The sequence below is a fragment of the Bidens hawaiensis genome, unplaced genomic scaffold (genome assembly GCF_021521415.1).
Source record: "Bidens hawaiensis isolate Kalapana, Puna unplaced genomic scaffold, B.hawaiensis_p1.1 tig00045541_1, whole genome shotgun sequence".
Lineage (NCBI taxonomy): Eukaryota > Viridiplantae > Streptophyta > Magnoliopsida > Asterales > Asteraceae > Bidens > Bidens hawaiensis.
Genome location: NW_027498121.1, coordinates 29,097 through 90,044, shown reverse-complemented (window position 1 = coordinate 90,044; position 60,948 = coordinate 29,097). Strand labels below are relative to the sequence as shown.

The 60,948-nt window shown below is 36.5% G+C and overlaps 4 protein-coding genes across 4 annotated transcripts; 3 read left to right on the top strand and 1 right to left on the bottom strand.

Annotated features, from left to right (window-relative positions):
- The first annotated feature begins 1,201 nt into the window (after positions 1–1,201).
- On the top strand, positions 1,202–8,254 carry LOC143595828 (uncharacterized). Its single transcript, XM_077074751.1, has 6 exons — positions 1,202–1,677; positions 3,382–5,988; positions 6,054–6,107; positions 6,641–6,940; positions 7,875–7,928; positions 8,021–8,254. Exons 1-4 carry the CDS (start codon positions 1,216–1,218, stop codon positions 6,896–6,898), a joined length of 3,381 nt encoding a protein of 1,126 aa, XP_076930866.1. The 5' UTR covers positions 1,202–1,215; the 3' UTR covers positions 6,899–6,940; positions 7,875–7,928; positions 8,021–8,254.
- Positions 8,255–26,851: 18,597 nt separating this feature from the next.
- On the top strand, positions 26,852–28,436 carry LOC143595827 (aquaporin TIP1-1-like). The gene is made up of 2 exons (XM_077074750.1): positions 26,852–27,277; positions 27,998–28,436. Exons 1-2 carry the CDS (start codon positions 26,876–26,878, stop codon positions 28,367–28,369), a joined length of 774 nt encoding a protein of 257 aa, XP_076930865.1. The 5' UTR covers positions 26,852–26,875; the 3' UTR covers positions 28,370–28,436.
- Positions 28,437–30,885: 2,449 nt separating this feature from the next.
- On the bottom strand, positions 30,886–32,457 carry LOC143595816 (transcription factor FER-LIKE IRON DEFICIENCY-INDUCED TRANSCRIPTION FACTOR-like). Its single transcript, XM_077074744.1, has 4 exons — positions 31,906–32,457; positions 31,417–31,593; positions 31,145–31,318; positions 30,886–30,984 (listed from the first exon to the last, which is right to left on the bottom strand). The coding sequence occupies exons 1-4, from the start codon at positions 32,455–32,457 to the stop codon at positions 30,886–30,888; spliced, it is 1,002 nt and encodes a 333-aa protein (XP_076930859.1).
- Positions 32,458–54,286: 21,829 nt separating this feature from the next.
- On the top strand, positions 54,287–60,017 carry LOC143595825 (DNA ligase 1-like). The gene is made up of 16 exons (XM_077074749.1): positions 54,287–54,984; positions 55,546–55,662; positions 55,748–55,849; positions 55,929–56,039; positions 56,810–57,040; positions 57,120–57,214; positions 57,526–57,613; positions 58,311–58,442; positions 58,524–58,636; positions 58,726–58,827; positions 58,915–59,048; positions 59,128–59,201; positions 59,288–59,344; positions 59,418–59,495; positions 59,587–59,664; positions 59,757–60,017. The coding sequence occupies exons 1-16, from the start codon at positions 54,307–54,309 to the stop codon at positions 59,820–59,822; spliced, it is 2,256 nt and encodes a 751-aa protein (XP_076930864.1). The 5' UTR covers positions 54,287–54,306; the 3' UTR covers positions 59,823–60,017.
- The last annotated feature ends 931 nt before the right edge of the window (positions 60,018–60,948 follow it).

The window sequence follows — 60,948 nt, the reverse complement described above, 5'->3', positions numbered from 1 at the left end:
TTCAGGGACCGGATCCGGTATAGTCAACAAAAGTTAAAACCGGGTCAGGTAGGAACCGGTTCCGGATATATTTGGGTATTTGACCAAGTTTTTCAGGTTTCCGGGTAGGATTGGGTCGAGTTTTGACCGAGTATTGGTGGAACCGGTTCCACCGGTCCAGGTACAGTTCTAGGGAGAAACCCAAAGCTCGGTCCGTACCCGCGGGTAGGGTAGGATCAGGTCTGGTTCCGGGTCGGAACCACCTGGTCGGGCCCGAAACCCTACCGCAAACACGAATACAAACATGAACATATAATCAAACAATTTTTTTGTTGTCGTGTTCATTGGTTAAAAAGATAGGCATTTACATGTTCGCTTGTTTAAAATCTAAACAATCATAAACGAGCACACATGAGCATAATTGACCTACACATAAATGTATACAAATGGACATGAATTAGCATTAATGAGCACCGACAACAATTCTAATACATCAACATTCATCCAAAAGCACATCTAAATTATTGAATGCAACCAAGTGGGAGTCGACACACATGAGAGCTTGTGAAGAGGAGGTGACTATCGCCCGCATAGCTTTGTGTCAACTGAATAAAGAAATGAACCCCTTTTATGTATATTCTTTATATAAATATAAATTTAACCACTTATTAATATACTAAAACTAGTTTTTGAACCCGTGTATTACACGAGATTTGTCAAATAATAAAAATAAATAAGGTCCGTTATTTCAATTGTGATTTTCAAAAATTTATAAATTAATTTAATGGAAAAAAACAAATGTGGTTAACATAAAGTACTAAAATAACATGATTTTAATGGACACGTTACGTGTTGATTGCAAGAAATTTTAAAAAATATACTAAAGTTGTGTAGTTGATCAAACCTCAAGTATGAAAATGACACTTAATTCAATAATGAATCAAATTTACACTATGTTATAACTCACTTAATAAAATTGTTTTGACCCATAAACCATTAATAGCTGAAATGAAAGATTAGAAATTAGAAAAAATATAGGTTTGATATATAAGCTTTAATATTTTCTTTTACTTGTAGAGTAAGATAAGATTTAAATGCACGTTACAACCAATGATCATTAAAAAAGTTCCAAAACAACCACTACACTTTCCTTAATATTACAAACCACCCCATTAACTATTATTATCTTCTTTCTTCACTGTACTTTCTCTGTACAAACCCCACCTTCAACTCCACATGACGGCACCAAATCAATCCCCTATGCGGGTCTTAATCCGACCACCATCATCTCCGGCCATCACTCCACCATCAACCACCACCACTCTGCCACCACCGCCGCCACTCCCACCTCTGCCTCCACCGTCCCGACAAACCGGCGTCGTGGTGGTGGGTTTTATCGGCCGCCGTAAAGCGGACGTGAGCCAATTAATTAATCGGATTATAGATGATAATGTGTTTGGGTCCGGGAAGGGTGACGTGGCGTATGGAATTGAGAAAACAGTTGAAGGTGTGAGTGAAGAGGTTAGGGTTTGGTTTGAGGAGAGAGGGGTTAGTTATTATTATGAGGAGTCAAAAGGGGTTTTGTATTTGCAGTCGTGTTGTAGTAAGTGTCCCGTGTTTGATTCCGAGGATGGTTTCGGTTCGGGTTTTGAGAAACACGAGTTTGGGGAGATGCAAGGGATGCTGTTTATGTTCTCTGTGAGTTTGTTTTGTTTGTTACAAAGTTTTGAATTTGATATGTTATGACTCGTTGAAAGTTTTAGTTATGCCTGTAAATGAACCGAACAAATGACTGAACACGAACAATAAAACGGATAGAGTGTCTTAATGTTTGTTTGTTGGTAGATGAACGAACGGGTTAGGAATGCAAACCAACGCAAGTGAATGGAGTTTACTGAAACATATATGAACGGACGTAACTGAATGACCATTGATATGTTGGATGTTAAAATTTATAGAACTAGACTAAGTTGTAATCGGTGATATGTTAATTTCATAAAATAAGACTAAATGGTAACGGGTCAATTTTTTTTATTGAATATGTAAACAAACAAACAAACGTAATAGGACGTAAGCGAATAGACATTAATGGATATAAATGACGAACGTATGAATGATACATGTGTTCATGTTCGTTTAGCTAATTGACCAAAAACATTTGTTCGTGTTCGTTTACTAAACGAATGAACATAAACAACTTCTAGTTGAACGATTCACTGAACGTTCGGTTCATTTACAGGACTAATTAATGTTTATAAAACTTGTTGATTTTCCTATTAAGGCTATTATGTTCTTTTGAGCTAACTAGTTTACAAGATTCGTAGTACGAATTATAAGAACAACTGTGGATGTAGGCAATTGCTGGATCACACAATTGGTTTAGTACGATTTAGGGTTTTTTCGATTATAATATAGCTGTTAATGTTTTTGGACAGATAAAACTTGTTGATTTGTGTGAAAACTGTTATTCTAGATGACTAGGAACACAATTTGACTTAATGAATTCCGGTTATTAAAGGAATGACAGTGTATGTTCTTAGAGTTAAACTAATTTGCAAATTCTACTGTAAGATTCATAAGAACGACCATGGGTGTAGGCAAATTGCTGAATCACAAAAATATTATTTTTTCTTGTGTATGATTGGCGATACTCGCAACTCTATTGATTTCTTGAATATGCCATGGTCTTCTTTGTTAGTTCAGAACTACAACTTTGATATGTTATGACTTGTAGAAAGTTCAGTAGTTCACATTAGACGTTGTCTGATTCTAGTTAGGTTTGTATTCTGTAAAAAAACTGAATGAAACAAACATGGTATGTTCGTGTTGGTTCGTTTAACTTAAATGAAATGACCGAACTCGAATTATTAAACGCACGGAGTTTCTTGTTTGTGTTCGTCTGTTCAGAAAATGAGTGTTCGCTTCTGTTTGTTCGTTAATAGTATAAACGAACGGTTCACAAATGTAAACATACACAAACGGACAACTTTGTTGCATATAGATGAACGGACATTAATTGAAAGTAAACATAAACAGCTATATGTTGGATGTAAAAAAGCAATAAAGCTAGACTAAATTATATTGGTGGTATTTTAGTTTCATAAAATTAGACTAAACGGTAATGCTCTAGATTTTTTTAATGAACGTGTAAACTAAAAAACGTAAATGAATAAACATAACGAATTTAACTGACGAACGTTAATGAACATAAGTGAATGGGCAATACATGTTTTCATGCTTGTTTGTTTAACTAATTGACCAAAAACATTTGTTCATGATCATTCGTTTATTAAACAAATGACACAAACAAACTTCTTGTCGAACGTTTCTTTGAACATTTGGTTGATTTGCAAGCATAATTCTACTTATTTTGTTATTAAGTCATTGTGATTTGAAATGCAGGTCTGCCACATGGTCATACTTCTGCAAGAGGGCTCACACTTTGACATTCAAATTCTAAAAAAATTTAGACTTTTGCAAGGTGCGAAGCGCGCGATGTATTCATATATTAAACCGCAAATGCTTCAAGCAACATCATCAAGATCACATACATCACCTTCTTCAAGAACTTCTCAATCTGGCCCACCTTCCAAAAACCGATCTCCCGGTAAAAACGGTCCATCAGTCACATCAACATCGGGTTCAGGTTCATTTACTTCTTTATTTCCTGGACATTGTACCCCGGTTATACTTTTTGTTTTCATTGATGATATATGTGACCCGGATGAGTTAAACGAGTCCACATCATCAAACTCGTCTTCAAATTTGAATAACTTAAAAGGGCCTGGTTCAGTAGTCGTATTATCACGCCCCGCCACAAAACCCGAAGGGGGGTTGAAGAAAAAGTTACAATCTTCTCTCGAGGGGCAGATTCGGTTTCTAATTAAAAAGTGTCGAGTGCTTTCGGGCTCTGAATCGGGTCCTCCCGGGTCAAGAAGTGGGCCTGTTTCAAACCCTGCACCTTTGTTTTCACTTGATGCATCGAAAGCGGTTTCGGTTCTTGACCAAAAGTCGAACCTGAAAGGCGAACCATTGGACTTTGCTACGAGTATTGTGGAGAATGTTCTAAACGGTATCTCAACTTCGGATTCACTTTTACTTGAGAGTCGTAGTCAAAGTTCAAATAAAGAAGATATTGCTTTTATTAAGGAGTTTATTTTTAAACAATGTGATATATTAAGAGGTCGGGGCAGTTCGGGTTTAAGCACAAATAACGTGTCGTCTGGTGGTGTTGGAATGGTGGCAGTTGCAGCCGCCGCCGCTGCCGCCAGTGTAGCTTCCGGAAAGTCTTCTACAACTCCTGAACTTCCAACTCTTGATGTTTGGTTGACTTCCAGTCAAACTATATTGCACCGGCTTCTTTCTGCTAAACCAGGGTTAGTACCTGAACCTGACCCCGTGCCTGATCATAACAAAAGACGACCCCGGCAAAGAAATATTATTATGCCAACAGTTGAAGGCAATCATGACCCATTAGAACTTGCAGCAACGTATTTAGATAACAGCAGAGAACTCAACACTAAGTTTTCAATTTCATGGTGCCAGCGGGCCCTACCTGTTGCTAAAGACGTTTACTTAAACGGGTTACCAACATGTTACCCGACGTCGTTGCATGAAGCCCATTTGCTCAAAGCAGTGACTTTTTTTAAGTCAATGGTCAAAGGACCCGCCGTGCAACATTATTTGAAAAAATTAGAGGACGAGTGTACATCAATTTGGGTTTCGGGTCGACAACTTTGTGATGCGGTTAGTTTGACCGGTAAGCCATGCATTCACCAAAGGCATGAGTTGACTAGTCAACCGCATTCTAGTGGTTTTGTGTTTTTGCATGCATGCGCGTGTGGTCGGTCGAGGCAATTACGATTAGACCCGTTTGACTTTGAAACCGCTAATGTGACTTTTAGTTGTTACCCAGAATGTGATAAGCTTCTTCCAAGCCTTAATTTATTAAAAGGTAACACAACCGGGCCGGTTCAATCATCATCTTGGATTTTGACCCGAATTGGTGGGTCAAGATACTATCAACCGTCTAAAGGTCTACTACAAAGTGGGTTTTCATCCACCGAAAAATTTCTTCTAAAATGGAAGTTTTATCTTGAAAAACATAAAGAATTTGCGAGTTTACAACAACAGGGTCTTTTACACGCGTATTCCACAAACGGGTCTAGTAAAGATTCGTGGGTCGAAGCAGTTTCAGATGAAAAGGTTAAGAAATCAGGAAACGAGGTGGAAATTCATAATAAAGATAATAAATTTGATGAAAACAATAATAATTCTCCTCAAGTGGTTGCTGGCTATACTATGAAAAAACCATTCTCTGAGGTAGTCGCGGGGCCCGCTGCTACAAACTCCGGGTTCCCGCCACTTCAATCAAAGAAAAAAGTTTTGGAAAACGTTACCATTGTGAAAATGCACGATACTAATGATAATCAAGAATCTAAAAAGATGGAAAATATTTCATCGTTTCATGAAACCGTCAACGGGAATGGGAATGGTAGCCCGTTTTTGCAGAAGGGAAGTCTTGGTAATTTAGCAACCATGAACAATAAGGAAAGTTCTTTAAACCAAGCGGTGGTGTATATTGGATTTGAACACGAATGTCCATGTGGACACCGGTTCATATTAACACCCGAGCATCTTAAAGGGCTCGGATCAATTTATGCACTAGATGAAGTTGAAAATGTTGACCGCAAAGGGGTAGATTTGTCAAAAACGGGTGGTAAACATGGTCACGGGAAAGTCAACCGACAGTCAAATAGGCCAGTTAGAAATCCGGGAAAGTCAAAAGAACAAAATGGTCTTGTGAAAAGTGATAACACGAAAGAGATTGAAAAAGGCCTGCATGCGATGACACTTGATGATGATGATGATAATGGCGTTTTTGCTTTACTTAATAGAAATATACCATTATACCTAAATTGCCCTCATTGTCAGATTCATAAGAACAAGACTGACCAGGCAAATGTTCAATTTGCTGGCACTATTTCACAGCTTCAGAGAATTTTTCTTGTAAGAAATTTTTATTCATGATGATTTTATATACGCGTGATTATTTTATTGATAGTATTATGCAGGTCACACCTCCCTTCCCTGTTGTCTTGGCTACATGTCCAGTTATACAATTTGAGGTATCTTTTAAAGGCTTCATAAACTTGTATATATTTATATGTTAATATTAGATTATTACACGGATGGTCCCTTTGGTTTATTCATATTGCGTGTTTAGTTTCCCCACTTTTCTAAATTACACTGGTAGTCCTACTGTTCACTTAAACGTAACACAGATTGTCTTTCTAGTGGATTGACGTTAAATATCCTGCTTATGTTTGAATGAAATGACCAAACTAGCCTTGTGTTAAAATAGAAAAAAATATATATGTATATATATTACACATTTTTGGGGCCAAACTAGAAAGGTGGGGGACTAAATATGCAAACCACAAGGACCATCCGTGTAATTAACTCTTAATGTTATTGATAAGGGTATAGTTATTAGTTAAGAATATGAGATTCATTATCTTTTACTATTAAAAATATGGTCTCGTGCAAAATTAAAGTTGACCCTTAAATCAGTATAATATGGACTAAAATTGTCACATCTATTTGTACGGTGTTTTATCTTTTTATAAAATTGATTGGTTTCTCTTGATTGAATTTTCAGGTGTCATGTTTACCTCCATCTGTCCCTGAGCGTGAACAGAAGCTGCAGTTCAGCATGGGCAGTCTGGTAATTTTACCACCCGAGAGTTTCCTGTCACTTAGGCTACCATTTGTTTATGGTGTAAAACTGGAGGATGAAAGTCTGTATCCAATCAGACCTTTTGAAAGTCAACCTGAGCTGACCGCTTGGATCACGAAAGGCACAACTCTACAGGTTTTGTCAAAGGGAAGTAATCATGAAGTGGTGCAAAATTTTTGAAACTAATGGAAACAATCTTGCATTCATTGCTGCAATTTGCAGGTAATGAGTTTGAATTATCTGATAACAAATTTAGGGGCCGTTTGGATTTGCATTTTTATCTGTTGATTATCCTTAAATAATTATATACCCAAACAGCAAAAACAGCTGAGTATCGGATTTTTGGAGTTTTTATATTTATTTTTAGGTAGTTTAGGAGACTGAAAAGCATTTATAGGTGGTTTTAGAAACATGTTTGGTGTGTAGGTAGTCAAAGATATAAATTTTAGCCCGTTTAATAAACAAGTTATATTAGTCAACCTATAACCTGATCATATTTGTGCAGTGTTCGAGATCGGTTAAAGAATTCACGCCCCTCATAAATCACACAACCCAATATGATCACATATGTGTAGTGGCGAGGAGCTACAGCCAGCATGCACTATTTTAACTGCCACAAAATGAAGATGGAATGTTATTGAAAACATACACTTAAATGAGAAGTATAGTATTTTAAATCATTTAGTCGATACAAACAATCAACAATATTTTTTGAGAAGCGTAAATTCTTCACATGGTCTCTCAAACACTCCACAATTATAATCAGGCTACTTATATGATTCGTTTATTAAACGGGTTAAATTTTATATAGGACTACCTAAAAACCACACATGTTTCTAAAACCACCTAATCGCCTTTTAGTGTCCTAAAGTTAATAAAAAAAAGTTCGGCTTATTGCAACTTAAAGTGGCCAAAACGCATAGCATATCCAATTATAGTCAGTCTGTTTTACCTGATTGTCGAAAATATGACAACTTGCAAAACACATAGTATATCCAAAATTCCAAACACCCCCTTATTTCTGTTCCTAGTTATTCAAATCGATATGGAAAGATTCTTGGCCACAATATTCTTGTGATATGCAAATGAAATTGTTAAATTCCATGTTGATATTTAAAAATCAAATTTTTGGACTCTTGATGGGTTTTATGTGCAGATAGTTGATGCTGACTGTGCATGATGATGGGGTTGAAAAGTAGCATGTTATCAGGTAGTTCACACATGAACTGTGAAATTGATCACATTTTAAAAACAAGTAGTTATTTCATCCTGCTGATTGTGTGTTCATCATTCTGTTAACAGTCCTCCAAAAAATGGCTGCTGTTCTAAGGAATTTTTGGACATAAGCATGCTAAATTGTGTAAGTACCATCTTGCCCTTGACACTTTGCTTTATAGAACTAGAGATTATTGGGGTTTTGAATTTTTGATGGTATACTGTCACATACTATTTTATTTTTGTTGACCCAGTTTGTGGGTCCCATGAAGAAGTGAAATTTGGATTTGGTTTGCCCAAGGAAAGTTTTTTTGCATGCATTGAGGGGCAATTTTGACTCATTTACTTGTTATTGTTAATGTGTCGATTTGGGTTGTGCCTTATCTCAATTGGGTTAAATTGAAAATAGCTGCTATTTATGAGTCGATTTGGGTTGTGTTTTTATCTGAAACAGGGTAAAAAATAACAGTTAATTAACCCGTTTACTTATTAATGAGTCGATTTGGGTCGTGTTTTAGCTCAAACGGCTCAAGTAAAAAATAACTAAGATTTTGACTCGTTTACTTGTGAATGAGTTGATTTGGGTTGTTTTATAACGATCAAATAAAAAAAGCTAATATTTTGATCAATTTACTTATTAATGAGTTGATTTGGGTTGTGTACTTGTGTTTGATCTAAAACTAAGATGGCTGAAATGGAAAAAAAATAACTATTATTTTGACACATTTACTTATCAATTAATTGATGAGTCAAATAAAAAAAACAATGAATATTTTGACCCATTTACTTATGAATGAGCTGATTTGGGTCGCTTTATTTCAAAACAGGTAAAAGAAACAGGCTAATATTTTGACCCATTTACTTATTAATGAGTCAATTCGGGTCGTTTTATCTCAAAACTGTTAAATTAAAAAACGCTAAACTTTTGCCTATCTTTTTTAATGAGTTGATTTGAGCGGTCAACTAAAATAAAGCTAATATTCTGACCCATTTACTTATTGACGAATCAATTTGGGTAATGTTTTATCTCAATTGGGTAAAAAAGCTAATATTTTGACACTTTTACTTATCAACAATGAGTTGATCTGTGTTGTTTTTTAATTTCAAATGAAAAAGCTAATATTTTGACCCATTTACTTGTTAACGAGTCAATTTGGTCCCATGAAGAAGTGAAAAACATGACGAAGGAAATTTTGTTTATGTATACTTGGGCGACAATTTTGACTCGTATACTTATTAACAAGTCAATTTCGGTCGTGTTTTAACTGAAATGGATCAGAAAAAGGCAACTGATATCTTTTATTAAGATTATTATTGTAAAGCTAGTCTTTTTGTAACTAAAAAAATGATCTTTTGCCTACATATTTTCAAAATTAAAAGAACTCCATTTGTGTCGTCCTGACCCATTACAATATCACAATGTGTTTCAACTTGAGCCCGTTTTGACCAGTCACCGAAGTTGATTGACCCGCCCATTTAGCCAGTCACCTCTCAATATGTTTATATGATCTCTTTCTTTTCTTATATCATAACTGCAATGCCTACACGACTGGCTTAAGAGTTGCGCATACTGGTCGATATTGGAACTACAACACCGGTTTTGAGGCCATAATGAAAAGAACAAGAACAGATTTATCTTGATTGGCATCAATGGAGTATGCAAAATTGTTTAATGTAATGTTTTATGCTTTAGATTGACTCTTTCGACATTTGAATTCTGAATATACTGTTATTGCAACTTTAAGATTATATATGGATTTTATGTTCGCAATAATCAATATGCTAATTATTTACTAATTATATATTTGCTTCAACTGCATATTGAATTTTTTCCACTGCTTAATTTATGCAAAGCTATTTTATATATCTTTGCATACACCTTAGAGGTGGTAATTGTAGCAAGCTAAATTGAAGTCTTAATCTGTACATACTTTGGATCATGTATCATAAATATGACATGTATAACCTGTTTATATAAACGAGTCAAACATGTTTGGCGAATTGTAAGTGGCTTGATGGTTGTAAATGAGTAATCGGTTGTAAACAATTTAAGGGAGTCAAAACCTGGTTGACGATTGTAAAAATAGTGTACAACAAATGAATATGATAAATGGAGTCAAAACCTGGTTGACGATTGTAAAAATAGTGTACAACAAATGAATATGATAAATGTTTATTGGATTTTAATAATCTTTATTAAATAGTATTGGCCGATAATGATCCATGTTCATTTTATCGTCACTGACGGTCCCGAATTAAATAAAGTTGACCCACAATGGTCCCCCGTTAAAAAGGACTTAACGGTGTTATACTTGTTTCCGAATTTCAAACTAATGTTTTAGGGCTTTTGATTGAAATGAGGATAGGAGTTGATTGATGTAAACTTAGTTCGAAACAGTGTTCCAAAACGACGAAAAAATGCTTCAATTAGAGTGTTCGAACTTACACTAACAAAAATCACGTTGTTTGAATCAATGTTTCGAGCTAAGTTTTATATTAGTCGATTCGTAACCTACTTTCAATCAAAAGCCCTAAAATATTATTTTGAAATTCAGAAAAAAAATATAACGCTGTTAAGTCATTTTTAACGGGGACCACTAGGGCTAACTTTATAAATTTGGGACTACCAGTGGCGATAAATTGAATATGAATTGTTATCAGACAATACTGTTAAGTAGGGATTATTATAATCCAATAAATCATAAATGAGGATACATATTAACCTTGCAAAACATGAGTTTTGTTTACCATATTGACTGGTTGATATGTTTAAATATTTATGTTAACCCAAACGGCATATAACATTAAACAAATTACTAACGCTAAACATAACGTGATATGTTTATTAAACATTTTAGATGTTATAACCTAAAATCTTATTATCTTAATGTTGAATTCGTGTTGTATCAGAAATTAACATAAGGGTTTATTATAGTAACAAACATATTTTTCATAAAATAATTTCTTTGTTGCTGATTTAATTAAATGTCTCCCCTAAATAAAGTTTTTGATGATACGTGAATTAAAAAGTGCATTAAATGCTTTAAAGAACCAAAACAGATTTCCTTTGAAAGTCGGTATTGTATTAAAACGGCAACAAGCAAAGCTAGTCATCAAAAAAGAAACAAAGTACAAACTTACATATTTACAACATCAAAATTACTACCAAATATAAAATATTTCGCATTTCTATTTATTTATTTATTTATTTATCGGGTGTAAAAGTTAAAACCCGAAAACATGAGGGCCCACGATTGGAGATTGCAGTCAATCAGGTAAAAGCCCAGCCTGGATAAGACTACTCCCATTCACAATCTCAGAATCTCAATCCTACATTATAAAATTAATTTCTCTCTCTTCAATCTACAAAATTTAACCCACTCCAATCTTTTACTCCCATTAGCCCTGCTTGCGGTGCGCACATATGATGTATATATGTGTGAACCCTCGGGTGGGCAAAAGTGAAATTGCACTAATTTTGACGTTATTTTACTAATCTCGTGAAAATAACGTTAAAAGTGACGGACGGTTAATCAGGCATCATGTAGTGGCGTTGATAGCCGAAAGACAAGGGTACATGCACCGATCAGCCGGTGTCCCGATGATTGAGTGCTATGTGCCTTATGTCCAAGGCTTGATGCAAAACTACTATCGAGCCGGGGGTCTCACCGGAAGCAGCCTCTCTATCCTTATGGGGTAGAGGTAAGGCTGTCTACATCTTACCCTCCTCAGACCCTGCTATAGCTTTGCTATTGGTGGGATATACTGAGTACAATGATGATGATGATGATGATGATGATGATGATGATGATGAATCTTTTACTCCCATTAACAACCCAATCTCATCCTTTTTTTATTAAATAAATTCAATTTATAATTAGTTTTGATTAACTATATAAATATAATTAAGTTATTATATTTTTTTAAATATAAAAAACTTTAAATATATATATTAATCAAACACATTTTATAAAATAGATAAAAATAAGTTACAATAGTAGCATGAAATACAAAATTACACATATTGATGATACAAAACTACATACTTATTCATCAACACCAAATTTCTGCCATATATGCTCAATCAAATCGTTTTTTAGAATGTTATGAGCTTCTCTATTACGAAGTTGTGCCATATTCGTCATATAACTGGATAGTCTTGCAATTCGTTCAGTAGAGTATTGAAAGAGTGGTTCATCATTTTCACTAGAACTCATTCGTTATAAAACAAAAACCAAAATATATATATAAATAATTGTTATGAATTAAAAATAAATAATAAAATGTGGGATATGTGGGATAAACAAAATCTAAGCATCCAGTAACATGGTGACACGTGGAAACAAAGATAATGTTTGGATATCTAGTTGATAACGCCAGATAATGTTATCTAAACAAAATCCAAGCAATTAGTAAACCCGTGACATGTGGTAACGAAGATAATGTTAATATTTAATTTGTATTAAAAATGCAAATTTTGAAACGAACTCCGTTTTTAATAAAATTTATACCGGAATGTTCACAAAAAAAACTAAACAAGATTGTGTTTTTAAATTTTTTTAAAATTTTAAATATTATAAGTTATTTAAGAAAAATCAAATTATAATTAAAATTAATTATGTTAAGAGAAAAAAAAAAAAAAAAAAACCAACCAACCCAAGTGTGACACTTGGATTCCGTTATCTTCAAACATGGTTGCAATCTTGATCGTGGTTGCAATATTCTCATGGCTTTTTTAATTTTTTTTTGTCCGATCTTGTAGGCATTGGATCAGCAATGGGCATAGTCTAAGCACTGTGACTTGGCCCAGTGGGTCCCAATCCCACAGATCCACTCACGATGTTTGTTTTTTTAGTTTCTAAATTTATGTAATTTTTATCCATTGTGTGAGCAGTGAGTTTGTTCTAAATGCCCCTAAATATTATACATATTGTTTTTTACATAATAATTAATATATATAAAAAATGTTTTAAATTAAAAATGTACTTTCCTAGGAAGTGCGTAAAGACTTTAAATAGAGCACACAATGTAAATTCGACACTATACTTGTAATTTGTAAATAGAACAAAATTTAGTTTTAAACACATTATAAAACATTAACTACTTTTATCCAAAGAATGAGATTTTATACAAATCATATTGTCTAGTGAAAATTTACATGAATGGTATTTTGAAGTGAAAAGATATTCAAAAAGTTATAATACTTTGGAAGCATTTCTATTTTTGTTTTTCCACAAGAATCTGTAATAACTTTCAAATTTATTTCAATAAGCTACTTCTTATTAGTTTTAGTGTAATAAGAATTTTTTTTATGATATTCATTATGACATTATACTTATTAATAAAGGTACAAACATATCTTATGTGAAAAAAGCTTAATAATTAAAAATAAAATAAAATAGTATCTCTAAAATGAAATGTATGTTTTTTGCAATAGCAAACATGCAAATTATATTGAAAACAACCTTGTATATTGGCAAAGGGACGATTTTTGTGTTCCACGTGACAATAATTACTAGGAAGTAAAGTGACTGTCGGTCAAAAATTTTGGTACGTAAATGTACCTGGTTCAATTACAACCGTACACGTGTTAAGATCTGAGTGAAAAACATATCATGCTTAGCTGTCGTCATGGATGTAAATAGTCCACCAAAATCACCCACTCCTCTACTCGTGCCACCATCCACGACACCTTTTGTTACATCATCACTTCTTGTTTGGTGCTAACACCCTGTTTTTTAGTTTTTTTTAAAGAAGGGAAAGAATAGAAAAACTAAGAATAGTTAAAAGATGGATATTCTTGAGTTTTTTTATGATGGAAAGGAAAAAAGTAGGAGGAGTTAAAAGGGATTAAATTAATGTATTTTCACAATAAGTTATCCTCCCAAAAATGGGATTATTACTAAGGATAACTATTTTTTAACATAGTTATCATTTCTTTTCCTCTAGTTTCCTTCAAACTCAAGAACACACCTAACTAAAAAAATTTCCTTTCCTCCCATTCCCTTTCTTATCATTCCCTCTCATTTCTCTTTCTTTCCTTGGTTAAAAAACTCAAGAACAAGACGTAAGAGTCAATATATTTAAAGCTCCTTAATTTTTTAAAAACTTACTATGTATAGTGTTATGAATTATTTAATGAAGGTTTCTTTTTGTATATATTGATCACTATGCTTAGACTTACTTTTATAATAGTTTGAACGGTTTTAAATGAAGTTTAAGTAATTTATAACTTATATATGTATTATAAAGTAGTTTAGAAGTGGTTATTTTTTTTTATCAAGGGACCTTAGTTACCTTCACTTTTCGTCTTTCTTGAAAATGTAGGTGTGTGTGTGTTTGATGTTGACTTGGATTGTTAAAAATTTTATTGACAAAATTGTTGAGTAGTAGTGTACTTGAGTTGTTAATCGTTGATCGGGTTATAGGTCGATCGCTGTTCTTTAACTTTTGTAACATCAAGGTTTGTTCAGCATTAGGCGTGGCTGATCTATGATTGAGCCATTGACTGGTCGAAGTTCTTTAGACAACTTGGAACCTTTACCGAATGTTGTCAATCTCTCATAGTGAAGTTCATTGATCATGAGTGTTCTGTTGATTAATATCTATCTATAGTATATATAAACGAAGACTCAGAAATCCTACGTGTCACGATGTGGTCGCTCCCCATTTTCTTGAAGTCACAAGATTTGCTTGATTTTTAAATGGAGGCTTCTCATGCATTTGATCCGAATTCACGGGTATGGGTCTCATCAAACCATATATTTTGTCAATCTCTCATAGTGAAGTTCATTGATCATGACTGTTCTGTTGATTAATATCTATCTATAGTATATATAAATGAAGACCCAGAAATCCTACGTGTCACGATATGGTCGCTCCCCCTTTTCTTGAAGTCACAAGATTTGCTTGATTTTTAAATGGAGGCTTCTCATACATTTGATCCGAATTCACGGGTATGGGTCTCACCAAACCATATATTTTTTAAATTATAGTAAAAAAATAAGCGGGTCTTGAGTCTCATTAAACCCATATAGCTTTTAAACCGGGTTATAACATCTCATTTATTTGTGAAACAATTTATCATCAAACCATAAGTATATTATTAACTTTCATACAATTAAAAGAAATGATAATTCAAAAAATAAATAAATATTAAAAACAAATAATATAAAACAATCTCCGTAATATGGGGGATAAAAATTAGTATGATATAAAGAGTGTAGTGATTCGATATATAGTTGATCCATGGTGCGACCGTGCGTGTATCGACCATATAAATAATGTTGTATCTTCTTTTCCTCTTGTTCACATGTCTCTTTTATATTTTTTAGAAAAGGGTAAGTCACATACACATGATTACTGTAGTTAGCAAGCATTCAAGTCACATGCTTATAACCTGTAGTGAAATAAACCGAAAGAGATGTATATTAATACGTGAACATACACAATTATTTATACATGGGAAGCGAAAACCTCGAGCCAATGGACACAACGTGTTTGAAGGAAATTAATGATAACACATACACAACAGAGATTCAAAGCCATTCCATGTCATGACTAATTCTAATATTATAGCTTCAACACACAACTTAGACCTTACAAATTACAATAATAAAGTGTGTGAATAGGATTAAAATATGTATCCCTAAGCATTTAGAGCCTAGTTGAAGTTAGACATGGGTCACATAGCATGTATAATGTATCTTAAATATTTCTAAATAATTGTTTATAGCATTCGCATGTTTTTCTTTGTGAATGTGCAAAAGTCAATACCTTTTAATGAATACAATAAATACACTTTATGAACGGTGTTATTTCTACTTTCTTTTCATCTTTCTTATGTTACCATTTACCAAACTCACTATACGAGTGTTCATCAATCCACCAGAATGAAGTAGAAAACAATGACTACAAAGATGGCTTCGATAGTGACCGATTATGAGAAAAAGATGATTTTCGCGGATCTATAATTATCATGACTGTTATTATACTCGATACTTATACATGAAATACCTAATTCAATGATATTATGCAGTATACTGAACTTTACTCAAATACACACATGACACATCCCCGTTTTCTTGTCTATCCCAAATAGTTGTTCTAGTTCAATCACATTGGTCGTAGTCTTGGCATTGGTTCCATGATTTCTCGATTCGTATCTAAACTTTTGCTATGAGAATAGTGATGATTGCGGTTTATATGAAAATGGTTTTAAACATGTGACAACTGACCAACATTTATTGTTTTTCATCATCTTGTTTAAATAGCCTTTAATTGAAACATATATTTAGTTTAATCATACAACTCATACTTTTTGAATGGTTACTAGTTGCTGTACAATAGCATTTAAGATATCCTATTAACTTTTTCCTTGACTTGATCTAAGGCTCTAAGCTAAGTTTGATAAATGCTTTGGCTTTTGTTGCCGTATTATGTTTTCCACCCATGATATTAAAAGAGGCTCTTAGTCCATTTCTATTCCGCTTCTAAAACAACACAACATAATACTTGAAGAAACACTAATCGACCCGGGCAGATTACGGATAATTTGGGGGTTAAATAGATGTTTTCCACGAGGGTTAGGTCCGGCAAAGATGGTTGTTCTTCTGATGACCTGCAAAACAGACACCGTGAGCTCGTCACTGAGAAGGGGGGGTACCTCCTTGTGACCACCCTCCGGCGTGAGAATCAGACTAGATTGCTCTTGAATATAAGTGTATATTAAGAGAAATGACTAGAGCAGATATCAGATAATATATGGAGATATAAGATGATAATACCGTTCCAAGGTGTTGGAGTATTTATAGCCGAAGGTAGGTTTCCAAGCAGGTACAGCCGGCTGAATAGTATTCCTGTTCTACCAACTGTGGGCTATGCACGTGCCATGCTGATGGTTGGTGGGTAGGCAGCGGCTGATAGTGACCAGGCCGGCTGTGTACTATTCCCTTTCCACCAACTGCAGGCTATGGACGTGCCCCGATAGGGGTTGGTGAGTAGGCAGCGGCTGATAGTGACTTTAAGTACTAGAGCGTGCTGCCCGTCGTACTGTTGTCAGTGAGCTGTCGCAACTTTTGTCAGATCTTTTGTCCATACCTTGGCAGGTACAGTACAAAAGATCCTCCAGTATCGTACGGACTGGCTCATTTGGGCGGGAGTGTTCCCGGCTTTGGGCGGGAGTGTTCCCGGCTTTGGGCGGGAGTGTTCCCGGCTTGCTCATTCCTTCTTCAGGTGACATTACTGAATTATTTGAGAGTTAGTGCCTTGTGCGTGTAGCCTTGCTGTGCGGGTAGCCTTCCCTAATGGCTAGTATCCGTAGCTGCGGGAACAGGCGGAGTACGTCGACCATTGGGAGGCGTTTCCTGCGGGAGCAGCTTGCGTACTGCGCGTAAGGACGTCGCGTCTCTGAGCATGGTGGGTCCTGCGGATCCAGTTGGTCTTTGCGCAGACGTCCCTTAAGGTGAGTCTTGCGGGTCCAACCGCGCAGACGTCCCTTTGAGGTGAGTCTTGCCGGTCCGACTGCGCAGACGTCTCTGTTTGAAGTGAGTCTTGCGGGTCCAACTGGGCTCTGCTGGGACCTACCTCTTCAAGTCCCCCCAGTCCAATGTTCTTCTCATGAATTGTTAATAAGTGAGGTGAACTTTTGGACTTAAGCAAAGGGGTTTTGAAAAGGGTTTAGTTTTAAGGTTTTCCATGTGGATTCTTCCCGCGGAAGTCCTAATGTCACGTGCAGAAATTCCCGACTTTTCTGCTTGATCTTTGGGTATGATGCGGGTAGGTCTGTAACATCCTCGCAAGTCAGGAGCGTTGAGTTCCACTTGTGTAGATTCTCCATGAGGTTTTGGTAGTTTTAAACATAGTGATCAATTATGTTAAACAACCAATTCCATCTTGGAGCTTCAAACAATCTAGTTGTCAACGTTCCCGCTATGCGGGGATGTTATTTCCGTTTCCGCAAGCATGGCCCAGAAGATCCTTCTTGGTTTCAATTCCCTGCGGAGTGCTAAGTATGTGAAGGGTTTTGCCTTGACACTGTACCCGCACTCGTCTTATAGTTACTTTACTTCCAAGGTATTCCTGGCGTCAATTCTCTGCAGGTGCTAAGTATGTGAAGGGTTTTGCCTTGACACTGTACCCGCACCCGTCTTATAGTTACTTGGTTGCCGAGGTATTCTTGGCTTCAATTCCCTGCAGGTGCTAAGTATGTGAAGGGTTTTGCCTTGACACTGTACCCGCACCTGTCTTATAGTTACTTGGTTGCCAAGGTAAGGGGGTACAGTCACGCCTACTTTTGAATCTTTTTGAAATTCGAAGAGTTGGTGAAAGGATAAGAACAGTCCAACTGTTGAAGGGACGTCAGCGTGGTCTGACGGTTTCTTCTGACAGTTTCAGGACGTGCATGAAGTTATGGCGACGTGACAGTATATGGTCATTCCAGACGCTTTTTCAGGCGCGTGGGCGCGAGTTTTCGGGCGCGTGGGCACGAAGTTTACGGCACGCGTCCTGTCAACAGCTGTTGCCAGCGTGCTCTTTCCACGTGTCATAGTTTCATTGCACCTGCGCTATCCTCTCTCCTCCGCATTAAATTCATCGCATTCATTGCGATGAGTATATAAAGGGAGGAGATGATGCATCTCAATTCACAGTTTCACTTCATCTTCTAAGCGATTTCCGGCGAATACTCTAACTTTTGTCGAGCATTATCCTGAAATCGTTCTTCTTTCCATCCTCCAAAATGTCTTCTACCCATGATCTTGAGGCTACCGCCGAGGAGTCTGACGTGTTCGCCGAGCACCCGACGTCCACGTCCGATAAGGACGATAAGAGTACTGCTGGCGAGTGCCAGTGTGCTCTTCCCGTCGACCTTTATCAGTACATCGTCAGGAAGTTCATGCTCGAGCCTTTCGAGCCTGAGTTTCCTGAGCCTCATCAGACGGTGTACGATGCCCCCAAAGGCAAGATAGGGGAATATGCTGCATTCTTCGTCTATGGGAATCTCAGGTTCCCATTGACGAAGTTTGTATACCGTGTTTTGGAGAGACACGGTGTGCACCTGACGGAGGTACACCCAATGGCGATCGCCAAGATCCGCCATTTTGAATGGGTGTGTCTCATTCTGGGCGTGGAGCCCCATGTCGACCGCCTGATGACCTTCTACTCCTGGAGGTGCATCCAAGGCTGGTACACCTTGGTCACCCGGATCAAGGGTTTGAAGATCTGTGCTACTGAGCGCAGTCTTCGGTCTTGGAAGCGGGAGTTCTTCTATATCTCTGCCCGTGTCATCCCTATTGCGATGACATTCAAGAACGGGAGAGCACTCCCCAGCCTTCACGCCTCCAACTACCAGGAGGCGGAATGGTTTGCCAAGATCTCCCGGATCCAGACTCCGGTTTACCGCTTTGCGGAGTCTGGGATGGTGATTCTCGGGATGAGCCGGGTATGGAAGGATGCTGGGGCAGAGGCGCCACAGATTCCTATCGTCCTCGAATACGGTTTGAACTCTATCCCTTACGGTATGCTTCATATCTTTTTGCTGATTTAGGGTTTTTCTTCTAACTGTTTCTGTTTATTTTCAGAGGGGAACGACTTGCAGTCTCTTCTGTACCCGCGGGAGAGCGGTGGTCCCGCTCGGTTGGGTACTCGTGCTCTTGACGAGAACGAGTTGCCCATCTTGGAGCAAACGGCGGATCGGTTTGTGGAGGTCTACCCGACGGGCCACGAGATTCTTAGCGTCAGGCGGCCAGGTAAGGGATTATTTAACCATCGCCCTCTCAATGCTCAAACCTCTGCTGGAATTCCTCTAATTTTGTCATCTTCTGATGAGGAATCCGCAGATGGTCCTTTCTTCGCGAGGAAGAAGAAGGCTGCTGGCGGGAAGGGCAAGGTGAAGGTTGCCTCCGCCGATCAGGGGAACCGGTCTGACTCGGAGACCGAGAGCGAGGAGGCGGCGGGGAACCCTGGTGGTGGTGAGACCACTGTTCCGGAGGTTGAGACAGCTGTCACCTCCGGGCAACCCAGTACGGCGACGGTGACCGGCGTGAAGAGGCCGGCTCCATCGGGTTCGTCCCCGCCTGTCAGAACCTTCAAGCTCAAGAAAACTCGTAAGTATAAACTTCATTTACCTTAACTGCATATGTTTCCGCCATTATACTTATATATCTTGTATTCGTGCAGGCGTGGATGCTACCGCATTCCAGAGTGGAGCAGGGAGGAACACCTCTGGACCCATGACGGTAGGTTCGGTCAACCTACCCGAGGCGATGACCCAGGCGGCTGCGCCTGCTTCAAGTGTTGGTTCAGTTGCTCATCCAGTTGAGGCAACTGTTCCAATTGTGACGTCGTCTCCGCCGGCTGACAGGGCCATATTCACTGCGTCCTTCACTGAGCCGGCGGTGAGTTTTTCTGCGGGTTCCTCTGCAGCGGCGGCCACGGTTGTGAGTTCACCTCCAGTGAGTTCACCACCGATGGTTTCTACCGCGGCGGCTTCAACCGTGCCTCCGGCACCGGCGACTACCTCGCTCCCGGCCGGTTCAGCAGGTATGTTTGGGGCTTCTAGCCAATCTCTGCCTCCTTCCCATCTGCCTGACCTCTTGGATGGATATCCGTTAGGTTCGGGTGATGGGTTTGGCGGCTACCGGCCTGTTGTCGACCCTACAGATGCGTAGGGTTATTTTGACCTATTCTCTTTTTTTTATATCATCTTTTCCTAACTGCTTTTTGTTTTTGCAGTGTCGGATTCGAATGAGGTGTATGTTCCACGGTGGAACATCCGCCGGGGAACAACCCTTCGTACGGCTGTGGACTGCGTCGAGTGGGCGCGTCACGCGGTCCCAAGTGGCGCGTTGGGGGAAGCCATGTCTAGCTACCAGGAGGGTAGGCTGACAAATGAGCTTCGGATTCTCCTTGCCCGGATGCAGCCGCGCGTCGAGTTGCTTTGTCGTGAAAACGACAAGTTAAAGGCTGCGCGTATCCAAGAAGTGGCTCAGGCGCGGGCTATCCGGGAGGAGAACAGGAGACTTTCCGCAATTGCTGCGGAGAAGGAAAAGGCCTTCAAGGCCCTCGAGGTTGAAGTGCAGGCCCGGCTCGAGGCCCGTTCCAAGGCTACCCAAGCTGTTAACGAACAGCTTCGGTTGGCTAAGGAAACTGCGCGGAACGCGACCGAGAGGGCCACCAAGGCTGAAGCCGTTGCTGAACCTCTGCGCGCCGAAAATGAGGAGCTTAAAGCCAAACTAGAGAGGCTTCAGCAGGCTCATGATGCTTTGGCTATGGAAGACGCCAAGAAGCTTCAAGAGATCTTGGATCAGAGGGGTATGCTTGACCATACTGAGCGTAAGCTGAAGGGCGTTGAAGAGGCTGCTGCTAAGGAAGTGTTGCTTGCCAACCTTAACAAGAATGAAGCCGAACGCGCCCGTGACCAAGCTCAAGCTGCCCTCCAAGAAGCTCTGATTACCAAGGAATGACTTCTACGAGAAGCGTTGTCGAAGATATGCGTAGCTTCATAATATCTTTACGCTTTTCTTTGTGCTTAGAAAAGGTTTTGATACTTGTATTTTTTCTTGTTGTAGGTTGTGCATCGAGTCTTCACGAACACATCTTATGACGATGCCATGAACGCAGCACTCAACGCTTCTCATGAGGATGGGGAAAAGGCTGGCTTCCTGCTTGGTCTAGGGTTTGTTGAGAAGGGCATCCCGCCTTCCAACTTCCCTCTATATGATGTGGATACTGAAGCAGCTTATGACCAAGCAGTGAACCGGTATGCTGCCTTCCCGCATCCGGTGGTGGAGAAGGTGAACGAGATTGCTGCTGCTGATGATGGACTAACCATTCTCAAGACTTTCCTTGAACCGCCACAGCCAACTGATGGTGCGGGTACAAGTGGGTTTGGAGGGAATGGTCCTGAAGTTTGAACCTTGAGATCCCTTCCCACCGTTAGGATAGATTTATATTTCTGTAGGCGGGTAGATACCCGGCCATTCTTGTAATGTTTGAATTTTTTATGAAATATAAATGTTTGTGCGGGTAGGACCGCCACTTTCACTGGATGACTTGCTTTATAACCGTTATATGACTTGCTCATGCATATTATAGGTTAATTTGGCACTTGTTTTGCCGCATAAACAATATATGATTCGCTCGTGCATACTTTAGTTTAACTTAGCAATTTTCCAAGTGTTTTGAATAAGTTAACCGTTCGACGCGCGGTAGTCAATAGGTTAGTGTTCAGTTTCCTCTATCATGATTGTGCGGGTAGGACCGTCACTTTCATTTAGCGGGATGACCAATCTTCACCTATGATTGACCTGCGTGAAGGTTTGCCTTTTTTTGTCTTTATGCGGGTTTTGTCGCCGTCCACACGCAACGACGTCTCCACTTATTTATGCGCTGAATACCGGCATATCAGTGTTGAATAAGTTAACCGTTCGATGAGCGGTTGTCAATAGGTTAGTGTTCAGTTTCCTCTATCATGATTGTGCGGGTAGGACCGTCACTTTCATTTAGTGGGATGACCAAACTTTACCTATAACTGACCTGCGTGAAAGTTTGCCGTTTTTTGTGTTTATGCGGGTTTTGCCGCCGTCCACACGCAACGACGTCTCCACTTATTTATGCGGTTAATACCGGCATATCAGTGTTGAATAAGTTAACCGTTCGACGCGCGGTTGTCAATAGGTTAGTGTTCAGTTTCCTCTATCATGATTGTGCGGGTAGGACCGTCACTTTCATTTAGTGGGATGAACAAACTTTACCTATAACTGACCTGCGTGAAGGTTTTTCTCATCTGTTAAGAATTTTTGCCGTTTTTTGTGTTTATGCGGGTTTTGCCGCCGTCCACATGCAACGACCTCCTTTTTACACTTATATATGCGGTGAATACCGGCATATCAGTGTGGAAAGTTCATAAGTATAAATGTAAGACCATCAGCGTCAATGTGATAAGGAGAATCATTTCCATTAGAAGTGGCTCTGGGCCTTTTCTTTACAAGTTTGGAATTGATCTACATGCAACCTGTGTAATTGAGCTCCCTTCCATGTTATTGGGATGGGAGTGTCATCGAGCCTTTCGAGCAGATATGCACTTGGTTCGGAATCTCGTTGTTTACGCAGTATGTAGTCTCCAACATTGAAGCTGCAGTTTCATTCGTGTTTTTCCCAACTGGGGTTCAGCACGCATTAGCCTGCTCAGCGTTCATTACGCCACGAGGTGCGTGAGCGTCCCATCTCTGACAAATGCTTCGACGATGTCTTTCAAGTCTAAGCATTCCTCGGTGGTGTGGCCTCTTGTCCTGTGGAAGTCACAGAATTTGCTTTGATCAGCGTTTGGACGCTGTCGGATAATTGGAGCCTCTGGCCATGGGAGCCTCTCAGTGGCGAATATCTCGGTGACGCTTTTGGTGAGTGGCGTCCATCTGGAGTTCCGGTTCGACGACTGCATGTTGTCCTTTCCGCCTAACCGAGGGTGCGAGCCGGATGAGGTGTCAAAGTTTACCCTTGACTGCCAAATACCTAGTTTCCTCTTTTTGTTTAGTCGGGCGGTAAGGACGTTGTTTTCTCTTGTTTTCTGGGTGTAGAGGTTTGTGCTTTGGGGAAGATCTCTACCCAGTTGCTTTTCCGTTTCCGCGAAGCGTTTGGCTGCTGTCATGATGGCATCCCATGTGGATGGCATGCCGTCTTTACCCGTTAAGGTGCGGATGAGCTCTGGATCTTTCGCGCCCTGGATGAAAGCAGCGCGAACAAGATCTTCGCTAATAGCGCCCAGACTCAGCTTATTTGAGTTGAAGCGAGTGATGAAGTCTAGCAAAGATTCATCTTCCTCTCGGATGCAGTTGAGGATCGTCCATTGCTCTTCAGTGTACTTTCTTTGTTGACTGAAGTGTTGGCTGAACTTCTGTTGGAAGTCTGCCCAATCATAGATGTGGTGGACCGGTAGACGGTCAAACCACGCTCTAGCCACTCCAACCAGCGTCATCTGGAACATATAACACCACGTGGGTTCCGTCCAATTGCTGACGGTTGCCCCCGCTATGAATCTGTTCAAATGATCGTCTGGGTCAGATATACCATCATAAGTGCCGATGTTGGACATCTGTTTGGCACTTCTCGGGGTGATTGCTTCCGCAATGTCCCTTGCAAACTTGGACGTTCCCGCATTTGCAGCAGTTGGTCTAAAGGTTTTGGAGAAGTCACGTGGGTTTCCCCCCGCGTTCCTTGGTTTGAAGGTTTCTCCGAAATTCCTTCTCGGTTGGAAGTCCGTTTCCATACGCTTCCCTTTTGCCCTATGGCGAGGGTTTTCGTAGCTGTCGGATTCCTCCTGATCATCATCCCAGTACTCGCACTCATTGCTCATGTTGAGCTGTTGAGTGCTTCCGAATTCGCCAGCCTGTTGGAGTGAACGCAAGCGTTCATCCAACTCAGCTTGGAATTCCCTCTGTCGTGCTTTTGCCCACGCTTTAACTTGATCAAGTGTTTGGCGGGGGAGCCTCGTCTGTTGTCTCTCCAACTGGGTATCGGTGAATCCCAGTGAAGGATTGTTTACTGCACTTGCCCCGGCTCGGGTAACCGGGGTAGTGTTCGTAAAATTTACTGCACTTGCCCCGACTTGGGTAACCAGGGTAGTGTTCGTAAAATTTGTGTACTCGCCGGTGTTTTCCCCAGTAGCTGGGGTTGTGGTTACCGGGGTTTCTTGGTCACTCGCTGGCCTTGGCACCGAAGTAACCTTAACCATCTTTCCAGAAGTTTTGAAAAAACTGAGAATAAGTTCTAGCTTTTATGCACGGATGGCGCCAATGAAGAAACACTAATCGACCCCGGGCAGATTACGGATAATCTGGGGGTTAAATAGATGTTTCCCACGAGGGTTAGGTCCGGCAAAGATGGTTGTTCTTCTGATGACCTACAAAACAGACACCGTGAGCTCGTCACTGAGAAGGGGGGGTACCTCCTTGTGACCACCCTCCGGCGTGAGAATCAGACTAGATTGCTCTTGAATATAAGTGTATATTAAGAGAAATGACTAGAGCAGATATCAGATAATATATGGAGATATAAGATGATAATACCGTTCCAAGGTGTTGGAGTATTTATAGCCGAATGTAGGTTTCCAAGCAGGTACAGCCGGCTGAATAGTATTCCTGTTCTACCAACTGTGGGCTATGCACGTGCCATGCTGATGGTTGGTGGGTAGGCAGCGGCTGATAGTGACCAGGCCGGCTGTGTACTATTCCCTTTCCACCAACTGCAGGCTATGGACGTGCCCCGACAGGGGTTGGTGAGTAGGCAGCGGCTGATAGTGACTTTAAGTACTAGAGCGTGCTGCCCGTCGTACTGTTGTCAGTGAGCTGTCGCAACTTTGGTCAGATCTTTTGTCCATACCTTGGCAGGTACAGTACAAAAGATCCTACAGTATCGTACGGACTGGCTCATTTGGGCGGGAGTGTTCCCGGCTTGCTCATTCCTTCTTCAGGTGACATTATTGAATTATTTGAGAGTTAGTGCCTTGTGCGTGTAGCCTTGCTGTGCGGGTAGCCTTCCCTGATGGCTAGTATCCGTAGCTGCGGGAACAGGCGGAGTACGTCGACCATTGGGAGGCGTTTCCTGCGGGAGCAGCTCGCGTACTTCGCGTAAGGACGTCGCGTCTCTGAGCATGGTGGGTCCTGCGGATCCAGTTGGTCTTTGCGCAGACGTCCCTTAAGGTGAGTCTTGCGGGTCCAACCGCGCAGACGTCCCTCTGAGGTAAGTCTTGCGGGTCCGACTGCGCAGACGTCTCTGTTTGAGGTGAGTCTTGCGGGTCCAACTGGGCTCTGCTGGGACCTACCTCTTCAGGAAACGCCTACTCACCTGAAATGGATTATGTTTATTCTGGATAACACATTCACACACGATGCAGGTATATAGAGAAGGGTGATGGAACTCGGGAAGGTTGACTGAAGAGGCAAAGCTTTAACAATATATTTTTTTTTCATTTAAAATTTTATAACCTTATGCGTGTAAGGATTTAAAGTTACAACCTTACTTTTCAATGGATAACACTATATTACTACAATTTATGAGGGTTTTTTTTAGCTAAAAACCCTTTCCAATGTCATATGTTAAAAAACCATACACGCATGTTAATAATACATTACTTTCTTGCTAAGCTTGTGTGTATGGATATATGCGGTTCGACTTCTCTATAATATTTACCCATTTTGTTATTTTGTTACATAGATCAATAGTCAGCTACTCAGCTAGTACAACACAAAATGAACATAAAAATTGAAGTTTGGCGTTGCATATATGTTTATTTATTTTCTTTATTTCTAAATAACTGAACTCAAACAAATTCATCCAAATGTGTGTTTAGGCACAAAAGTCAAGACTCAAATGAGTACAATAATTATTACTTTATGAAAGAAGGTGCCAATTTGTATGTACCTCTTTACAGTAAAATTTCAAATAAAAAAAAAATTCAAAAAATATACTTACTAGACAACAATCATTTATTAACAAAAAAAAATAGAAAAATTAGAAATGAAGGATTTAAGCTAGCATTGTATAAGGTTGTCAGTTTTAATTTTGAGTCTTCTCAGGTTTTTGTCTCACCGTGTGTTATGTCAGAGAGTTCCGCTCATATGACAACATATCATTTGTCAAGTGCCAACCGGCGGTATGGTTTCCCGAAAAAACGGCCTAGCTAAACTCTAAAACAGTGTGAGCCTGATTAAGACAATATAGCTTGCTAGAATTATGGAATCATAGCTCACTAAATTTGAAAATTGCAATACGCCAATACCCCAAAATCCCAAATACAATAAAGTAGCCCTTCTAAAAAAACAAAAAAAGTGACCGGCAACCGGCTATACCCAATAACCCAAATGCCACAACTCCACAATATAAACCGGTCACCTACACACCCATGCACACATTATCATTATTATCACTCACCATTTTCTTCCAATCATGCCAATGCCGAGACACGTCATCGACCGTATAGTCATCGGCCGGTACCAAGATGAAGTCCAACACCCGGGTGCTATAAAAGCCTTTGTGGCCGAGTTCATAAGCACCCTTATTTTTGTGTTTGCCGGACAAGGGTCCGGCATGGCTTTCACGAAGCTAACCGATGGTGGTCCAAGCACTCCGGCTGGGCTAGTGGCGGCGGCACTAGCCCATGCTTTTGGGTTGTTTGTGGCGGTGTCGGTGGCGGCTAATATCTCCGGTGGTCATGTTAATCCTGCTGTGACTTTTGGTGCGTTTGTTGGTGGTAATATTACTTTGCTACGTGGGGTGTTTTATATTGTTGCACAGCTTCTTGGGTCGGTTGTTGCTTGTTTCTTGTTGTTTTTTTCGACCGGTGATTTGGTAAGTTTGATGATGTTATATTTGTGCTAATGTTAGATACTTAGATTAATACTTTATGAAGCTTTTACAGTTATTTATAGTTGTAAGTAACAATAAACATGGTGACTGTAAGCATTTTTTTTCATACTTTGGTAGCCTCTGTCATTAAGAGGCTACCTTTTAATGACTCATAACCTCTTAATGGTTAAGAGGTAGCCTTTACGTTTGAATGGTTAAGAGACTACTTCTTAATGGTTACCTCTTGGTTATTCAGACTTAAGGCTACCTCTTAACCACCAAGAGACTATGAGCCATTAAGAGTTAGCCTCTTAAAAACTGTTAAGAGGCTACCAAACAGCCCTTAATGTTGTCACACCATTAACTTTTGATTAGTGTTATATTTATAAATACATGTACTTTTAATAAGTTTGAAATTATACTAAAGGATTTTAATAAAAACTTAATTGAGAAATTATTTTTGCTTTTTGTGATATTAAGCCATTTAATTAAGTTATCTTTATATAAACAATAAGTTATTTAATTAGTTTTCTTAAGAAAAAAACATACAAACTTTTATTTTTGTGAATATTCTTTTAAAAAAAAGAATAAACTAGATGGGGATTTAATCTTGCAAAAAGGTACAGAATAACTTTTTTATATAATTATTTTTTAACTGAAGTGATGAAACGATAAAGCTTTATACTTGATTTATGTTTATTTTTTCGTTTAACAATCATACAGACAACTGCCTGGTTCGCATTGGGCGCAGAAGTATCTGTATGGAACGCGTTGGTGTTTGAGATCGTGATGACTTTCGGGCTAGTTTACACGGTGTACGCCACAGCAGTGGACCCAAAGAAGGGAGATATCGGCACAATAGCACCCATTGCAATTGGGTTTATTGTTGGCGCTAACATTCTAGCTGGTGGTGCATTCACGGGTGCATCAATGAACCCAGCTGTCGCATTTGGGCCATCCGTTGTTAGCTGGGACTGGACCAACCACTGGGTTTACTGGGCTGGGCCCATTGTTGGTGGTGGTCTTGCTGGGCTCGTTTATGAGCTGCTATTCATTGGACGCTCTCATGATCCTTTGCTCGGATCCGAATATTAGTTCAACCGCCCATGTTCGGGCTTGTTATTTGCTAAATGTAGTTTATGTGGTGTTTAAACAGTGTTATTTACTTTTCGGGTTCGTCTCGTTGTGTGTTTGTTTTCGTGTTATGATATCATAAATCCGTCAAGAGATTATCAAGTGTTGACTTGTTTGATTTAGTTTATATCGTTCTTATGGGTATGATATAACATGGCTAGTTAATCGTTGTTATATAATAGTTGCTTGTCAAATCGTTGTTATATAAGTTACTCATTGGTTTAACTCGGATGATTTGGTTCTTTTATCTTTCGAATCAATTTGGTTTTGGTAACGGAATTAATAAGGTTACTCATGTTCGTTTAACATTAAATGTACAAATAAACACTTGTTTGAATGTGTTTATTAAGAAAATAAACATGTTCATGTTGGTTCAAGACTCGAAATGACATCGGCCCATTGTGTCAGTATTACTATTTAGTTGATTTAAGTATTTAACCAGATATTTAAATATGTCATATCATGAATAAAACTAGAGGTGTACAAAAAAAACCGGTTACACCCAAACCGGTTTCCAATCAATTTCAGGACCGATTCCCCTTCAAATCTATCAAACCGGTTTTAAAACCGAACCGGTTTGAGAAAAACCGATTAAAACCGGTTTATAAACCGGACCGAACCAGTGTGACCAGGCCGGCCTATCTTGCTTCAAAACCGTATAAACCGAACTGGTTTGAGTCAAACCGGTTTTGACCAGCCATTGACCATACCGGTTTTCTTTGGGTTTGAAACCGGTTTTGTACACCTCTAAATAAAACAATAAAAGTGATAGACCAATGGGCCTGGGCCCCATAGTTAGCTCAGCCCATATACTAAAAAGGCAAAAGTGAGCACACTCGTAGACTCCTTCACTTTTCTTGTGTTTCACATGATTCATATGGGCCAAACCCAATTCATTTCATGATGGCACGGGCCTTTAATTTTCATTTTGGTCCTACAAACAATAAACATGACCCGAAAATATTTGTTCCTTATTAATTGATTATTATAAACACCGACTGAAACAGCTGGTAGAGTAATATAAAAAACATACAAGTAGGTAACAAGTGAACAAGATAATATTTTTTATTGTATAAAGGATTTCAAGGTTATAAAATACCTTAAAAGGGATAGCTATATACAATTTTCATTGTGTTATATATCATTAAAGATTTTTAGTAAATTACCCTATTTAATTGAAACTAGTATGTAACAAACACAACCCGGTGGTTAGGGATCACCATTCACCGGCTATACATTTCCGAGCTTTAAACTGGTTAAGACCTAGTTAACCAATAACTGGTTGTTTTGACAAGCTGAATATCTGTTAACCGGTTATATCTGTTTAATTAAAGTAGAAAAAGAAAAGAAACTAGTTGTTTTCTAACGATTATATATACCAATTAGGAGTCGTTTAAAAGTTTTTTTTTTTCTTTTTTTCTTTTTTACCCACTAAGTATAAATAGGTTTGGGATGTATTGGTTTTTGATTAACACTTCTCTGGTTCTCTAAAATGCAAAAATAAATAAATAATAAAGACACACAAAGTGGTTACCTTGCAAAGCTAACGCCGTGCTCGTGACATAACTTTCATCGGACGCATGTCACGACTCACGAACATGCTACATAGGAGCCTAAAAAGGATTGAATAAACGAGTAAGGGGTCGAATGTCTTTTAGAAAATTTTTTTATCTAATCTAACTATACTATTAAAACAAAATGATTTTTACATGACATCATTCTATGGTCTCCACATAAGATGTCATATAACAGTTTCTTATTTTATCAATACAGACAGATTATATTTGGAAATCCCAATAAAGCTATAGAAATATTCTAGACGAATGAATATATATACAATTTCGTTAACTAGTATGTTACAAGTTAACCTTTGAATATGTTTAAATGTAATGAGCTTAACGTTTCTCCTATTCACACGGGTCACTAACCAATATTGTATTTAAAAATGTTTTTAGAGATTTATAGATTGTAAAATTTTGTTTATTATTATTTATATTTTATGAATCCATAAGGTACGTTATTGTGTATATTTTAAAATTTAACTTTTTTGTTGTATATTTTTTTAACCACCCGTGTATTACACGGACTATATCCTACTTATTATAAAGAATTTCTGGAACTGATATTTAATGCTTGGAGTTAATTCTTTAATAAAACATTAAAACTTATACAAGCCAAAATAGTTGAGCTGAACTTGATCAATTTTCTAACGAAGTAAGTGACAAATGAGTTACGTACAAGTCAGTAGTGTAACTTTCACAAGACAAAATAAGTTTTATATTAATTTTATTACAACATCCATAAACCATCACAAGTAAAGACAAAGGTACATGTCGTTGGTGAGACATCAATACGTTTTATTAAAACATGATCTCAAAAACAACTCGATCAAGATGCATGTGCGTGCATGTGAGCGTTTAAAAATGCAACACAAATGCATGCATAACAACGTTCCTCAAAAGGATTCAGGCTATGGATTATGGAAACGTGTTGAATTCAAAACCTTGGTTGATAAAAGCACTCGAAAGCCATAGCTTCAAATTTGGCATGTTTATATCAAATCCGCATACCATAACCTATAGATTTGTACACATAAATTAACCTAGTTAGTAACCAGACGACTCAAAAGAAGGTGGTTCATAAGTATTCAAACGTACTGTTCTGAAAACACTGCTATTAATATTTGTCAGATTTAACCGAAGATAGTTTTCTAACAAGATATGAAGTTAAACTTACATTTAATGTGAATGTCAAGACAAACTCATCACCAACGGTCGATAAATTTGAATTTTGAACTTGAAAGCTCGTGATCGACTCGAGTGCTCTATGAAGTGAAACCGCAACACCTCGTCCTTTGTTGCAAGTGAGTCTTACATAGTATCCTCTCTCCTCAACTTGAAACATGTCCAACTAAAAAAAAACAAAATTAGGGCTTTACTTATATGCATATGATTTAATTCCAACGTATGTAAAAGCAACAATACACAATATAATGTTTTCCTTTTAACCTTTGTTATCTTTTTCAATGCGTCTGAAACATGAACCTTTTTCGAAGTATCGGTTGATGTCATTTTTAGGTTTTTAGTTGCTTCCATTGTTGTAATCTCAGCCCTTAAATTCCTTGATTCTGTTTGAAGATCTTGTATGTAGAGTGCCGCATCTCCTACAATTGATGCTTTATCCATCTGCCATAAAAAAATTTAAGAATTAAAGGTTCAAAATGTTATAATAATAATAATAATAATAATAATAATAATAATATTTTGGGTTATATATTAGTATATGTAATAATCTCAACTTTCATTAACTGGTCGGAATTAATCCCAACTAAAATAATGTTTATAGACAATCTCAACTATGAACACATTTTCCTCCCGCAATCTCATACGTCTGCACATATTTCTAGAGTTGATATTAAACGTTTAAACTATTAACCATGGCCAGCATGTGAAAGTTAGGATTATTAAAATCTAGCAACCCTAATATTTTAGGGTTACCTTGGTGATATTTGGTACTAAGGACCGCAACTCGTACAACTTCTCCTTCATTCCATTCCTTCTCTTCCGCTCAGAAATCAAAGTCCTCGCCCGATCTCCCTTTGCACCACCGCGGTTCTTCTGTCCGGTGGGTTCTTGTTTATCGTTATTCGCGGTCTCAGACGAATCATCATCATAGAAAACCTCATTAACCTTTATATCTTCCATTTCATGGTTCCAGATTAGATCCGGGCTTGGATCCATCATCGTATCATAACCCCCCAATTCAGCACTAGCACCAGCACCAGCACCAGCACCGGCAGCAAGGACCGCGTCATGGTGGTTATACAGTGGCAATGGCGGCAGGTCCGTACAGGTGCCGGTGAAGTGATTGCATTGGTAGTCTAAACAGAAATTTTGAATTGGATCTGTAGTTTCGCCACGAATGGCGGAAATCAGGGTTTCAAAATCGGTTTCAGGTATGAATTCGGGTGGTTGGAACATGTTGAGATTGATGTCATTGAAATGGTTGATTGAGTACTTAGAGGAGCCTGGTCTGCTGTCATGATCCATAGAAATGGTGACACATACAATAATAATAATACATGCATTAACAAGTAAAGATATATATAATAGAGATTGGTGTGTAAACGGAATCGTGGAGAAGGCATCTGCTGTCGGTTTGGTTATTAAGAAATTTAGAGGTGATCAATGCATTGACATTGACATTGACATTTACATCTTGTAATAGATAGATAGAGACAATGGATTAATATGTCTCATTTTATAATACACAATAAGATCATATATAGCTAGGGTCTGTAAACACTTTTGAGTTAATCTAGCTAGTTTTCTTTTGTATTTGAGTTAGGTTATGTGTGTTCAAGTTTGGTCAACTATTAAATATTTTTTAGCAGTTGTTTGTTGATTGAGTTATTTGCAATAGAGTGAATTGTGGGTTTTGTCTTTGTGATTTGTCTAAATCTATAGTTTTAGTCTAATACTTTTAAATTTGTGAATTTCGTAAAGCAATGAAGATAAATGACAACACGTGTAAGACAATAAATTCAATCGTGATTTCATTTCACTTGCAATTAAACCCGACTCCACTAACCTCGTTAAGTCTAGGCGTTATTCCCAGCAGCGTGCCCCTCACGTGTAGGGCAGTTTTCTCCAAATACGTCCCAAACCCTCTAATGAGGGGGGGGGGGCTTATGAATTAGGCTAGGGTTTATCTGGGGAGAAAAATGATAAATCTGCTCTTCACGTGAGAGCCACGTTGATGGATTTAACAACCGTCTTTAATAATGAGGTTAGTGGGGTCAAGTTTAATTGCGGGTGAAATGAAATCAAGGGGACAAAAATCTAAAATTTAAAACTGGTGGATTAAAACCGCAGAGTTGAACAAAACAGATGGACGAAACCCATAGTTTACTCTTTGAATGTTTTGGGTCGAGGTTAAAAGTTGTATAATCGGTTGTAGCGAGTGGTTCAACTAGGTTAACTAACTAACCCTATAACTTTATAAAAATATACCTTCACTAAAAAAATAATACAAAAGTACATGAAATTACCTAATAAATAATAATCGAAAAGTTGATTCATAATAAAAAATAATAATTCAAAAGTTGCTCGATGAAAATATTGAGAGCAATTTGAATAGATGGTAAATTGATCAAATGGCACTAGGTTAAAACTATAAATTGTGAGGTAAATGGTTCATGAATGGGCCGCTAAAAGTTCTTGGTCTAAAGTCTAAACCTAAGTGTTACTTTGGGCTTAAACTGGCATTAACGTTAATTCTAACGGTTCAACCCATTAACGGTTTGTTTAATTTACTCGGCTAAAATGTATCATACTAGTGAACAACAACCAGTATAACCGACTCATATATAGTGATTTTTAAAACATTGATTACTTAAATACAAACCCCACTTTGGTATTACATTCTTTTGTCCTTTGATCATGTAATTTCCCTTTTAAAAGACACGTGCCTCTAATATGTTGGCTAGCCCATATTGAGTATTAAGTGATATCTGACATGATTACCTAGCTTAAAGATATATATATATATATATATATATAATTGTTTCCCCGTATCATACTAGCTCGTAAAAATTTTCATTTTTTCTTTTTATTTCATTTATTGTTGGGTAATAAATCTACTAATTCACTCACTTTTAAATTTAATATTTCTAATTTTGTTGTATACTAATTGAATAATTACCCAACAGTATTAAGCCAAATATATTATAAGATTTTATAATCAAGTTTTCAGAACTAAATTGTAACACCATGTATATAACCCTATAAGAATTTAGTGAAATATACTAACTTAAGAAAGTATAGGGACCAAACTTGTGAAAATCTGAAAAATCCATCCATCACGGTACGCGATGGGATAGGCATTTAACCCATCGCATAGCGCGACGGACTTGCACAGAAACCCAAAAATGGGCGGCTTAGCGATACGCGATGGCCCAACCTAAGGGATCATCGCGTAGCGCGATAACGAGGCTCGGTAAGTGGACACGTGTCCAACCACGTGTCAACACGTGGCACCATATGACAGGCCACGTGTCAACAGCTGGTAATGTGACATTTGTCAAATTTGAGTCTCGAGTATGTATTCGTTATGTAAACTTTTATTTTATAAAACCGACTCAACATTTTTGTTTTCCTTATCTATTTATTATATAATATTATTATATATCTCGATCACCAATAAACCGATGTTTACCTTATTATAGTGACGCTAAGAAAAAAAAACATAAGGAATTCAAAATGATTATCGAAAAGTCGTTATGAGTTTTACAAACCTTTAGACTCACATTTTAACTTGATTTAAACTTAAGGGGGTGTTTCTGTAAATATGCAATACATATATAAACTCACAAAACCCTAAACCTAACACACAAACACTACCAGCCGCCCTCTCTTCTCTGCCGATTTTCCGGCGATGAGCCGCCGCCTCCGGCCACCACCTCCGACGCAACACCACCCTCCTCCCTTCTCGCACCTTCAACCCGACACCGCCATTTCCCTTTTTCCCGTTTTTCCGGCGACCTTCGGCCCGCCGTGTCTCTCTCTCTCATTGTCTCTCTCTCTCTCTCTCTCTCTCGCGTCGTTTCTCTCTCTCTCTGTTTCTCTCCCTCCGTTTCTTTCTCTCTCCCTTGTCGTTGCCCTCGTCTCCGGCATGTTTAGCTCGGGTTCATTCCCGGTATCGAGCCACGACTCGTGAACACGAAAAAGGTATAAAATTTGGGTGTTGGTATTATTAAATTTCATATATTGAATTTTAGATTTAAATTGTTCGTAATCAGTTTTATTTATCGGTTTAAAATTTTTGGAAACGAGTTGGTTTGATTTTGGGTAAAAGACGAACACCCGGGAAATAGATATGTTATTTTCTTATGGGTTTAAGTTAACAATTGATATTTTGTTTCGGTTGGTTAGTACATAAGTTGTTGAATGAGAGGTCTCGGGTTCGGGTCTCATCCTAGATCGGTTTTGGTTCTTTTTATACTTAATAAATTTATTATTTCTATTTAGTATTAACATAAATACATAAAGATTATTATTATTATTATTAACAAGATAATATTTATTATTATTATTAATATTATTATTTTTATTATTAACAAGATAATATTTACTATTATTATTATCACTATTATTATTGTTATTATTATCATTTAACAAAACAATTATTATTATCTATTAAAACCATATTTTATCATTACTTACTATCAATAATATTAGTATAGTTATTTTGCGAACTCGTTTAGAAATCGAACCAACATCGCGTATGGTATCATAATTTACTATCAATATAATTTATTATTATTATTATTATCATTTTTTTTATCAACAACATTTTAATTAATACTAAGATCTTTATTCTATAACTATTATTATTAGTATTATACTATATTAGTATTATTAATAATAATTATTGTTATTATTACTATTATCTTTATCTTATATCTATATATATATATATATATATACAACCTATCTTTTTTTTGAATTATTACCATCATTACTATCATCATCATTAATAATACTTTTATAAACTTTATTACTAATTCATTTTTATAAAACACGAACTCTTAAATTAAGCACGTCTTGTTTCTATTTTGATATTGTTTTAGTTATTTAAAAGTCCAATAAAATAATAATATTTTATTTTAAATTATTAATTAAGTACGAGTCCTTAATCATTAACAAATTAACCGGTAATCCGATTTACAACCGAACCTTCTCGTCCAATGTTTCCAATATAGTTTAATTATGGTTTCAAGTTCATTAATATATATTACATTATTTATTTTAGCTACGGTGTTTATCGTTTCAAGTTGGATCTGTTCATTTACCATTCGAGCTTCATTAATTTATCTATTTATTTCTCGGTTCATCAATCGAGGTGAGTACTTTCATACCCATTTTTCCATCTTTCGTTTTGGGGTGACATTTCATACTTATCAAACTAAATGCTTTAATTACTTGCATCTTAAACCCACAAACGTGATTGTATACCTTACTTGAATAATTACTCGATTTGGTGTTCTATGCTTATTTGTCTATGTGTTTATCGCTTTTGGATGGTGGAACTATAAATCCTAGATCATTTGGCAACCCCTCATGGCAAGGTGTCGTTAACGTAATGCAATTAACGATAACTATAAAATCCTAGACTACTTGGCAACCCCTTGTAGCTAGGTGGCGCTAACGTAAAACTATTAGTGATTGTCAATTTATCCAAGTTTATAGCTTTTATTTATTGTTTTGTATACAAGTTTGTGGCTTTTTATTACTATATACTTATAGGCTCAAACTTATAAATTGCTCACCAACCTTTGTGTTGACAAACTTTATTTTATGAAATGTTACAGGTTTGACTTTTGTTGACTCGAGTGCTTGACGGAAATCGTTATCAAGACTATTAGGGTATTAATGAAATGAACAATATGATTGCTATTTGTTTATATGAACGAGATGTGTTATTAGTGATTTGTTGAAATAAAATGAGTTGAATAAATATTGTCACTTTAAATAGTGTCTTGTGTATTTGTCCAATCACGTTGCACCCCGGCATGTTCCGCCGCCTTTGGTCGGGGTGTTACAGGTAAGGCGGCGTCAAATTGCGGCGTCGCGATACACGACGGGTGTAAGAAAACCCATCGCGTATCGCGATGGGTCCCATAAATTTCCTATAAAAGGGGGTGACGGGTTTAGAGCCATTCTCATCCCAAAACACCTCCACATTCACACACTTAACCTAGAAAGGTGTGCACTTTTGCCATGTCAAGCCGACGTCATGTTTTCTCGTAATTCGTGTAAGTTTTGAAATCATAAACGAGTAGCAATCATATAAGCAACTAGATCAAGATCCTGCATTTTTCTTATTATCATTCTAAGTATCCGATCTAAGGTAGGAGTTGTTTTTAAGTTATTTAAATTATAGCTTAGACAATCAATCGAGGCTATGTCCTTTAACCTTGAAAGTATTTTGTAAACATTCACATTCATAAACGTTACTTCATAGCAAAGTAATATTAACCAAAGATATATTTTGGCGGGCATGTAGTAAACTGTAAGGGTGATATCACTAGTAGTAAGTTTCTTGCCTAAGGAAAAGTAATTCGTACAAATCCCAATCAACCGAGGGACCCGTTACTTACCTGGAGAAACTTACCAACGTGTTATAACCTATTAAGCCAAAGCATGCTACATCAAACGTCACATAAAACTAAGTGTTTTCATTCACAATCAAAGATAAACGATTTCAAGGTTAAGCTTAGCAATCACAGCTTAAATAAAACACCATTCAGGTATTTATACAAACATATTTATGTATATGTTAAATATCATTCTCAATCATTCACAGCCAAGGTTTTCCAACACTGACGGTACAGATGAATACGTTAACCTTTTCAGTCAATCAAAACATATTTATACTCGATAAGATGAACGGGCGTTTGTTTTAACGAGTCAGTCAACGTTTACATGAGATTATGAGATCTCTAAAAACGTTATAATACAATATAGAAAATAAAAGCAACTCAGACCGAGTACACATGTGTCTGGATCCGTACATAACTGTTCAACCTAAACAATCTAAGGCTAAGCGGCCGCGGGCTAACAGTCATAACTAGTTCTCCTTTCAGGGGCTACCATGGCTTGGGGAACACTTGTGTGTGTAGGGTAGTGGTACAAAGCCCGGAAATAGAAATACTTCTGCTGAGTGTACAGAAAACTATAATTGTATTGTAATGTCATTCAAATGTTTTATTGAGTCATACGTGTTCACCAGCATATAGCTGACGTATTTTTCCAACCAATTGCAGGTAATTAAGCATAAGTAGCAATAACAAGGATTTGAGTCTTAATGAAGATAGAAGCGCGTTACGAGATGGCTCCATTTTGATAAACTAAAATACTTGTAATATGAAACATATATTTTGTAAACTAATACTTGAGGTATTTAATTCTCAAGTAAATTTTTAATGTAAATTAATATTATATTCAAACCTAAAGTCTTCCGCTATAATTAACCCATAACTCTGATATATTTACAAAACATGTATCAATTTTTGGTCACACGCCTAGACCCTGAGTCGAGGGGTTGACATAAATTACCAGTATTCACCTCATCTTTATTTACGCCCATAGCCATCTTCATTTTCAGACATCTTGAGACTCATTGTATGGCATGGATAAACGCATCATTACCCAGGTACCCAAGGCGATGAGGTGGATTGCAGCAACAACAAGCTAGGTGGGGAATCATGCCCCCTCTTTATTTACCCCCCAAAATGGATGTCTCTAGTAGAGTCTTCACCGCAGCTCCCCACTAAATTTTTTTAAAATAGTTAAATATAATATTATACATTATGAGGATTGAATCTTTAAAGAGAGGGTAGGTACCCACATGGGTAGAGTATATGTTTTCTATATCACATGGCAACACTACCGTTGCCCCATGTGAACAGAGTGCATCAGTTCATTTTATGACAAATGTTTGTCACAAACTTGATTCAATGGCAAAAGTTGGAGAATTAAAATTACTTACTAATTAATTTATTACATATGTGGGTAGGTGGCGCCGATAGTTTTGTAGTTTGTAGATACTTAAGGGTTAAAATAAGGTGCCAATGTAAGATTGGACGGTTCAAGAGTAATACCATTAATGCTCTTTCCACTCTAACATCCAATTTCACACCCAAAACACCTTAACACCCATCAAAGTAGAAATGACGCGCCCCACTAAAATAAATTTTGTTTTAAAAGTTACGGCTATATAACGGCATTTTATAAAAAAAAAACTGATAATAAATAAACTTGTTTACTACTCATAAATAAACCCTTGTTATTTTACCGTTTTTCTCACCATAAAGCTCATATTATCTCAATGTCAATTTAAAATTAAACTCAACGGTCATATTGTTAGGTTATTTTTTGGCTTTTTGAACTTTTAGGTTGACATTAGGATGCAAGAAATGAAAAAACCGTTTAGTTTTCTTAGTCCTTAAGATTATTACCTCTAATCTTATGCTATTTATAACCACATCATGTAATTGTAATCTTGTACCGAGCTTAATAAAATACCTATATATTGGCTTGCAGCCGGTAAATAAATGTAAGTCGCCTTAACCAAACTAACTTAAATTGTTGTGTTCCTATTACCTCTATTTATTCTGTTCATTTGTTGAATATTCGTTTGTGCAATCATGTGTTGGTTCCACTACGCTACTAAATCCGAACACATATGACAATATAATTTAACAGAAGCTACATTTCATGAATAATAAAAATATAAAAACATAAAAAAAACCTAGTTAAATAGTGCAACTAGCTATTCTAATTGCATTACTTTGCGATTTCAATCTTTCATTTGTAGCATATCTTTAATGGTCTCTGCATATTCTTCCACTTTGAAATCACTTGATGGATAGTACGACCTATTGCTCCACTTTCCAGCACAAACAATCGAACACTTGTTTCCAAACACCCTTCGATATTTATTGGTTTTCGGTGTCATGGTCTTCGAAAACATGGCCTAGAAGGTTTTCAAAGAGGGCGCAACTTAAGATCTGCAGTCTTGGGAGTCGTCGAAATCCTCGTCGGAAAAAATGGGGTGGTAAGTCATAAGAAGCAGATTTGTAAGTTGTTGGAAGTGGCTAGAGACGAGCAATATAACAGCGTAGTGTCTAAGCTAACACTAAACAAAAAGTATATTGTTTTACTTTCACAACCATATTAAAATATAAGATGCGGGGTGAATAGTGAACACGCAAATATGAGGTTCTACTTTTATTTTGATATAAGATATGGAGAGAGGACTCCAATGTAGCAGTGAAAATGAATAAATCAAGTATTTTCCATATCTATATTATATATAATAGATTAAACAATGGCAAATTAAGACACTTATTTTTAAGTAATTTACAACACTTAAAGCATAAAGTACATGTGTAATTAAGGGTAAATTTGTCTTTTAAACACAATTCACTCAACTTACAAGTTTGTCCCCTCATCTTTAACCATATCTTGTTTTTAGTTTCAACTTTAAACCAACTTCTCATCCACGATTTTTAAACGACAATAAGTTTTTCATACGTTAATATTTTTGAAAAATATTGCACCATAAAAACGAGTATTTTATTCTCTTTAATTTGTATATAACATTATTGTATTTTTTTCAATTGAAAAAATTAATATGTTACGTAGGGGTGTTCAATGCCGGTTTTGATTGTTTTTAAACGTAAACTAAACCACTAAAAATTGAAACCAAACTGTTATTAACGGTCTGGTTCTTGTTTGGCTTAAGAGTTTAACCTTTGATAATAAAATTTGCTTAAAATGATTATTAATATAACCGTATCATCAATTCCAACTAAGTCAAAATATGATACTTGAAAGGATAAAGGAAGTAAAGAAAATGACTGAAAGTAAATAAGCCAGCCGGGAAACCAAACCGATGACCAGTTTAAACGGTTTCAAGGTTTTAAATCGAACCATGAACACTCATAATTGTTACATGATTAATAGATTTCGCATTCAAAGACTCCCTGCATCGCGCGAGCACTCATCTAGTAATTTAGATATAGAGTAGAGGGTGGGGATTTAATTGTAAATGCTCTAAAGTAGTCCATGCTAGGGGTCGGCTTGGTACCATAGCGGTATTGGCCTCGAATTTCCCGATCCCAGATTCCGGAAAGCCTTTGTATCGTATTAGTACCAAAATGCTCGTTTCAATACCGGCTCAGTAACAATACCCGCTTACCCAATATCATTTACTCATCCATATTCCATGTCCCATAGTGTATGCTATGTAATGTTACATAATATAATCTTTACATGGGAGACGTATAAAATGAGACTGTAATTCCGAGCTTCTGAGATTGCTTTTATTAATTAAAACACATGTATTAAGATATCACTTAAATTAATACCCAATTTGTTGATATTTGGAGTAGAAAGTTAAAAGATTAAGATTATAACTATTTTTTTTAATGAATTTCTAGATGGCTCCACTGACTCAGGAATTCAGGTGAAAACTAGACCGGTTGAGGAATCATATCTTGGACTTGGTAAAAACGAATCTATAAATATATTGTTTTATAATTTAATATTTTAACAGCAGTACATAATGTCTAACTAATGATACTATCTTTAGAAAGAGTATTGGTTTATGTTATAATAAGGATGTATTGAGACAAAATATCGACAAAAGATTTTGATATAACTAATATATTTGTGTACATGCGGTAAAGGACAAAAAACATAGGTGATTTCGTATAATTAACCTGACATGTAATAAACAATAGCGCGTACCTAAAAGCATCCCCAATGTGAATGAGTTGGCACTGTCCAGATTCCACAATATTAAACAGTTGCTAATCCATGTCAATCCTTTTCAAAGAAATGGCTACAAACAACCCGAATAACTGAAGTTGTAACTTTTTCATATCCGGAAAACCCTAATGTTGTCAAAAGAAACTTCTTTGACTTGCGTCCTAATATCCATATATGAAGAAACACTAACCGGACCCCGGGCAGATTACTGGTAACCTGGGGGTTAGATAGATGTTTCCCACGAGGGGTTAGACCCTTGGAAGATGGTTCTTCTGATAACCTGCAAAACAGACACCGTGAGCTCGTCACTGAGAAGGGGGGGGGGTTCCTCCTTGTGACCACCCTCCGGCGTGAGAATCAGACTAGATTGCTCTTTAAATATAAAAGTATATTAAGAGATTGCTAGAGCAGATATCAGGTATATTATGGTGATAATGTGATAATGTAATGTGTTTAGATGATCATACCATTTGGGGTATTTATAGCCGAAGGTAGGTTTCCAAGGAGGTATGGCCGGCTGCTACAGTGTTCCTGTTTATCAACAGTAGCCTACGCACGTGCCCTGCTGGTAGTTGGTGGGTAGGCAGCGGCTGATAGTGACCAGGCCTGCTGTGTACTATTCCCTTTCCACCAACTGCCGGCTATGCACGTGGTATGACAGTAGTTGGTGAGTAGGCAGCGGCTAATAGTGATACAGTACAGGAGCATGCTGCTCGCCATACTGTATCAGTGAGCTGTCGTATCTCTGATCAGATCTTTCGCCCATACCTCGTCAGGTACAGTAAAAGATCCTTCAGTATACGGACTGGCTTATTTGGGCGGGAGTATTCCCCCTCCCGCCTCTGTGCGGGATTGCTCCCGGCTTGGCTCATTCCTTCAGGTGACACTGAATGATCGAGAGCTAAGTGCCTTGTGCGTGTAGCCATGCTGCGCGGGTGGCCTTCCCTAATGGCTTGTATCCGAGGCTGCGGGGACAGGCAGAGTCCTTCACCATTGGGAGGCATTTCCTGCGGGACCAGCTTGCGTACTGCGCGTAAGGACGTCACGTCTCTGAGCATGGTTGGTTCTGCGGATCCAGTTGGTCTCTGCGCAGACTTCCCTGTTTAAGGTGAGTCTTGCGGGTCCAACTGGGCTCTGCTGGGACCTACCTCTTCAATATATCTTTACAATTTTCAATTTTCATACATACGTGAGAAAAGAGAAAATATATAGTAGCAATCAAGTTTTACAGGTTTAGAATCAGCCTCAATGGGAAAATAAGAGAGGTATGTGGAAAAATTTGGGAAGACGTAAACGCTTGATGGCTTATTTGTCAAAACATAATATAGCGCATTATAAAGAATTAACAAGGTAGTTGGAAGTGTTTCAATTAGGTTACTCATACAATTTTTTCCCAGATCGGGTCACTAAATCATCAAATCGAGCATCACTGAATTTTTTTGTGCACGTCAAGAAAGCAACGGAAGAGAAGGTATGGGGGATCCGAATAAGCAATATATGTAGTTATATTTAAAAAAAAAGCTATTTATATTAAAAAATAAAATTCATGCCACCACTCCCATCAATATACAAAATAGAAAGATTTATGTATTGAAACAAAAAAAATACTAAAAAAACATGTAAAAACCTATAGTTTAGTTATAAATGAAAGTTGAGTGACTTAATAGTAACATTTTTAAAACTTCAAAACTCAACTCAAACACTTTGAAACCCCGGGTGTCATTTGTTTTTTCCCCCTTTTTTGAACCACTAAATATTACGTTTTATAAGGATCGAAGTCTTGACCTCTTATTGTACACCTTAACCACTTTACCAACTCATCAAAGTAAGAAGGGATGAAATATGATTGGTTAGTATATATAATTTTACATAGATTTAAACTAAGCTAGTCATAAAATACAAACTTTACATAGACACTTGTGTTTTTCATAACCGAACTCAGCTAATTATGAATCATTTGTGAATCAAGTGAGAGGTCAAACATATATGTGAGTAAATTACTATTTTAGCATCGGTGTTTGTCTCCTATAGCCTACTCATCAAAAAATACAAACTTATAACAAAGTACTTCTTTTTTTTTTTTTGAATTTCGGCCTTTGATTCTACAAAAGAGAAATCACTTTTATTTTTTTTGATGAAGTAGTTGGAAGTGTTTCAATTAGGTTACTCATACAATTTTTTCCCAGATCGGGTCACTAAATCATCAAATCGAGCATCACTGAAATTTTTTGTGCACGTCAAGAAAGCAACGGAGGAGAAGGTATGGGGGATCCGAATAAGCAATATATGTAGTTATATTTAAAAAAAAGCTATTTATATTAAAAAATAAAATTCATGCCACCACTCCCATCAATATACAAAATAGAAAGATTTATGTATTGAAACAAAAAAAATACTAAAAAAACATGTAAAAACCTATAGTTTAGTTATAAATGAAAGTTGAGTGACTTAATAGTAACATTTTTAAAACTTCAAAACTCAACTCAAACACTTTAAAACCCCGGGTGTCATTTGTTTTTTCCCCCTTTTTTGAACCACTAAATATTACGTTTTATAAGGATCGAAGTCTTGACCTCTTATTGTATACCTTAACCACTTTACCAACTCATCAAAGTAAGAAGGGATGAAATATGATTGGTTAGTATATATAATTTACATAGATTTAAACTAAGCTAGTCATAAAATACAAACTTTACATAGACACTTGTGTTTTTCATAACCGAACTCAGCTAATTATGAATCATTTGTGAATCAAGTGAGAGGTCAAACATATATGTGAGTAAATTACTATTTTAGCATCGGTGTTTGTCTCCTATAGCCTACTCATCAAAAAATACAAACTTATAACAAAGTACTTCTTTTTTTTTTTTGAATTTCGGCCTTTGATTCTACAAAAGAGAAATCACTTTTATTTTTTTTTCTTTATATTCTATTTTTTTTATTTCTTATATCATTTTTATTTTGTAGGTTTGACAAGAAAAAGTATTAATTAATTAACCAAATTATTATAAAAATGTATAATTTTTTTATACTTTGTTATTTAATTTGTTTATTTTTGTTTGTTTGAATAAATAATATACTTTTCTTACTTTTTTATATATATATTTTAACAATAATTTTCATTAAATCTAACCTACTAGCAAGACACTAGAGACTAAAAAAAACAACCGACTATAATGAGAAATTACACCAATGTTTACAACATAAGAATTTAAACGATAATCTATTTCTAACCTAAAGAAAACCCAAAGACCCGATATATCCCAAAACTTTAAATTCCATCATGATTTTGTCTTCAAATATAGTCCCGTTTCTCTCGTCCAAATACACCAATATCCTTTTTAACACAAGCTCGACTGGTAATATCGCTTAAAGAATGATCATTTGCTTCATAACTTTTACTAACTTTTAAAGGACTTCCATTAACTCCACTGTAAGATCTAGTCAATGGATTAAAGAAAACAAAACAATTAAGTTCCGCAGGATTATATAATTAATATACACGGTTTCTTCTATGCGCTTCTTTCCATAAACAATTAAAACCACACGTTTCACTTAAATTATAAAAGTACATTGCTTGATTAATTTACATACTTATTTACATATTCTAACTACGACAAATATAATAAACTTGTATAATGATATAAGCTTTTATAATAATTAGCTACCTTTGCAAGCGAGTCAAACCGAGCCAACTTTAGCTTAAGCTCAAATTCAAAGTTAAACAAGCCAGCTTGTAAAAAGCTCGGGCCAACTTATTTAGTTCTAAATTTTGCTTTAATATGTTTTTAAATATAAATATGATATTATTTTTTACTACATAAATGCAAAATTTGCAAGTAGGTTCAAGTGTTCAACAAGATCCAAACCAGCGAGCCAGTGAGCTTAGTCTGATGTTTAAACTTGAGCTTAGAAAAATTAAGAGTGAACCGCTATTTGAGTTATAACGAATAAACATTAAAATCTAGGTTTAATTTAAACAAGCGAGCAAGCTTATCCTGGCTTGAGCTCGACAACCCTAGTTAGTTATTAGCAAAAAAAAAGTTCAGGTCGGCTTAATGCTTTGTGTAACGGAATCATGTGATTCGGAAAAGTTTTCATAGTGTTATCTGGTATATATTTTTTTAGTTTTTACATGTAATATTTGTATAACACTTAATTCATCACATACATTCGGACAATTAGTCCATCAAGAAAACCTTAACTTTAATGTTTAGTAGAAATTCTATCCCATGGTTTATTTTAGGTAACATGCTATATTTATGTAAGGATAATTTAAAAAAGAGGAACTGTTTACTTGCCAGTTAGGCTGAGGGGTGTGGGGGGCTCTAACGGGGGCGCGAGTGGGGGCTCCAGCCAATAATATTGTGACGTGTGGCAGAGAGAGAAACTGGATAAGGTGGGTGTTGGAGCCCCCGCTGGAGCCCCTGGCCCTGGTGTGGAGGGGCTCCAGCAGGGGCTCCAGCGGATTTTTTTTATATTTTTTTATAAATATATTCAAAAAACGTATTATTAAAAAAACTCATAAATTATTAAAAAAAACACACATTAAAAAAACACATTAATATCTAAAAATAAAATAAAAATTAAAGTACTAAAAAAACATTATTCTTATTCTTCGGCTTGGTCTTCTTCGATCAACCTCTTTCGGATACGTTCCTTTTGCTTTTCCATCAGCATTTGATCGACCGGATTTAGGTTACTGAAGTCTCTTGTAAGGAAGTCCAAATCTCTCATTCGACTTTTTTCTTTTTTGTCATTAGAGACCACCTCCATGGTTTTGTTGAATTTATTGAGGGATTCAACAAGATCGACGATGTTTACGGCTCCCCCCTCAGCCGGTTTTTTCCCCTTGGCGTCCCGTCCCAATGGCCGCCTCCTCGGCGGTGAAGACGTTTCCTCCCCCGCAATGTTTAGGTCGAATCCAACGCGGCAATCCGACCCGGCGAAAGTGCTATACGCTCCAGACGAACTAGTTTTAGTCCGTTTCGGCCCTACTTCTGCATCATGGTCCGGCGCCACAAGCTCAACCCACTTGGAACACCTTTTCAACCTCTCCCACAACTTTAAATCATCCCACGTCTTCACCGTCCCATACCTCCGCAAACACTCCTGCCTCCACTCTTCGACAGTGAAACTGTAAACCGCCAAATCATCACTGCCACTTGGTCTCATACGACCGGCGTTCCTGTTGAAAAGATTAGTAAACAAGCCGACAAATTTTCTGATTTCGGACCACCGACCCGAAATCATATCGGCGTTTCGCTCTGTACTCCCAACGAGCGTATAGAACGTCTCCCTAACCTTTGTCCAAAGAACCTTGCTTTTTTGGTAGTCGGCTGCAAAATGAGTAATTAAATTAGATTTCCAGTTAACTTTTTTATTTAACTTTTTTATTAAAAATCATTTTTAAAAACGTTAAAACAATTACCGCAACGCCGATCCTCAGAAATGACTATCCAAGCCCGACACAAGGCTTCCTTCTCATCCGATGACCACGGAGTGGTTTTCCGTTTCGTCCTCGGAGTCGAAGCCGGTCCCGGCCCGTCCGTTGCAGGTTGTTTTTTCCGGTGGACGCGTCTTCTTGCTCCGGTAGCATCACCGTGTGATTCTTGTGTCTCTGGAACAACAAAGTTAGGAGACGGTTGTATGTTGGATGGTTGAAAGCCGGATGTTTCTTGCGGCCCCGAATAAAACATCGGTTGGTCTGGTGACGACCATAAATCGTCGTCAATATAATCTGAATCTAGGTTTGGGTACCAATTTCCAGACATTTTTGGGTATTATATAGGAGTTTGGGGTATTATATATGAGTTTGGAGATTGAAGTTGTGTTTTGATATGGTTGAAATGGGTTGATTTTGGGGTATTATATAGGAGTTTTTAATGTTTTTTTTAAAAAAAATCGGAGCTCAACGGCTCTTTTGGGCGGGCCCACCAGCTTTTCCTCTCTCTTCTCCCGCGACCACACTCACGCCTGCCTGGGGGCTCGCGCTCGCGCCCCGTTCGCGCCCAGGTTCGCGCCCCGGTGGTGTGCGGTTAGCGCCTGGGGGCGCGAGCGGAGGGGCTCACGCGCCCAGGTTAGCGCCCCACACCCCTCAGCCTTATAGAAAGTCAATAACATATTATCATTGAGAATATTTCTAATATTTAATTCCATAATTAAGTATGAAAAGGGCGTGAATCATACACTTGTGATTAGCACTTAGCAGGCAACGGTTTTGGGTATTAGGGTTTTGGAGTATATAAATTGTCTATATCACGATTCTCCGTTGCACTTATGACTCCATTCTTTTTATTTTTTTTTATTTATATACCTTTTAAAAAAAAAATATTCCTGACACCAAGTGTTAATGGCTAGGTTCTATGACAGACTAGTTTTATACGGAGTAGGAAATAGTTATTCACACATTTTTTTTGGTTATTCACGCACCCTCTTAACACACATATTATCTTTATACACACCCTATAAAGGGTGTATGAATAACACATCCTGTTTTATAAACGACTATAAAACTGCACGTTTTAGCTTGTATCTTTAATTCTCAACTTTCGTTTTCGCTTTGTGCTCATGACAAATAGACAAAACGGCGGTTTCTATTTCCCCAAACCCAGGGTCGGCTCAACGTTCTCGGAGGCCTAAAACTAACTAAAATGTTGAGGCCTTTTTCTTTTCTTTTCTTTATGCGTATAGCGCTATAGAGTATACAAGAACTACAGAATATGGATGATATGCACTGACAATGAATATGAAGCAATCGTCATTAGCTTGTGGCCTAATGAATATGAAGCAATCGTCATTAGCTTGTGGCCTAATGAGTTACTAATTCTAGAAGAACACTAATTTCAAAATCTCATAATATATAACCCTAATTTAAAATGGAGGCCCTCTAAAAGTGGAGGCCTAAAGCCATGGCCTCATTTAGCTTACCCACGAGACGGCCATGCCCAAACCTCACTAGAAGATGTGTTGAAAAACCCAAGTCCACCGGTTATTGAAGATCCAATTCCTCCCGTGTTCTAAACCCAATCCTTCCGCCTGTTGAAAGTCAATTCTATTCACATATTAATGATCCAATCCCTCCACCAAAAGAGGAGTTTGCCTCATGCGACGAGGTTCAACCCAAAGAAGAGTATCTGCCAGATGATCATGGGTAGTCTATGACGATGATGTCGATAAAGATAAACCGAATCATTGGTAGAATCGAGACCCATATAAAGGCGGGCTCAGTAATGATTCAGACTGCTTGTTTAATTAATTATGTTTTAGTAATCTCAAATAATTAAAAACATGACCATTAAATTACAAGAGGACTAAACATATTGTCTTAAAAAATTCCAGCATTTAACAATTGTGAACCGTGTACTGTATTGCAATTGATAATCGGCGTTTTTCGGTTCAGTCAATAGGTCAGTTCATTATGGTGCGTCAGTAGATCATTTTAAATTTCTAACATTGTGGCGGATCAGCCTCAATTTCGCTATCAACCGGTCCATGGAGCAGTACCTTTACCGACTCATACGAGTGTGACAATTGTCACGAACGTTTAACCAAAACTAAAGATTATAACCAGTTATGGGATCACTGATAGTATTGACCCACACAATAGACAACGCTACTTCCTCATCGGTCATCCACGGTTCGCATATCCTGTTGCGAGCTCACTCAGCTAACATCTTTGAATTATGGTTATGGAGAGTGTTTATGGATTGGTCTGGTTGTGTAGAAATATTGTTAGAATTGGTTGTATATCTATATGTTTAGATGTATTTAATTTCTTTTTTTTAGAAAAAATAGTCGTTGAAAGACTAACAATGTAACATTAAAATATATTGAAGAATTATACGCTTGGAATAAATGTCGTAGGTCACGCTCGAGCTATGACATGATGGTGGGTGATGATCAGGTATAAATCATGTGTATATATATATATACACACAATTTCATGTATTTTAGTTGTTTATATATATTGAATACAACTATCTAGAGGTTTTTTTATGATTGCAGGTGTTTGATGCTTAAACGAGCTAATCATGAGCCATTAAGACGATGATTAAACAAGCCTCGAGATGTAGGAAGCATAAGAAAGTGAAGATGGATGTTATATAATGATTTGGGAAGATTTTGGATGAGAAACTCAATGCCGGCAATTAACTGAACAAGATGGGTTAATAAAAAAACGTCCAAGAATTAAAATGAACATATACAAGGCTTGAAAAATGAGTTATGGGGCTCATAATATGTGAATTTTGGTTTCTCTATGAGAGGAATCCAAATTGTTTCTTTATAATTGTTTTGTAAATCTAATTAAATATAACGAACAAACATATAACATTGATCACATGCTCCTCTAGATTCGATACATGACTTACCCTGTCTATAGGTAAAATTAGGTTTTTGCATAATCGGTACGATACTATCATCAGTGGGGGCGCTATGCTTGCCGCAGCTACGTCGGATGATGCTCAAGAATCACGGGGGTATACCTCATGGCCTAATTAAGGGGTTACAAGTTTTGTACATACATAAAATACGGGTTTATGAAAACGTTAGTAAACGGGCGGGTTTTATAAAACCGTTCGCCCACGACAAAATCAAAAGGTTTTACTTCTCTCCCTCCATCGCATTTGTTGCTACAAACAATGAATCTACGATTCATTTCAGATTCTTGTCTCCTCATACCTCTTATGTTCCGACACAATTTTGCAAATTGAAAAATAAGATTCTCTTCATTGTTCACAACTCACAGATCGATTTAGGATAGATCATTTGGGAAACATGCATGTTGATGAATCTGTGGTCAACGTATAACACTCATAAAGGGGAACATGTTATCTTAAAATAAAAACAAAATAATGTCTAAATACACAGCATTATAAAGAAAAAACATAAATTAAATATCTTATTCATTATCATTATATTAATAAAATGTGAAGTGGATTATCATATCGGAATGTTACATAGACATGTCGGATGCACGAAAGACAAACGATGCATGTCAATAACGAGATTCAGATATTTGCACATTAATTAAAAGCATAAACTAAAACTTCATCAACGTGCATGCATACAACCATTAAATCTTTTGCATGTAATCTCAAAATCCCCTCTCTTTTCATCCCCCATCAATTCAGTTGTTTTCATAAAAATGACAATAAACACAGCCATGATTCGGTTTCCGATCATTAACAATTATGGTGAAATGATAGTTTATTTAAAAGGTTTGTATCAATATTAGACGTCACGTCGTTTGAACATCCACTCCACCTAATGTAGTAATGTCTAACCAAGCACAACTTGTTGATTAGAGCCAACCCGCTATTTTAAGGTCACGCCATTCAAATCTTAGCATGCGGATTGCAACGAACTAAGTATCTAGATTATAATTAAACACACATGTTATTCGGAATATTCAATTAGATTGAATGATTCTATAATAACTTTTGGTTCTTAAACAAACACTAAAAATTATTTTGTTTATTGTAGCAAACATTAAAATTTAGTTGGGTTTTAAAAAGTGAACAACTTTATTAAAAAAATTATGATCAAGGATCACATAATCATCTCATATAAATGTCGAATAAAAATCAAAAACATAAACCCTAGTTTTGAAATTTTATTGATCAAGCCTGACAATATGGCTAAATCAATCAAAACCGATACAAAACAAAAACGAAAATAATAAAACTACTAAACCAAAACTAATTGTCACTAAAATTAAAAACTCCAAATCCAAATTGTTGCTTTAGTAGATCTTTGTCGAAGTCCCCTTCCAAGTTCCAAACTTCCAATCGTCAATGACTTAATTTCGTTAAACAATTGGTTGCTACGTTTTGTGTTGCTGCAGTCCAAACTAAAGCCCACCGAACTATTTGATAGACTAGCCCAATTATATTCTTGAAGCCAAAAAACAGACATTTTTTTTATTGAAAGCAACTAAAATAGATAAAAATTTAAAACTACTACAAATATAAATTTAACTCTGAAATTATAAAATCTATCTATATCTATAATATATATAAACGAAACCTTTAAAAGCTCTCTGGTTATTCCCTACATACATTCTCTCAGGTCATCATGTTGCATTATTTGTAAATGGAGACTTTTAATGTATTTGACCCGAATTCACGGGTATGGGTCTTATCAAACCCAGATATTCCTTAAATGACTTATAACATCTCTTAAATAAAAAAATAATCTCACCAAATTATTGATGTGAAAATCATATAAAATAGGAATATAATAACATTTATTATATGATATTTTTTTTAAAAAAAGATATCATTTATAATTAATAAACAATTTTATAGTAAAAAAAATAAGCGGGTTTTGGGACTCACCAAACTCATATAACTTTTAAACCGGGTTATAACATTTTAGTTATTTGTGACACCCTTTTATCAACAAACTCTAAGTATATTATTAATTTTCTTACAATAAATAAAATTAAATTTTGTGACACCCTTTTATCAACAAACTCTAAGTATATTATTAATTTTCTTACAATAAATAAAATTAAATTTCAAAAAAATATATAAATATTAAAAACGAATAAATGTAAAACAGCCCCGGGAGATATATACTAATTTGTATATAAAGTAACATTTCATTAACTAAATAAATACTAAATTAATAAATTATAAAAAATACGAGGAGTTGTTTAGGTGTTCACAATATGTTTCACAAGATCAATCAAAGGTTGTTATGGGTATATACTTTTTTCTAGAATGACTAGCTTAACATTCAACAACCACTAAACTATAAACCATTTGATGTTTTTTATTAATTAAAAAACATACATGTTGAACGGTCACAAAGAGAGACGGGGTTCAAGTGAGAACTACTTCAACAATGGTGTTCTTGACGATATTGAGCGCCTGTTGCGACGATGTTCTTGCCAACATCACTTCCTCGTACTTCCCACCTCACTTCCTCCCATGTCTACTTTGCTACACTTCTTAAACCAATTTCGTTGGACATCTAATGACATTTTTGGATAATGCCAAACGAAATCGATCTAAGCACTTTGGTCAATCTAACCAGTCAAACCATCAAGAAAACAATGAGGTTCAACTTGTTTATCAATTTATACTTTTTTTCGTGTGTCCGAAAAAACAAGTAAAGAGTGTTGTAGACTTGACATGATTCAAGTGTGTATGATATAGATATAAATACTCCATCCGTCCCATTATAAGTGTCATAATTTGACTTTTCAAGTATTTCTTGTTTAACTTTGACCGACAATATTTTTGTTTGTGTTATATAATACTTGATGTAAAATATATGAATGGATTGGGTTTTAAATGTATTTTACATTGATATAACTTTCATCAAGTATTATATGACACGAAAAAAAATATTTACGGTCAAGGTTGCAAAAGAAAGACTTGAAAAGTCAAACTATGACACTTATAATGGGACGGAGGGAGTAACATTTAGATTCAAGTGTATATGATATGCATAATATGATTTCATTTCATATTAAAATTCATACAAGTTTATGTCCTTCGTTTAAACTGATCCAGCCAAATACACACCTTCAGTTTGAATTACCGATGTTGTAATTATTTTGTTAAAACATAACAAATACCGATTATCCAACATTTTTTGTTAAGAATAAGGATGATAATGTGACATGCATTAGTAATTTATATCTCATACCTGGATTGTAAAATATTATTTCATACCTATCAATTATGTGCTAGATAATTACGTTGTTGGCATCGGAATACCGTTTATTTTATTAAAATTAGCCATTAAAATTTCCTTATACATTTCTTACCATTCTAATATCTATATACAGCGTAATCTTTGTGTAACTAAAGTCTCCTGATTTCACAACAATGAACAACCAATCAAGACTACCCACTTCATAGGTACCCAATTGAACCTAATTCATTGACGTCGGTGCAACAAAGTACCCAAATACATACACAAGTACCCGCTCATCTACGCGCCTTATTTTCTTCAGTTTCCATCATCATATTCACATACCCAACTAAACCATTACCCGATTTATGGTATCTTATCTAGCCACCCTACCCAAAGTGAAGCCGAACTCCACCCTAGGGATGAATATTTCGGTACCAATTTGGTAATGTCGGTACCAAATTGGTACCATGTTTTTAGTTTTCAGCACGGGTACGATACCAAAACCGAACATTTCGGTACCAGTTCGGTACCACATAAGTTAAATTTTCTAAATCAGAATTTTCAGTCAAGTCAATATGGGTACCATCCCGAGCTCATCCGACTCACCCACCCGGAACACGTTTACATCACAAAATTGGCGCATATATAACTAGTTAACTAGGTAGACAACATCTTTTTTCCCGCCAACTCTTTTATTTACATCAAAACCCACCGAAAACCACCACCACCGCCGCCGCCGCAACCACGAGGAGCAGCCGGTTAATGTTATCTCTCCGGTCATGCTGTTACACTCTATACTCCAGTCAACACATCACACACTCTCTTATTATTAAACCACCCCCACACTCACCGATTGTACCAATTTCTAAACCATTTCTCAAATTATTATCAATCTCACACTCCAATAACATGTCTTCGTCTTCATCTCGTCCGTCCGCCTTCGATGCACTCATGTCCAACGCACGCGCCGCCGCCAACAAGAACAAAACGCCGTCGTCTGCATCTGCTTCTTCACCCAAAAAACGCAAAACCCTAGATTCTAAATCAAAACCCAATTCAAAACCCACAATTACCGAATCCAAACCCGACCCGTCGACCCAAATCAAACCCGAATTACCCGAATCGAATGAAAGTACTGTTCAATTGAAGCAAGACAAGCCAAACCCTAAAACTAATCAAAACCCTAATTTGGTTTCTGAAGATGAACAGAAGGCGTTGAAGAAGCAACGGGTGATTGATATTGACGAGTGTATTGCTCAATTGAAGATTAAGCCAGTTAAATTTAACCCTAAGAAGGCTGCTTACTGGGCTGAAGGAGAAAGGGTGCCGTTTTTGTTTTTGGTTCGGGTTTTCGATGAGATTTCGAGAGAGTCGGGTCGGATTGTGATTACTGAAATTGTCTGTAACATGCTGAGGACTGTGATTGAGACAACACTTGATGATTTGGTGGCTGTTGTGTATCTTTTGGCGAATAGGATTGCGCCAGCTCACGAGGGGCTCGAGCTTGGACTTGGGGATGCTTCGATTATTAAGGCGCTTGCGGAAGCTTGCGGTGCAAAGGAAACACATATTAAGAAACAATATAAGGTAAACATTGGTTTTAAAAAGCGAGAACCGCACAAACGCAACAGGGTCTAAGGGGGTGTTTGGGATTGCTTATTTTCACCAACTTATAACTTAACTTTTTGAAAAGTAATAAGGTGTTTGGGATTTGCTTATATTGTTGGAGGAGAAGTTTCATAAGTTACAAGTTACAATGTTGTAACTTATTAACTTAATGAAAAATTATAAGGAGGTAAAATAAGGAATCCCAAACATCCCCTAAAACTCAAGCGCGAAGCGCAAAAGGGCATCGATTTTCGTAGACGAGGCGTTTGTTTTTTAGCATCCCCTACCCAATATTTAGCTACAAATTAACTTTATATAGGATTTACTATTTAGTATATAAATTACCTACATGTACAACCGAAATGGCACGTATTACAACATTCTGAAGCATAAAATGACCAATGTACAAAAAGCGCTCACTTTTTTGCCTAAAAATCGCGCCTCGCATGAGCTTTTTGTACTTTGGTTGCCTTGTGTAGGCAAAAGTGACACGGGTCAGACTCAAGTTGTTTGTTTTAATTTGTTGTAATTTGATTGTAGGAGCTTGGAGATTTGGGTCTTGTTGCTAAAGCGAGCCGTTCATCACAACCTCTGATGCGAAAACCACAGCCATTGACAGTGGCTAAAGTTTTTGATACATTTAAGGTTATTGCCAAGGTAATGCTTAATTGACTTATTGATGTATGAACTTGGTCTTAAACAGTATTGTTTATTGTTTTGTTGTTTGGTTAATATTTGATAGGAATCTGGGAAAGACAGTCAGGATAAGAAGAAGAATCACATTAAAGGACTTCTTGTTGCAGCTACTGATTGTGAACCTCAATATTTGATTCGTTTACTTCAGGTTAACACGTGAATTATATTCTTTGTTTTGTCAATTTTTCATGTTATATTCTTTAATTTAAAAAATATATATTTTGCAGACAAAGTTGCGAATCGGTTTAGCAGAGCAAACTCTTTTGACTGCACTCGGGCATGCAATAGTCTATACTGAAAAACATGCATCAACGCACACGGATTCACCTCTAGAAGAGGTGAGTTGGCATATATACTATAAAATGCTTTTTTGTTTTTAAAAAAAGAGGGAATTTTATATATACCTCTACAAACTTATGAAATATCACATATACTCATCACAAAGTTACAATATCATATATGCCTTTAAAATTAGTTAAAATATCAAATATTCGCATTTCATTAAAACATTTTAAGAAACGACCATTGTACCCTTATAAGTTTTAAACAATAAAGTCTACCCATTTTAACTTTAAATTATTCATCAGTAATTTGTTTTTATTAGAATATGCGATCTATCCATTTCATAAAGAAGCCTTTTTTAACCTTCTCATTATTCTTTGTAAACATAATAATAGTTTCTTGATACAAAAACCACATTATTTTTAACGTCTTTCTCAACAATATAATTTGCATTTAGCCTGCAATCGTTAATCCGTAAGATTCACATAATAATTGATATGTATGATGTGATTCGGAAAGGATAAATTTCATATTTTGATAAAAAAAATATTGTTAATGGATAAATATAAAGTTTTAAGGTTAAAAGGTGGGTAAATTTGAAATCTTAAAGTTTAAGAGTTTAAGAAAAGTAATAAATGGCCATTTCTTGAATTGTTTTAATGAAATGATTGATTTTGATATTTTAGCTAGCTTTAAAGGACACATGTTATTTTAAGTTTGGATTGGGTATAGATGATATGTTACAAGTTTTCAAGGATATATGATTATATGTAACTCTCTCCTTTTCTAACTTTTTTTTATTGCCAACTTATTTTTTGTTGTTCAGGCTGCTAAAATTGTTAAACAAGTGTATTCGGTAATTCCTGTATATGATAAAATTGTTCCTGCTTTACTTTCTGGTGGTGTGTGGGACCTACCCAAAACGTGTTGTTTTTCACCTGGTGTTCCAGTGGGACCTATGCTTGCTAAACCGACTAAAGGGGTATCTGAAATTTTGGATAAATTTCAAAACATGGAGTTCACATGTGAATACAAGTATGACGGGGAACGGGCTCAGGTAAAACGTTGTTAAGTTAGTGAAGTTGTGAAAAAGTAAAACATTTTTATGAATGGATAATAATTTTTACTTTATATAGATACATTATCTGGAGGATGGTACGGTTCAGATATATAGCAGAAATGCTGAAAGAAACACGGAAAAATTCCCTGATGTTGTTGCTGCTGCTTCTAGGTACCTTTTTTGTAATGAGTCTGTTAATTAAAAAATTGATGATTACAAAAATAGCATTGTTAAAATAGTGACTAAAACCTTTGATATTACTCATTAGAAAGTTGTATGCGTTATCAGTAGGATGGGACGGCTTCTGACTAGATTAACCTGTTCTTTTTTTTTATAGTTAAGTTATTTATTTGATCCATTTTGAGATAAATCTCAACCCAAATTAACCCATTTATAAGTAAATGGATAGAAACTGATTTTGGCTTATAAACTATGTGATTGAACCAGTGAATCTATTTCTAACGATTGCAATTGTTTTGTAGGATTAAAAAACCGAATGTAACATCATTTGTTATGGACTGTGAACTGGTTGCATATGACCGCAAGAAGCAGAAAATTCTTCCATTTCAGGTTAACTGTTTTTCGTTTTTTACAAAGTTTCCAATTTTACTCTTTTATTTATTTTTTATTTTTTAATCTAGCATATTATATGCTTTCATGTCATCAATGCACTCAAACCTTTTCAGACACTTGCAAACGAACCGAATGCTTAGTGAACCGTTTGGCTGAAAGTTTGCTTATGCTTGTTTTTTTATAAAGAACTAACGTGAACAACTTTTTTGGTTCTTTTAGTTAAACGAATGAACTTGAACACGTTACGTTCGTTCTTTTTTGTTCATTTAAATTCGTTTACTCTCATTTAAGTTTCTTCGTTAATAATATATTTGTTTAAATTTTTATGCCCATTACACTTTAGTCTTGTTTAATCAACATTTTAGGCCCAACACATTGTTCTTCACATGTACTTTAAATGATTGTAGCTGTATTATGTCATGCTATGCTCATTTATGTTATTCCGTATACTTCTATGAAACGTTCATTTATATTGTTAACGAACAAACATAGACGAACACTAACATGTGCATACTCTTAACAAAAGAACACACACACAAGAAAACCCCGTTAGTTTTGTTCATGTTCTATCATTTGCTCGGTAAAATTAATTAAAGAACTAAGACATGCTTCTTTCGTGTTTGTTCGGTTTGTTTGCAGGCCTTCCAGTTGCTAATTTTTTTCATCTGTAATCTTGTGTGTGCTATTTTTGCAGATTTTAAGCACACGTGCTCGCAAAAACGTTGTCATGAGTGAAATCAAGGTTGAAGTATGCATATATGCATTTGATTTATTGTATCTGAATGGACAACAGCTTTTACAAGAACAACTTATTACTCGTAGAGAGGTGAGAAAAAGGAATATATTTCATTATTATGGTTACTAGTGAAAGTATTGAATTCACATGTTGCATTGTGACCCTTTTCAGCGTCTGTATGAATCCTTTACAGAAGAACCGGGATATTTCCAGCTTGCAACCGCCATAACATCAAATGATTTGGAAGAAATACAAACATTCTTGGATACTGCTGTTAATGCCAAGTAATAAGTCTCTGTTTTAGTTATGCTTTTGGTGTTTGAAGTTGTAATAATAATATATTTTTATCTGACTCAGTTTATTACTTTATCAGTTGTGAGGGATTGATTATTAAAACATTAACTCGAGATGCTACATATGAGCCTGCAAAACGATCAAATAACTGGCTCAAGTTGAAGAAAGACTATATGGACAGGTGGTCATTTATTATTATTGTTATTATTATAATTATTAATATTTTATGTCTAGTTTAGTTTTCAATTTTGGTTCATGTTGTGTGAAGTATCGGTGACTCGTTAGATTTAGTACCCATTGCCGCCTTTCATGGCCGAGGAAAACGTGTAGGTGTATATGGCGCCTTTCTTCTTGCATGTTATGATAACAGTAAGGATGAATATCAAACCATTTGCAAGATTGGTAAGTGACATTTTTTTTATCTAAAAGTTGATCATTCAAAATTAATTCTCAGTTTTGCAAATTTTTATGTCTTTTATAGGTACTGGATTTTCAGAAGCAATGCTTGAAGAGCGGTCAACAAGTCTTCGGTCTAAAGTGATCCCAAAGCCAAAGGTTTTGTAGCAACCTTTTGATTTTGAATATTTTGTCATCGTTTAAACTATTTTATGTATGTTAATTTTGGTTTTAAATATTGGCAGTCATACTACCGATACGCAGATTCCATAAATCCTGATGTGTGGTTTGAGGCCTCTGAGGTACTTCATAATTAGTTTTTCATATATTGAATATGCTACACAAATATTTATGTGTTAACACTTAACATTTCAGGTTTGGGAGGTTAAAGCTGCTGACTTGACAATTAGCCCGGTTTATTGTGCTGCAATTGGAGCGGTTGATCCCAATAAGGTTTACTTTTAAATTATATTTAATATACTTCAAGATATTTTTAATGAATTCGTTTACTGAGTTCAATACTTGTTTCTTTTATATAAAAAAGGGAATTTCACTACGATTCCCACGTTTACTTCGCGTTCGAGAAGACAAAGGTCCCGAGGATGCTTCATCTTCAGAAATGGTGAGAATATTATTTTTTTTTACTCGTTCGTTGAAAAAATATATTCCAACTTTTGAAAGTTATACTTTTTGCCTTTTATTTATTAAATTCAGGTTGCTGACATGTATAATGCCCAAAAGCATACCCAAAGTAACAATCAAGATGACGAAGATGATTGAGAATACATGCAAGCAAGATATGTGATTCTGTATTCATCATGGAATCCATGGTTTCTGATTCGGGTTCCAGGTGACTGTTAACCGTTTCCTTTCGAGATATCATCTTGGAAAGAAACATAAGGTTATGTAACTTGCATTTGTGTGTACTATTTGCATAAATTTTTTAGTTAATCGTCGCTAAAATGGTTGTTTTAAGTTGGATGTTAATAAAGCAAATCAAGTTATAGATTTTATTATCCCTAAAAAGGGAACATAACAACTAGTTTGAAATATGGCAAACAGCTTTTGGTAGGTAGGTAGGTGCTTACCACCATTACTTGATTAGACCTAAAGAAAACTACCATCACTCTCCATTGTCCCTTATTACTTGATCCCATTTTTATTTTGTGAAAATTACTAATATCTCTACACTTTATGGAACTAGATTTTAATAATTCAAACTAATAATTTAAACTAAGACCTATTGATCATTGATCATTAGTAATCAATATTTACATTATAACCACTAATAATTTTAACTTTCATTTTTGTTGGTGTTTTCAATAGCATAATAATCATAGATTTTACACTCATTTTACGTTTGATTTGTACTCAACTTTACTAGCACGTTTCTCCATGCCGTTTACAATTATTGTTGTGAGAAATCAAGCACAAATCTATGATAATGATACTATCAGTATTGATTTTAGAAAAAAAGTGAATTAGAATTATCATTGGTCATAGCGTAAGCGTGGGCCATTCATCAACATGTCAATAATTTTTCTATTTGGAAAAAAAAAATGTGGGTTAGATATATTGATAGAGGCCGATTCGAGATGGCTAATCTCCCAAGATAGTGACCCTTTGAGCGGGTTAGACTCCAAAGAAATAATAGAGAGAACGAGACATCTTACTTCATAACTTTTCTTCTTTGTATAATTCTAAACTTGCCATGCCTTTTATAGGCTTACATCCAAAGGTAAAATAACCAACAAGAAGTTATCAAACACATGCACATACTATACCACTAACCACTAATTTAGGATTTAGTAAATAGTTAATTAAAAACAAATGAAAAGACATAAATTGGGCTACGTGGGTTGTGGTTAGGCACGTATCATATATTATTATTGAAAATCATGAGAAT

What these genes read in the sequence shown, in the direction of transcription:
- LOC143595828 (XM_077074751.1), top strand. Translation starts at nt 1,216, where the DNA reads ATGACGGCACCAAATCAATCCCCTATGCGGGTCTTAATCCGACCACCA. An exon ending in GGATGCTGTTTATGTTCTCT is followed by an intron (nt 1,678 to 3,381) that starts GTGAGTTTGTTT and finishes TTTGAAATGCAG; the next exon opens with GTCTGCCACATGGTCATACT. An exon ending in GTCCAGTTATACAATTTGAG is followed by an intron (nt 6,108 to 6,640) that starts GTATCTTTTAAA and finishes TTGAATTTTCAG; the next exon opens with GTGTCATGTTTACCTCCATC.
- LOC143595816 (XM_077074744.1), bottom strand. Translation starts at nt 32,457, where the DNA reads ATGGATCATGACAGCAGACCAGGCTCCTCTAAGTACTCAATCAACCAT. An exon ending in TAGTACCAAATATCACCAAG is followed by an intron (nt 31,594 to 31,905) that starts GTAACCCTAAAA and finishes TTTTTATGGCAG; the next exon opens with ATGGATAAAGCATCAATTGT. An exon ending in CATTGAAAAAGATAACAAAG is followed by an intron (nt 31,319 to 31,416) that starts GTTAAAAGGAAA and finishes GTTTTTTTTTAG; the next exon opens with TTGGACATGTTTCAAGTTGA.
- LOC143595825 (XM_077074749.1), top strand. Translation starts at nt 54,307, where the DNA reads ATGTCTTCGTCTTCATCTCGTCCGTCCGCCTTCGATGCACTCATGTCC. An exon ending in ATATTAAGAAACAATATAAG is followed by an intron (nt 54,985 to 55,545) that starts GTAAACATTGGT and finishes ATTTGATTGTAG; the next exon opens with GAGCTTGGAGATTTGGGTCT. An exon ending in TGTGGTTTGAGGCCTCTGAG is followed by an intron (nt 59,345 to 59,417) that starts GTACTTCATAAT and finishes TTAACATTTCAG; the next exon opens with GTTTGGGAGGTTAAAGCTGC.
- LOC143595827 (XM_077074750.1), top strand. Translation starts at nt 26,876, where the DNA reads ATGCCAATGCCGAGACACGTCATCGACCGTATAGTCATCGGCCGGTAC. An exon ending in TTTTTTCGACCGGTGATTTG is followed by an intron (nt 27,278 to 27,997) that starts GTAAGTTTGATG and finishes ACAATCATACAG; the next exon opens with ACAACTGCCTGGTTCGCATT.